This window comes from Seriola dumerili, unplaced genomic scaffold (genome assembly GCF_002260705.1).
Source record: "Seriola dumerili isolate Sdu_G_001 unplaced genomic scaffold, Sdu_1.0 BDQW01000035.1, whole genome shotgun sequence".
NCBI classification, from domain to species: Eukaryota; Metazoa; Chordata; class Actinopteri; order Carangiformes; family Carangidae; genus Seriola; species Seriola dumerili.
In genome coordinates, this window is record NW_019174290.1 from 1,122,980 (window position 1) to 1,183,927 (window position 60,948).

Sequence of the window (60,948 nt, forward strand, 5' to 3'; positions counted from 1 at the left end):
TAGTCAAACTCAAATTTCCCAAGATAAAGATTAAACTTTCATGCTCTATGTCAAACATATTTTTGACATTTCTGTACTGAAATTTCTTGTTAGTGCTCTAATTATTTCCCCTTGATAAGATGCAATAGCAATCTGTCAGATCATGTGAATTGATTAGGTGCTATTAGCACTGCACACATTTTTATCAGGGTCACATATCTGTTGCAAATGAATGGTGCCTATAGCTATTTACATAGGGTCACAAATACTGTGAGTTGTTAAACCAGACCCCATAATATACAAATGTGGTTATAAATTTTGATAGAAAACCAAATATGAAAATAGAAATATTGTATTGATAAGCAAATATTGTGACCCCCCTAAATACAAATTAAGTAACAAACTTAACAACAAACTGTCTGGTGTCACAAAATACTGTGACCACATGGTATTTATATATGGTCACAATATTTATAGCTGTTTAGTATATATCATTAATTCTGCTTGTTTTCAAGTAGTGTGTTCTCTTCCATCTCCCTTTTTTCCTTTTCGTAAAGCACCTGTATTTTAAAAAGTGCTTTACCAATACACTTTTCTAGCTAGCCTTTAGCTAGCAGTTCTTTTAGCAACACAGTATCAGACAGGTCACAGATTTTTGTCTAATACCTGCCGGTCAAGCTCTGTACGGACAGCTCTGGCTATCGGTCAGTTACTAAGAGACACTTCTACTGGTAAAACTAACCAGGTATAAGACTCCAAACTTCACGGCTACAACAAGTTTCACTGCTGACCCGGTGTCTCATTCTGAATAAGCTCGGCGTGTCGACATACGGACTGGCTACATCTTCGTCGTCTGACACATAGATGTGATCCCAGGCGCTGTAGTCGACGCCGGCTCGGGTGCTCATCTTCCAGCCTAGTTCTGCCTCCTGTCCCCGGGGTTTTCCAGTTTCAGTCACAGCGGAGGGAAACTACAGGGCTGCTCAGCTGGGGCACTACACTGACAAAGCGTCAGCAAAGTGAACAAACGAGACAGAAATGGATCGTTTTTCAATCCTCTTAGTGAGAGGAGCTGCCACCAGCCGTTTAATTAAGTCCCCGGTAGAACGACTGCTGCGCGCGCAGGGAATCCAACCGACATACGTCATCAGGAAGAGCAGATATTTGTTTTGTTTTGTTTACAAAATAACAACAGTGATAATATAATGATAGTTATATTATATAGGCCTAGGCCTACGGTAGAAGCACTGAAATTGGGAATATTAATGTTAATAGAAATATGGAGTAAATAAGACAAAATCATTATTAATTATAGGAGCTGGTATTAGGAATCTAAAAGTTTAGCTAAACCTAATGCAATCTGATAGGCTACAACAGTCCAGCAATAAATCCTCCTTTCATGAGGAGCATAATGTTCAGTTTTTATTGAAATTGTTTTGGTTTTGTTTTGCACTTCTTGTTTACTGGTATGTAGGCTACTGATATGATTCCTTTAACTGAGCAGGGAGAGTCACAACTTGTGAACCCAGAAGGATACTGGACAAAAATGATTATTTCTTTCAGTATGTAAACATGTAGATAAATACATATGTGGTTTACTATAAACATACCATTCAGTCAGGGCTTAAAATGGGATTTGTGACAAGAGGAAACCCTTGTCCGCTGACATTTGAGATGGTTGGGTATGGGAGGGGTCGTTTCCACAGTCTACACTGTGTGGCTACAGTTTTCGAAGGGACCATTTCTTCAATAGGAAGTAGGTCCAGTGAAAATTGCAGACACTGTGTTCTGTGAATGTGGATCATCCCTAACAAGGACACTGTTTCTGGAAAGAAAGCTGTTTAATTTTCTTATTCACCTCTATTGAAGCCTATTGATTAAATTTCAGAGACAGATATCTCAAATTAAATCTTACATCTTTTGAAGCACTATAAAAAAAATAATAATACCACACACCAAATATACAGGCCATATACATGTTTGACAAGCGTGACCTTTTGCAACCATAAAACATTGACACAGCGGGAAACAGATGCAGGCCGGATTCACAGGTGTTTCCTCTGCAAGTGTTTTCACCTTTTGGACATGCCATGATGTTTAGTCGTAGTTTGCAAAAAATGTGACCCGTCATTTCTTGTCAGTTGTACATGACCCCTGAGGTCTAGGGCATGAACAATGGACCTGTTTTGACAACAGTCACAAGAATTGAATTCATTTAAGACTAGGAGGAAAATGTGTTGTCCCGACAATGAGAAAACAGGTTCATCTAATAGATCTAATAAAAACTGGGGTAACACTCGTCAGAAACAGATTTACCTTAATCATGCAAATGAAACATGATCTAATGGAGATGTGAATCTGTACCACACTAATTAAATTTTCCCGTGAAAAGAGGCTGAAATATGCTGAGATTTCAAATTGTTCATACTCCTAAATATATTTTAACTCTTGGTTAATGATGGCACTATTAACCATTACAGATGGATTCCTCTATTTTACATTCACATTCAAGGATGAAATCAACCATTCCTTAAATCTGCTTCTCTTCCTCTCCTCATCCTTCTCAAATCTCCTCGTGTAAGGAGAGGAGGAAGAGGACAGGGAAAGTAAAACATTTCCAGGATGTAGTCACTTGTTCCACTTTAACCAGCCCATATAACAGAAGTGGAGTTTCCTGTAAAAGCCTCAGAGATCCATAGTTCTGAAGAAATTAAGCCAGCAATGAATAATCTCACAAACAGGAAAACTGTAATTACTATGTCCCGTTTCTTTTAGTACATTCCACATACTTTCCATTTTGTCACAGTGTAGAACTATTTAAGTCCGTCTAATAATCTGGGGCGTCAAGTGGCACAGTGGGTTGAGCAGGCACCCCATATGTAGAGGCTACAGTCCTTGCTGCAGTCAGCCCCGGTTCGAATCCCGCATCGGACGGCCCTTTACTGCATGTCATTCCCCCTCTCTCTGCCTCTACATTTCCTGTCTCTCTATACTATCCTGTCCAATAAAGGCACAAAAGCCCAAAAAAATGTACTTAAAAAAAAAGTCTGTCTAATAATCTTTTATTTATACTATGAAACAAGGTCAGATTCTTACATTGGACAACTGATAATAAGCAAATACTATTTTTAACCTATTGGTGGATCAGTGTTGTGGTGTTTTAACACTGTCTCATTTAACTACTGTTAATAGAAAGCACCTTGTAAGTAAATCATCAATGAAGGACAAGGAAGTGATACCATTTATTCATGCTTTAAAAATAAACTGATCGAAGCTTATATCTCCTTACTTAAGTTCCAGTGTAAAGTTCATCATTATACAGCATTTGCTTGTATGAATCATGCCATACACACAGTGAGTAAATTCACACAGGAACTTTTGATGGAAGTTGGTTGAGGTCAGGCTCAAGCTTTCTGTGGTATAGTAGCAGCTGTGAACTTCAGTTTTCACATATTTAACTTCCTCAATGTAGCACTTCTCTATATAAGGCTATGAAGTTCTTTGTAGTAATATACCCAAAATAAAATCATGAGAAACAGCAAAACAGCATGTTCACCTGAACAAAAGAACAATGCATAATACTGATATGTTAGCATGAACATAATTTCCCACTTCCCTTTGTAAATGACAAAATAGTAGTGATGTTGCAATTAACTTTTTTAGTAATTGCAAAGAAAAAGAAAGTCTTCTTTATTTATACACTACTTTCATCTAATACTTTCACATGTTATTATCAAACAATCTGCACTGTTTCAATATACTTAGAGAATTTCATCCTTTTTCATCCACTACCCCAATACAACTGCAGTTGAAACTGGTTAAAATTATGTGAAACAGCAATAACAATGCACATTAATCTACATTTACATGTAAATGTGCCAGTGTGACGCAGTGTGGGTGTTCTAAAGCCAATGAAATGACAGGTTAGGAATACAAACAGAGGACAGTAAGACACACAAATGACAGCAATAGCCACAGGCCCTCCTTGTACAGTACCAAACTCATTAGTTCAAGAATAAGGCTTTTGATATTCTATATTTTTCTCATTCAGTTCCCATGAAAAGACTAAAACCATGAGCTAATCTTACTCAAGAAGAAGACCCCAGGTGTCTGTGTGGAAAATATTTTGTGGTAACCAGTTACGAATCTGTTTGATACAATGCAGACATTATAAAACTTAAGTGGGCCCTAAAGTGGCTTAATTTTGAGAGCCTCAACAAAAGCACAACTAAGTTTTGTCAATAATGTTTGCTAAAAACAACTGTGCTCAGCTGTATTATGAAATTGCTGAACCTTTTTTTATAAATATACTTGTTTCATGTCTTCAGCAGGAATGAATGGGCTTGGGTCTGAGTGCCACAGACAGTACATAGGAAAGTACTGAAGTATTGAGAGATTAACACATTGTTGGTTTTAATCTTTTTATAGAATCCGTCAACAACAATAGAAATATAGAATAACACAATTTTGGCAGACAAACAACAACAAACAATCCTCTCTGACTTAAAAAAACAAACAAAATGTGCCACAAAATATGATATTTGCTTCACACTTTTTGAAATACCCTTTGGTGTAGACAGCTCTCCTTTAATACATCAGTCTATGGCCTAAAACTTAAGTTTAACCACAAGGTATGAGTTGACTTGAGACACAGAGACTTCTGGTGGGGTCGGGCTAAATACAGCTGTGCCTAACAGCAAACTGAAGCTTTCACAAACACAGCAGTTGAGTCTAGTGACTTGTTCAACTCATCACTTAGGTTACACAAGTTCAAACTTGACTTAAACTCTTTTTTTTATCATATTATTTGGGGTATTTTATGTCATCAGATAGCGCCAGTAGAGAGATGAGAGGAAATGAGGGTGAGGGAGATGTAACAAGAATCCATTGCCAAACATTGGATGTGATGGTTGACATCTTAAACGCTGTAGTTATGTACAAAACAACTGCTCCAGAGTGTCCGTGCACATTTCATACTTTCCCAGACTTACTCTGTGATGGGCACAGCAACGTGTCGTGTGTGCAAACGAAAAACGTCCTTCAGATTGTACTGTCCCATTCGGTTGTGTTTGTAGAAGTGGATTAATAATATCGTTGAGAAGAAGATAAGCAGAAGCCCACCTCCTACTACCCCGTATATAATGTATGGGATGATGTCGGCTGCGGAGAATAAAGTACAGAAAAACAGAAGAGAGATATTAAACATCAGACTACCACCAACCAAATCACAATGAACTTCCTTCTTTGTTTCAGTCAGTTCAAAATAGAGCAGAAAAAGCAGTACTGAAAGCAATGTTGTGTTTTTCCATCAGGGACTCACTTTTCAGTAACAATCTTAAAAACAAACTTAAAACTCACCTTTGACATCAACATTATACATCACAGTGATTTCCCCCACGTTGTTTCTAACATCACAGGTGTACTGGCCTCCATGCTCAAAAGCTACAGATTCGATAGTGATAACGCTGCTATTCCAGGGGGAAGGACTAGCTGGCGGGATTTTCCAGGTGTATAAGGGGCTGGGGTTTCCCACAGCTGTGCAGTTCAGTTGTAGACGTTCCCCCTCTGTGATGGTGACAGTCTTTGGATCTGATGTCTCTAGATGAGGTTTATCTGTGTGTTGGTAGAGGGAGGGAGTTGAGGGAGGAAGAAACACAACACGTCATTACAGCAACATGGAAACAATTTTGGAAAATTACACATCTCATTCATCGACACAGTGTGTTGTAAAAGAGCAGTGGTGGAAAGCACCATAGTTCCTTCACCACAATCATTTTGTGTTCTTTACTTTCAGTTTCTGCTACTACATACTGTTACACCACTTACATTTCAGAGGAAAATACCTTATATTCTCCTATACTTATTCAACGACTGTAGTTAAAAGATACTTTGCAGATCAATGTTTTATATACAAAACGTATGATCATTTTACTGCATTAGATACAACAAACTGGTAGTGACGTGTTATGAGTCAGTGTTGGGGAGAAGTGAAGTACGTGTAATTTAACTAGAAGTATTACAATATTTTGCAGTAGCTTGCTGGCAGTTCAGCTACATTCATATACACACATTGATTCAAGTAGTTAAATTTCTTTTTTTTTGCCATTTTATGTAGTTTAACTTCTGAAACAATTTTGGGCCATTAAAGGAAAAGAATGATTTTTTTTTCTTTCATCCTGACCCCTGCCAAGGCACACCAGGCAGTCCTGACCATTGCGTAAGTGTATGTACAAAAGACAAGGGACGGGTCTTGCTCAGCGCCCACATAGCAACTACGTCATCATGAATAAACTTCCCAAATCTCACCCTGAGTAAGAATCACAGTTTTTTTTAACTTTGGTGTGACCTGTGAACAAGTAGGTACTTTTTGCTGGCATGTGACTTTTTTGTACTATATTTTGTTATAATTTGTTCTCCCTGCAGTAGCTTTGCTATAGTTACTGGTATGAGTATCACTGTGTTCATCGGTTCAGTCAGAGAAGTAAGAATCATTGGCTATGCATTTTAGTGCAGTGGTGCTTTGAGCTAAATGCTAACATCAGAATGCTAATGTGCTGATACTAGCACCAAAACACAAAGTACAGCTCATGGCTGATTGGAATGTCAATAATTAAGGACTGATGTTGATCTCATGATGGTGCTACATGGGAAGTCTATGGATCACCAAAGTTATTTCAAGTCATCCTGAGGGCGACACGAATGCTAAATTTCATGGCAATCCATCTACGAGTTGTCAACCTCTACGTGGCATTAAAGGAAAGTCAGGGTCAGTAGGCTCCATCCTCTGGGGACCACAAATCTCTGTACAGAATGTCATAGCAATCCATCCAGCAGTTGTTGAGATATTTCAGCGTGACCCAAAGAGGTGGACAGCACAGTTCAACGTTGCTACATTTACACCAGCAATAACTATTTTGTTACTTAGTAGCGGCGGAAACAAGCTTAAAACACAGCACTGAAACATTTTGACCTTTCAGGTTGATACGGCAGATGTGTCAGCAAACAATCGCCCAACTACACACCCAGTAGACATGAAGCAAAGTATTGATTGGAAGTCTGACCTCCTGACAAATCTGCGATACAGTTGAATATTTACTATTTACAATCCTTTTAGCTCTACTTTTGGTCTCCACAAATTCCTGAGGGAAATACCTGGCTCCTTAGCTGCTAAGTGTTCCACTATGTGGCTAACTTTGTTCGTCTGCTGTTTTCCTGCTGAGCACAGTGGATTTTTAGAGCCTTTTCACTACAAACAGCTGCCACTGTTGTTGTGGGCCAGAAAAACCAAAACAACGAGCTATGAGATGCTACAAAAGACCGTAGAGATGAGGGCGATTTACCACACATTTAACATAGCAGTAATCAACTGATCCATTGCCTATATAAAAATATTGATTCAAGTGGCTTTAAGTAATAGATAAAAAATCTTCTTCTGTAACTTCAAAAGAAGCCAGATGATAAGCAGAGAGAGCTGTGCAAAACAGAAATGCTGAGGTGTGTTGGCTTTGTTGTCGGACTCACAGAAAACAGTGGCAGTGGCTCTTTGTGATGTCACCAGTGGAGGGAGCTCTGGTCCTTCAGGTCCCAGTTCCAGCTTGGCCTCGCACCAGTACTGGAGTCCATTATCTTCTTTTCTGGGGGTGATGCTCAGAGAGAAGATCTCAGTCACTGGTTTCTTCTGTTTGTTGTTGGACTGTAGTTGAGCCAGTGCTGTTTGTCCTCTGTAGAAGGTCACACTGAGCTTTTCAACCGGAGCAACCTTCTGTACTTCACACTGCAGAGTGTAGTCATGGCCCATGAACATCGGCCCAGTGTGATTAAGAAAGCTGATGGAGACACGGTTTGGAGGCTCTGTGGAGACAAACAGAGAGAGATGTAGACACACAGGCGTACAAAGCAAGCCAGAGCCGACCAGCTGAGTATAAATCCTGTTAACAAATAATAAAGGAAACCATCACTGATATTCTTTAGATTAGGTATTTTGGTAAACACAAAGTTAACTTACTGTACACAGTTATAGGCAGGACGGTGCAACACTGGTGATCAGTAGCATTAGTAAAATAGCACGTTGTAGTTGTGTCCCATTCAGTCATATTTTTAACCTTCCATACAATTGTGGTTCCATTTGTTGTATGGTCTCCCAGAGCTCTTTCTAAATCAAAAGTTTCTTTTGAGCAAGACTCGCACACGGAGCATCTGGCAGAGGTTGCGTCACCATACTTCACAACCAGTCTGGAAGGAGTGAATTCAGGTTTCTCTGCACAGCTTGGATCTGTAAGAAAGACATGAAAGGGTGTGAATTTAAACAGTCTGATGTAAAACACTCAGCAAAATATTCTTTAATTCTACATATAGTCACATTTTTCTAATCAATTTGCTTATCAATCTTTGGATCAATCAATAAGGTTATTTGTTATATGTTGGTCTATGGCTATTTACCAGTGATTTACACAGTTCAAACTATTCACTGACTGTAACACTTCCAGCTTTTAGAACTGACTGTAGTCCACTATGGGTTAGTGATATAAAGACACCGCTGATATCCTGATCTACACTGTGAATGTTTTGGTCTAGTTCAAATTTACTTTATTACGATTTAGAAAAGTACAATACATATAATATTTCTAAATGTAACTTAAGGAAAGAAAGTCAACAAGTGGTTTGTACATTACTACACAAACCACGTTAACACTACACAGCAGTATGAAGGACACTATAAAGGCTGTAGATCATACACTACAACTACGTACTAGACCTAAACCACATGGTAAAGAAACATGAAGGAAAAACACGCTTGGCAAACAAATCGTTAAAAATGATTAGGCTACGACAAACACGTTTTAAATAACAAGAGTCCATGTGCCTCCATCTGCTAACACACAGCGCTGAAATGATGAAACACAACACAGAAATGGATCTCAACACTATAATACGCGATGGACGGCACCTCGACGAAACGCGCGCCACCGCAACAGATGCGAGGAAACTTACCACAGCTGGACACATGGAAGTCACGAAGGAAATTCGCCAAAGAAACAACCAAAAATATTCTACAGAAAACCATTGTTTTCCCGTTTGACGTGTGAGCAAACAGAGAGCTGTCCGGTGAGCGAAGTGTTCGTGACCAGCGCCGATCACAGAGTGTGTCCGAGACTGAAAGTAAAAGCCTGTGGAGTAGAGACGCCGAGGTGGCGATCAAATATTCACAAGACACATCTCTCCATGACTCAAGTGAATTTCCAACTTTCACGTTACGTCATGTCTCTGTACAGATAAGCCCAAATGTGAAATTGAAAATAATTAAACACAACCGGGAAATCCCCGTACTCTCAGCAGAGTCATTTAACAATACCTGGACATTATAGGGGCTGCCCTGACAAGTTAACTGAAATGATAACACTTAACTGTAAGACCCCGTGTTCGGTGGTCATAAGCAGTTAGGCCTAATACTTTATAACACTCTATAATATAGTTTTAAACACATCTAAGTGTTTGTTAATGTATTTGTTAACACCTGCAACTCTTCCTGTGGACGCTCACAAGTGCAGGCTGGTGTATGGACAGAAAGACAATGTAATAAAACCTATAAAGCCTAATAATAAGTCAATTAATAAACACTTTAATATGTACGTGCTTACAGCTACATTGCACTGTGTTATAAGCCATTTATTAAATGTTTCTATACTGTTTATAAATGCTGAATAGGCGGACTTCAAGTAAACTATTTGGGTATGGACAGACATGTCCCTACCAATGTCCAGGTGACAGTTAATTTTTCATACCAGTATATTTACACATCTCTCTGTGTTACAGGTAAGATCTCTGCAGCAACTATGAGTTTCCAGGTTTATGTGTTTTCAGTAAAATGTTTGTTGTTATAATAAAGAGTGAAAGACTGGACTGTGAGGGATGCTTGACTCTTGATCTGGCAACCCCTCAACTTCAAACTGTTGCATATTGTTGACCAGCTGCAGCAGCAGGTAAGTATTAGTTTAATTCTTTCAAATGTTAGACATGGAAACATCTTCACCAGACAAACTTAACCTCAGTTGTAAAATATTTCAATTTCGGTGGTTGAGTGGTCACTAATGTGTGAGGCGAAAAGACCAAAAGTGAATTCAGACATCTTGTCCTTCCTAAAGAAGAACTGAAGTGTAAGTAACAGCTGAGCTCAGCGAATGAGAGAATAAATTATATAAAGAGAATTAGCTACAGCTTGTTCAACTGGTTTGTTTGTTCATGTCACGCATCATTTTATTCTGAAAATCATGTCAACAGCAGCCTGAATAACAAAGACACACAGACAGGTGAGCTGCAGGCTCTGAAGTGAGCTCTGATGTCATAGATCTTCCCATTAGATCAGCAGCTGAATGAAAAATAACATAATAATACGTTTTTTGACATAATTCAAAGATGAGATTGAGCATGAAACTCTTGAGCTGAAAGGATGAAGCTACAGAGATTTGAAGATGATTGACAGTAGATAGTTGGTTCATACAGAGCAGCACATTACCCGCAAGGTTTTATATATTGTTTTCTTGTTAAATATCTGTTTTAAAAGTTTCAGGCAAGATATTATCAGTAAACAAACACTGGGTTCAAGTAAATTTTCTGCAGAGTCAGGCTCACGTGTGCAAATGAATCAGAAAAGAGATATTGAAGAAGTGCACATAAAATTTGGCCATCTGACAAAAATGTTTCCACCAAAGCTAAAACCAAACCTATGCCCCTTGCAGTAGTGACCTTACGTAAACTCCCAGAATATGTAGCTGTGCACAGACCTGTGCGCACACCTGAGTTCATCTAATCAGACACATAACCAAAAGCATCTGTGCAGATGTGCAGGCGGTGCGGTGTGTGAGTCAATCATATGTTTCGTATGTTAAATCAGTTTGTCAGATAAATGTCGTCAAGCAAAGAATGACAGTGTTTCTCTCTAAAAAGGAGTAAAGTTTATCCAAGTAAAGTACATGAGCCTCAATTGTGAGTGTAGTTAATCATTTTCCACCACTGTAGTCTAACACATTAGAGCACAAATCTTCTCAGGCTGGATTTTTTTTTTTTGGTGGCCATGTGGAGGAGTTGTGGCCTGGCGATAGAGTTCCCTTATCTCCCTCCTGAGATTCCTGTTTCCTCCCTTTCGTGCCAGGGGAAGGTCACACACATGAAACGACTTTTAAATCAAAGACAAGACTGTGTCCTTGTCATAGTGAATCCATATCACACAGATTTTACCTCACGTTTCCCTGTGTATAACTAATTATATTCTGGTTATTTTTAGTCTATTATTACCTCCTCCCCCACTCCAGCTTGTAGCCTGAGGAAGACAGCAGTCCATATCAAAAGCGCAGATATTTTGATGGCACTCGGTGAAAGGAAAAGAGCAGCAGCGCCACACAACAGCAGCAAGGGAAGTCTGACTTTCACCAAACTATGAAAATCATCAGCGAACTGTAGTATACTGTTGAACCACGCCTTACCAGACCCACTTTCTCACAATAAACCACTCCTTCTCAGGGGTCTGTAAGTTGTAACTAATGGCTTTACAAATCATTAATGCTTTATATGTCAGTTATAAGCCATTAATATTCAACCAGGTCACGAAAGAGGCCTTTGATTTGTTTTGATTAATTTATGGATAGAAAACAGCATCCAGTGGTTAACATGTCAAAGGGATAGTTTGACAGTTTGCTGATTCGTTTTCTTTAAAGAATCAACAAGATGAAACTTGTTCTTTGGGTGACGCTGGCACTATTACATGTATTCCAGTCAAAAGTGATAGCTTTGTTTGAGCAGGAGACAGTGAGTCAAAGAGTTTGACACATAACATGGCTCGCACTGATTCATTGTTTTCTTTGTGTCCCATGGAAACAGATTGTCGTCTGTGCTACTTGCAGTGCGTTTTTTGTACTGGTTGTGTTGTGAGTACTTGCGCCCTTTTTTTGTCTATTTGGTTGTGTTGGATGTCTTTTGCAGGGCATATGTTGTCAAATTGATGAAGATGTTTTCTTAATTTGCTTGTGTCTTGTCTATTTGCATGTGTTTTCTTCAGCTGCAGTGCGCTGAGCTCTCTCAGCCACCGTAGAAATGACTGCGTCAGTGAACTTTGAGCAAGGAGTTACACAACAAAATACCAAGAAAAATGACATCCCTCTGGTTTAAGTCAGTGCTAAAGTTATACATTGGCAGAAATGGGTGGCCCTTTTATTTTACCATTATTTTGTTGATTATTTTGAAATGACCCTATAGGCAAGATAACAATGTTTATGGACATCTCTAGAAACACAAAAAAAAAACAGAAGTATAACACTGACGTAAATACCCTAGGTTTTAGGAAGTTGACCTAGGGTGACATTTAATTTCCGGGGGGGGGGGGGATGGGGGGGGGGGGGGTGGGCGGGGGGGGGGGGGGTATTGCATGCTTCACAGTCTGAATTTGTCAAGAAACCACCATGTGTAAGGTCATTATCCACTGAGATCATATAGTTTACTCATACTTACAATTTAGGGAAGGGAATATGTGGCTATTTTTAACCATCTCACAGCATCATCATCAGCCTGCTTCACTACGCTTTGTTGTCTTAGGGACCAACTGAAAATGTCCTTTCTAGACAGCATTTTAATTTCCAGGTAAGGTCACAATGTACTTCTTTACATGACTTTTATAAAGAAATAAACCACGAATGACAACTTACAATGACCTACTCTGGCCTACCTTATTACATTATTCTTCATTTGTGATCATACTGAACCTACCTGAAGTTTACAGCCTCTATATTTTGTGTATCTTTTTAGATTGTTGTTTAGGTATTTCATTGTTTATTTACTAATATATCTATTACCAATTCCAAATGAACTGAACTGTGATGTATCAAACTCTTCACTAGCCATTTCAGACAGATCTTTTTTTTATTTGAATTCATCCTTTATATTTCCTTCTTCTAATTCTCATCTTTTATGTGGATTTATTACTGAACAGGGCCACTGGGCACAGTCCCAGGGGCCCAAAGAATCAGGGATTATGTCACTGAAATAAACACAAACCGACTATGCAGAGATGCACACCAAACTCTCTTTGAGTTTGGTGTGCATCTAATCCTCTCATCATCTCATCAAGCAAAGTAACCACAAAGAAATACAAAATGACGAGATGTGGTTGCAATATGATTACACACAAAAAAAAGCAATGCACGTGAGACACAAAATCCATAAAGAAATGAAAAATGACTCAAAAGCAGACGCAAAAAAAAAACAGAATGACAACAAAGATGTGAAAAGAGATGCAAAATCACCAGAGCAAGACACAAAGTGGCTAAAAATAAACACGAAAAGACTAAATATAGATGCAAAATAACCACAAAGAGTCACAGTGTTCTGTGATTACATCCGTGTGGGTGTGTTATTCCTATATGCAGGAGGTGTGGGGGGCCTTTGACATATCTGTGCTCACCGCCCAGGAGCCCATTGTCTCAGTGTCCGTCCACGGTCTTTTAGCACAGCCTTAACACTGCATGTTGCTGCATATATTACTCAGCAAGTCCTCCAACCTGAACTACCATATAGGTCGCGTTTTTCAACCACAAAACTTTGAATCCTTAATCAATACATATCTTATTAAACACTGTGACTTTATTTTGGTGTCAGTGGCACGGTAACACGACTGGACAGGTAAGATGGGTGAGGTCTGCGCAAGTTACAACCTGCCCATGTTGTATTTTCCACTGGATTCACACATATATGTCATATATTTTTGTCAGTGCTTTCATATTTTAAATTACTTGACGTGTAAATAGAAATAGTCATAATGTAACACACTTCTTTCATTCCTTATTGAAGTCATCAGAAGAAAAGATTGAGCAGTCTATAAAGTCAGCTCATTTTCAGAAAATGTCATAACCAGATAATATTTATATAATATGGCGCCCCCCAGTGGCACTCTGAAAAAAGACACTGTGGCAGTCCTGCTGGCTGGAGGGGAAAACATTAAAGTTTACAAATATGACTAAATTTTGGCTGTCGAATGGAAGTAATGATGTGAATAATGTATTTATTGCTGGTAATAACAAAGGAAGGCTCAAGTTCTGTGAATCATGCTGTATGTGCGGCCAATGCCGAAAAACTGTGGTACAAAAGCTAAAATCCTGTTTATATTGTGACCTGGGAGTAGTTCGTCTGTTCAATGAGAGGAAATGGTCATGGAGAACTATGTAACTGCACACTAGTTATGTTTTGATTGTAATCTCAGCTCAAGAGTTCAAGAATTCAAGATCCATTCTTTAATTCCTGCTGACTGTTGGTGAACATGAGCATGAACGATAAAAATACTGTAACTTAGTGAATAAAGCACAAATATGATATATTCACATATTATAGGAACTATGGCAATGACAGAGTACTTACTGACTGACTAACTTAAAATATAGCCCACAGTATATGTCTTCTGAGCAGGGCTGTAGCGCGGATTGCTGGGAATAAAACCGTGGTGGAGAAAGTCTGAGTACTTAATTGGGAGTATCTCAAATCTCAGTACATTCTGAGAACCATCTGAAACACTGAAAGCCCTGACAGCCCTGCCCTGGTTCTGGTTACACATACATAGTTAGAAAGGCAAAAATGATCATTTTAAACACTGCTCACTTTGTAGATTACAGTCTAGCACCCTCTAGTGGCAAAATATCAGTATTACATCTTTGTAATGAGCTTTGCATCACAACAGTCTATCATGAGAATTGATTTGCATTGTGTCAATTTGAATATTAAAACAATCTCAGCTTTAGAAACTAAAACACAACTATACTATGCTGTAGCCTCAAACAAAAAAAAAAGTCATACCTAAATTTGAAGTAGTGGATCATGATGACGATGATAACCAGCAACCAACTTGTGCTCCAAAGATCATCACCAGGGGCAAGTTTCCTGCAAAGAATCAGATGAAAGGTAAGGGAGAAAAAAGACAAAACAGACTACATTAATATCTGGAATATTAAGGCAGCAAGAAAGTAATATTGAAAACCAATACTGGAGCTCTGGAGGCTCCGTAGAGACAAACAGAGAGAGATGTAGAGAGACAGACATACAGAGCAAGCTGAATTTAAATCCTGTTAACTGTATATTTGAAAGAACAAATAAAGGAAACCATCACTGGTGTTCTTTAGTTTAAATATTTTGTTAAACAGCAAGTTAACTAGCTGTACACAGTTACAGGCAGGACGCTGTGACACTGGTGATCAGTAGCATTAATAAAATAGCACGTTGCAGTTGTGCCCCATTCAGTCATCTTTTCAACCTCCCATAAAATTGTGGTTCCGTTTATTTCATGGTTTCCCAGAGCTCTTTCCAAATTAAAAATGTTTTTTTGTGCAAGACTCACACACGGAGCATCTGGCAGAGGTTGGGCCACCATACTTCACCACCAGTCTGGATGGAGTGAACTCAGGTTTCTCTGCACAGCTTGGATCTGTAAGAAAGACATGAAAGGCTGTTATTTTAAAAATTAGCCATCACATATTCATGTTAACCATTCAGGAAACCAAAAGTGAACTGGTGCTGTGTGTACTGTATCTATGTATCTGTATCTGTATCTAACAGTGTTTCTGTTCAAAAACAAAACAAAAAATAATATAAGTAATAAGTGCCAATATCAGTCCCTCTAATAAAATACAAGGGCTAAACATGATAAAATATAATACCAATATAAATGTCTTTTTTCAAAATAAAACTACACATTTTAAAGTGGCCTTTTTTTCAAATTAAAGCTGACACTTGGCACTTTAATGTACAGTCTAATACTTACCTGGACTGCATGTATTGTATAAAAGTGGAACATTATATGAAAATATTATTAGTGTGACAAAATCTTAATGATGTCCACTGAGATTCAGTGTTGTAAAAACACACAACACTTAAAAGTCCCATTGGGTATTGGGTAAATATATGAGTACAACGCGGATATTAGAGAAATATCATCCATGGGAACCAATTTCAACCGCATAACTGAAAGTCCTAAGATGGTGTATACATGTTACAAGACCTAATGTTTGAAGACTGTTGACACTCCCTGTATAAAATGGTGTTTATGCTTGTCTGTTGTTACGTTGAACGCCGGGAAATGAATGAATACACTTGAGGTTTAAATGCACACCACATTAACACCTGCACTGTAAACCTCACTTATTAACTTTGCATAAGTTTTCAGTTCTGCAGAGTCAGACAGATTCATGGGGCTTTTGAGGAATTAATACTGAAGTACGATCTGAAACGCATCATCTCTCTAGCGGAGAGAAAACAGGCATGCTCTTCAGACAGACAAAACTTATATTTAGCACAGTAGCTTAGCCATACTTACTACAGAGTCTAAAACAAATGATTTGGATAATCAGAATCAGAATGGCTTCTTTGCACCTCATTATGTCTTTCTATTGATTTTGCTGCCTCTACAGTTCCCTTTATTTTCTGCTGAACACATGGTAAAACTCCCAACTCCCAAACCCCTTACCTAACAGCAGGAAGGAAGCAGAATTGAACAGAAACAAGATGATATACCTCTGGTTCTGCGGTTGTCCGTTGTTCATGGATGAAGAGCTTATCAAAAAGACGAAGAAGGAGGAAGAAGCTGGAGCGCAAAAGAGTCCGAGCTAATTGGGAAGAGGACTCTTTAGTTTTATCTAAACACAATGTGAAGTGATTGGATCACACTTAGTTGTGTTGTGTGTAACTGAATCCTCCGGGCGCATGAAAAGACTGGTTAAATTATTCCAGTCTTTTCATGAGATACAGAGAAGAATTTTCAAATAATAATAAAACAATAATCAGATAATGAAAAACCAATCAGCAATGCAGGGACAACATCCTAAACTGTTTTCTTTTTATTATCAATATGTATGTTTATGACAATAAAACCTAATTTTAATGGGTTTTAAACACAAACAAACAATGTGATACAGCCATTACTGTCACATCACATATTAAGCGAAATAATCAAATAATACTGCAAACCCACTTTTTGTTATTAGAGATAAACTTTAGGAACTTTAAATTGCCTTTCTCTTTCTTTTATTTCTCCTCTTGTAGATTTTGTGAATATTGCATTTAAAAAAAAACTATAAACACTTTCCGACGCCATACAAAGTAGTTGTGATTGAGTATATCGTAGTGTCCCCTTGGTCAGATATGTTTGTGAGTTTCTCGATGCAACCACTGATGCCAAAGTTAAGGATATTCAAATTCTGCACTTACTGGCTTGAATGTTACAAAATAAACGTACAGAAAACACAATTATAGCAACAACATAACATTTATTGAACCTTTCAAACTGTATTTTTTTATCCACGGTAACAGCGTGACTGTGGGGATGTTCGCCACTTTGGTCCAGACTAAAACATCTCAACAACTATTGGATAGATTTTTCCATTATGTTTTTGCACAGACATTCGTGATAGCGAGAGGATAAATCCTAATAACATTGGTGATCCTCTCTTCCTGTATTTCCCCCGCTTCTTTCGTGAAATATATCAATATGTACTAATATTGGCACAAGATTTTGTACAACCATTGATCCTACTGCTTATATATCAGTATTACATTGTAAAAAAAAAAGTAAGCATTCTTACAGCAAGCTAACATCCAAGTATATGTTCAGAACTTTTGACATCAGGCGCCGGTTTCACAAAGATATTTTAGACTGGTTTGTAGAGTTAGGTCTTCGTTTTTGCTCATAGATTAGTCTAAAGGAAGTCTCACAAAAATAATGACTGACTAATTTTAAGCCAAAAAAAAAAAAAATCAGGCATCTTACCTCCAGGCTAACGATGTTACCATGGTAACAGTCAATGACACCTGCACTGAGCAGTACCACGCAACAACAACAAAAAACAGGAAAACATAGTTCATAATTTGTGGTTTTCTAACATTGTTATGGAGAGAGCAAAGCAAAGGGAAGAGCTTTTTTTTTCTTTATTGTTACACTCTCCGCAGAAGTAAAACGTCTATTTAGTTTATTTTAAACAGTAATTTACCCAGAATTCATTGTACCACAGACTGGCTTAGGTTAGTCAAAGACTAAACTGCTTTGTGCAGCGGATGAATTCGTCGTCTATCTGAAGTCTGACTATTTGTTATTTTCTAAGCCATAGTCAAAGTCTTTGTGCAACCAGCCCCAGATGTGAGCTACAGTATATACAGCTGAAGTCAGAAGTTTGCACTACCTTAGACAAATACATTTAAACTGAGTTTTGCACAATTCATGACATTTAATCATAATAAACATTACCTGTCTTATGTCAGTTAGGATCACGACTTCAGTTTAAGAATGTAAAATGTCAGAATAATAGCAGACAGAAAGATTTGTTTCAGCTTTTATTTTTCTTTCACCGCCTTCCCCGTGAGTCAGACGTTTACATACACTTTGATAGTATTTGGTAGCATTGCTTTTAACCTGTTTAACTTGGGTCAAACGTCTCAGGTAGCCCTTCCACAAGCTTCTCACAACCGAACCGGTGGAGCTGAGTCAGGCTTGTAGGCCTCCTCGCTCACACACGCCTTCTCAGTGCTGCCCACAAAATTTTCAATTAGATTGAAGTCAGGCCTTTGTGATGGTCACTCAGACACCTTGACTTTGTTGTCCTTAAATCATTATGCTACCAACTTTGGAAGTATGCTTGGGATCATTGTCCATTTTGAAGACCCATTTGAAATCTGTGGAGAGGCTAAAGAAATTGTAATAATGACTTCAACCAAAGTGTTTATAAACGTCTGTACTCAACTGTACCTTCATAGCTTTAGAGGCATTTGATTACGTGTAATAAAAGCATAAAACACATAATGAACCTGTGACTTGGTCTGCTGTCGGTGCCGTCGGTCGGTATGGAGGTTGTGGTTTTGGTTGTTGGTGGCAAACCTGTGGACAAACACACAGTTGGCATCAACCACATAAGTATCACCCACCAGTAACTGAAGGTCTTCACTTTATCATATTTACATACACAGAAAAATTTGAAATGTGGTGAGAAAAATGGCAATTGTTGAGTGGAGAAAGTCAGAAATAGATTAAAAAAATAAATGTGGTAAAAACAAGAAAAAAAATGTATTGTGTATGTATATATGTATTTCTTTCTACACTTTACAACTAAAAGTATCATTTACTGATGTGTTCAGTTATATTTTTCAGTCGTCTAATAAAATTTTTACTGCTCTCGTCTGCTTTGGGGCTCCATAAAGCGAACAAAAAGATAAATCATTAAAAGATTATACTATAAAATGAATTTAGCATTTATGTATTCAAACAATTATCTAAAATTTGCTTCTCAAGTCTAACTTATGGATTATTCAGTACTTCCACATATGCATGATTGATGATGGTAGCAAGAGTGTTTTCAAAGTGAGCATGTAATTGACTGCAAAGGGAGTCAAATCAGAGGTTTAGGTAAAGCAAGAAGAAACAGAGAACAGTTTGAAGTTTGAACTCACTTTTGACAACCACGTTAAACGTGACATTGATATACCCTAAATTGTTGCTGACCATACAGACGTACTGCCCTTCATCCTCGGAAGTTACAGATTTGATATAGAGAAGGCCGTCCAGAAAGGTGGAAAGGCGATGTAATGAGTGCAGCCAGAAGTATGAAGGGCCGGGGTTCCCCGCAGCCGAGCAGTTCAGCTGTAGAGGGTTTCCTACTGTGACGGTGATCGGATCTGGATGTGATGAACTCTCTAGCTGAGGCTTATCTGTGTGTCGATTGAGATGGAAGGGGAAGAGACAGGGAGAAATACAGCACTGTCATTAATGCACAAAGCAAATAAGAGCAAAGTACATACAGCCATTAAACCCAGATAGCAAAAATAAATCCGGCCCATACTTGGCCCACATGCTTCTTCCGGCCCAATATATCCCTGGTTACACACGGCCTGAATCTGGCTCATATACAGCATGATTTTAAGATGCTACTTACACATCTGGACCAATTCCAACGCAAACACACAGAAAATCGTCCAGCTGTCAGTCAATACTGGAAGATATCACCCAGACTCTGCCCAGATGTGGAAGTATATGGGGCCAGACTCGGACAGAGGACCCAGGCGTATGTTGGGCCAAAAGATTCAATTTGCTATCAGGGAAGGAACAGTTTGATAGTTTGGAGAAATACCCTCATTCACATTCTCTCCAAGAATTAGATGAGAATATTGATACCACTAACATATATGCATATTTGTTTCCATTGTTTATGCTAAGCTAAGATAAACGGCTCCTGGCTGTAGCTTCATATTTGCCATCTACACGTGACAGTGGTATCAATCTTCTCAGCTAACTCTCAGCAAGAAAGCAAATAAGCATCGAACAGCTCCTTTAAAAATGGGTATACACTGTAAAAGACAACAACAGGATGACAAAAAGACCAACTGTTGAAAAGGTTTTCTTAACCTGTGCATTGTGTTACGTGCTTGTTTTGTTAATTATATTTGTGGGTCTCAAAAAGTCTTAAAAAAAGCAATAAATTCAGTTCCCTCAACAAAAGGCATAAGAAGGTATTTTTAAGGTTTCTAAGAAGGTTGGTTTGAATCTTAATCCATCAATAACATTTTTTTTGTTGTTGCAGTAATTGATCAATTATACTAGTAGGAATTATTATTATATACAGTACATCACAAAAATGTGATGTCAATAATGTCAACTAACTTTATTCTCCCCATTGGTTTGTGACCGTGAACAAGACATTAAATTGCATCATCTGTGGGATGAATGCTACAGAAACCCTCGTCACACTCACAGAAAACAGTGGCAGTGGCTCTTTGTGATGTCACCAGTGGAGGGAGCTCTGGTCCTTCAGGTCCCAGTTCCAGCTTGGCCTCGCACCAGTACTGGAGTCCATTATCTTCTTTTCTGGGGGTGATGCTCAGAGAGAAGATCTCAGTCACTGGTTTCTTCTGTTTGTTGTTGGACTGTAGTTGAGCCAGTGCTGTTTGTCCTCTGTAGAAGGTCACACTGAGCTTTTCAACCGGAGCAACCTTCTGTACTTCACACTGCAGAGTGTAGTCATGGCCCATGAACATCGGCCCAGTGTGATTAAGAAAGCTGATGGAGACACGGTTTGGAGGCTCTGTGGAGACAAACAGAGAGAGATGTAGACACACAGGCGTACAAAGCAAGCCAGAGCCGACCAGCTGAGTATAAATCCTGTTAACAAATAATAAAGGAAACCATCACTGATATTCTTTAGATTAGGTATTTTGGTAAACACAAAGTTAACTTACTGTACACAGTTATAGGCAGGATGGTGCAACACTGGTAATCAGTAGCATTAGTAAAATAGCACATTGGAGTTGTGTCCCATTCAGTCATATTTTTAACCTTCCATACAATTGTGGTTCCATTTGTTGTATGGTCTCCCAGAGCTCTTTCCAAATCAAAAATGTCTTTTGAGCAAGACTCGCACAAGGAGCATCTGGCAGAGGTTGCGTCACCATACTTCACCACCAGTCTGGAAGGAGTGAACTCAGGTTTCTCTGCACAGCTTGGATCTGTAAGAAAGACATGAAAGGCTGTTATCCTATTTAATTATAATAACCATATAGTGCTCCTTGAATGAAAAATATCCATATAAAATTTTTTTTTGTACATTCTAATTTTACACAAAGTAGTTATGCTGTCTACATTTTCATTTATCTCAGATATTTGATTGTCTCTCATCAATTAATCTATTTATTTATTCTTTAAATTAATCACTTCGTTACTAATTCAATAAACAAGATGCTGTAAATCTATTATGTACTGAGCAAATAATAATTAGTAACCTATTTTCTACCGATGTCACAAATAATAATAAGAACGATAATAATATTAATAATAATAATAATAATAATAATAATGATAATTGCTTTCTTTACAAGAACAAAATAAGTGCCTAAGTGAAATCTAGAGGAATTAAAGCCCAAATTAATCACAAAAATAACTATTAAAATGTGTCCTGAATTGTAAAGGTGCTTTCGGCCCTTTTTTTTTCTTCCAAAAACAACCAGTACAGATCATCATTGTAATAATTAATAATTAAAAATCTCATTTATACAACAAATAGCCTGATGACAATTAAACCCTTTCTTTCTTTTTTTTTAAGGCAGATTACAGACGGAAAACTCTTCACTTACCACAACTGGAGACATGGAAGTCACACAGAGGACTCATCAAAAAAACCACCAAAAGAACCAAAAACTTTCTTTCCATTCTCGTAAGATAGAAAATGAAAATCACCAAACATGAACCCTGAAGACGGTCAGAGAGTGAATGCACTATATGAGTTCAGTCCCTCGATTTAATGGTCTATTGTAGTAGAACAATGTTGGCACCGCAGCCTGTTTTCACTACACACGTCCTCTCTATTTCAGTTTTGTCCTCAAAGTTGGAGACCTGTGAAAGTGAAAGTGGCATTGTTCAGTTAAAGATCACAAACTCCATTTTAGAACCAGGCTAGACGTGTTTAAAGACGCTCCCTCCCTAAACCGCTCCCAATTCATATCAAAAGGTACTTCACAACAATGGTTCTCAAACCTTTTCTCATCCAGGATCCCTGAACTGACACGAATTAGACCCACAGACCCACCTCTGATTAGATTTTTGCTTTTAGATGTTTTATTACAGAAAGTGTTTGAAGCCCATGATCAAAACAGTCATACACTCTGTCTTTGTGTTACTTATAGATGGAATCACAATGAAAAACAAGATCATTCCCCTTTTTGCTGGGGACCCGCAGGAAACACAGTGGAGTTGTCGTTGGACCATTTGGATGAAAGCTGTCGTCACTTCATCTTATCCTCAGAGACATTTTTAGTTAAATTGTGTCATAATTAGTGTATGTGTTTGTAAAATAAGGCCAAAAATGGATTCTGTGATGTCACAGTGACCATTAACTTTGATCACCACTTTGATCAGTTCATGTTTGAGTCCCTCAAGGTGTTAATGAGATATTGCGTTCACGAGAATTCGACAGACTCAAAATTAATAATTAATGATTAATAAAATCTGCAGCTCAAGTAGTAAGACTCTGATAGAAAATATCTCCCATGAAATCTCTGGATTATCCAGTATAATTCATATCAATTTTGAATGTTTCAAGTACCACAAACAAAACACTATTCACCTCCATCGTAGCCTATTGGGGTTACAGCAGAGATCTTTTTGCTTGCATTAAATTGAAGTTGTGTGTTAATATCTAGGTAATGTGTCTGTATTTGGGAAGATGCCAGTGGTATCTATTTGAGGAAGTCCATAGATGCACGCCCACAGACAACCGTCTTGTGTGGTATAAACTGAAAGTGTGGTACTTCAAGGATACAGAGCAGAGGAAGCTCTGTGACCCCAGATCAACATTCCTCAACTTCCTGCGGATATAAGTTGTTTGCCGACACCCATTACTGTGATTACTGGACGAAGTCATGTTCACCACTCCACTCTCATTTACTCCTTATACACTACCCACTGCATTATTCTTAAAGTCTCCGTTTTTAACATATTCTTATGTTGCTTCACCCTCTCAAGTTCACACACAAGAAGACAGGACTCCAGATAGGAGCAGAGATATTGGAGGTTTTCTGAGACAAGTGTGAGTGCACTGGAAAAGAACAGCAGAGCTTCAGAGGGTGGTGTCATGTTCACTAACTTCAGAAGCGTTAAGGGAATTGTAGGTTACAGTATGTCCCTGACTACAAGAACAAGCTGTGCAGACACCAGCAGCCAAACCTCCTTAGTAGCCAAGTACATTTACTCAAGTAAGTACAAATTTGAGGTATTTGTACTTAACTTTCAGAGGGAAATAATGTACTTTTTAGTTACTTCACCAATTAAGATTTTTGCATATAAAACAGGAAGAGGTTATAAAATATCATCCTTTTTTATCAATTAAACTACCCAACAATATATACAAGTATAGCTGAAACAATTAGTTGATTTAAGAAATTTTTCCAAACATTTCATGGTTCCACCTTCTCAAATGTGAGGATTTGCTGCTTCTCCTTTTAGTTATTTGAATATTTCTTTAAATGTATTTGTAATACTTTTGACGTTCGGGCTAAAGAAGGTTTGTGAAGGTGCAGAATACATCACCTACTTGTGCATTCTGATCCTTTTAAATGAAAAATCAGGTTGAACTTACAGTGGATGCGTTTTCTTCAGCTGGTCCTTCAGAGGTCTCCTCACCTTGAGTCCACATACAGACAGGTGACATAATAAAAGGAAAACCTGAATGAATGAATAAAGAATCATAACAAACACAGATGCTTCGGTACAGGGCATGAGGGAATGGTTTGACTGAGTGGTTAAATGATCTCAGCTGTCTCATTGAGTTGGTCAGTGGTCAAAGCTCATTAGCTGAAGGTTAGTACATATGACACTCCCCTGATACTAGTGCACTTCACAAGTATGAGCACTATGGAGCAATGTTTTGATGAGTCGGTCCCCTATTTTGTTTTTATCTTGCGCAGCTGCATGAATGCCTGCGCACCGCACACAGGTAACAAGATTCCCGCAGCTAAATTCATGCTACTCCGCTGACTGACAGTTGATGGTGTGCAAAAGAAGGCTGACGGCTAGATAACACAGATGTGAACAATGCAAGTTTCAAAATATGGAAAAAAAAGAAAAAAACACAGGTACATGTGCTCAATGTGTTTTAGGATACCCATAATGCATTGTTTGTTTTCTCTTTGGCAGTTATCCAACACAAATACATTATTGGCAAAAAAGGAGAGCATCAGCAACCAAAGGCATGTTATCCATGAAAACAGGATGGGAATCAAGTGACATGGCACAACCTGCATCAAGTCCAACACCCACTGATTCATATTTGGCAGATTAACCAGATCAACAGTAGTATTTTCCCAATTAAAACCTGAGGCATGTTGCTTTAGAGTAACCCTGCCAGGAGGAAATTGACATTACCCTTCCTGAGTGGAACAATACCTTAAAGATTTCACTACCAAAACACACCCACTTTGCTGCAACACAAATTTAAGTCAAGAATGTAATGTGATGCATTTTTATTTATAATTTTAAGTTAGACTACAAAAAACTGACCACAAAAAAAAATTATTTTTAATTTTAGAACAAAAATAACAACAAAAAGTACAAGAAACCCCTGTTCTGTAAAACCAGAATTGATGACATGACACTTTTTGTAAAATCACATTATTTAGGTTTCACAACGGCCTGATACAACTTTTTACTCAGCTTCTTGAAGCTTCAGCTTCAACAGCCTTATCGTGCACCTAACCTGATGCCAGGTCAAGCCAGGTAAGGCCACGCGCAGGTCGTGTGAGGTGGATGAAGACTTTCACGGTATACAGTAGTTCCAGTGACGTTCGTTGGGTAACACCTGGCTGAGCCGCAGGCAGCAGCTGATGGTGGGCTCATAAAACACTGTGTCTGGTTCCTCAATCTTCACGTCCGTCTCCCTTCTTGTCTGGTGCACGGAGCGAGTGAACAGTGAGGGTTTAGGACCTTTAACCAGAGTTTTCTTCGTCACGCAGCCCATGTCTATAAGTGCCTACAGAGGAGAGAGGGAGGGTGATACAGTGGGAGTGGTGAATCAGTCATTTGTAAACCTGGTTTTAACAGTGTCACTTGCTTGATTTCCGTGTCATTGATTACTGTCAAACAATTATTGAACAGTTATCAATGACAGCAAGGAACACAAATATTGGGAGTAGAAAGAAGTTATCATCCACTTAAGAGAATTCCTGAAACTTAAGTAAAATAAAATATGCATGTCGACATACTACGTCTGTGAAAACACATTCAAGAGATGTGACAACATCACATAATTAATCCATTTCCAATACTTTCTCTTTTCAGCCACACTGCTGATCGATGTTAACCTATTGTCAACAAAACTCAACCTTCCCTGACGTTTTCACTCTCAACGCCTTCTTATTAAGTGAAGTCTGAAATACTTTTAATTTGAAAATTCTACAGGAAGTGTTGAGTTTCATTCATGGTAGTTTAACAGGGAAAAGGAAAAGTGCTGCTGCACAAAGTGGGATAAGGACTGTGGAAATGGAAAAACACAATGAATTTATGAAAACAACACATTAACCGAGGAGCAGGAGCCTGGTTTTCTCTGCCACTCTTTCAGAGTATTGAAAGTATTGTAAAATAAAACGTCAGCCTACGGGTGTGAGAGTATTTCTGTTTACCTGCATGAGGTCCAGCACCGCCATTGGCTGCAGCACATCTTTGTAATGTTCCACCAGCGTCTGCTGTGTGAGTCCGGGTCGGGACATGATGTGGTAAAGAGTGGCCTCCAGCATGCCCTTACACACCTGCCGGTTCAGCGTACCATCCACCATGCGCCACGGCCGGCTGATGAAACTCACATTTTCACTGTGTGAGGTTGATGATGACAGTGATGGAGATAGAAAGAAAAAGGAGTTTAGATACAGGAAAGGAAAATGCACGGTTAACTGCAATAAGATTATTGGGATCACAGTCTGTACTTACTCAACATTAAGGGGAGAGCATGCGTCTTCATCTCTTTCAGAATGTATACTGTCCTTTCTGACTCTCTGCTCTCTCTCTTCTTCCTGTCCCTCCTCAGTTTCCATCTTCTCCTGTCCAGCATCCTCCTTCGCTTCCACTTTATGGTGCGTCTGTTTTCCTCCCTCCTCTTCTTTCGAGTCCAGCTGTTTGTCTCCACTCCCCACATCTGCACTCTCTTTCTGCTTTTCCAGCTGTGCTTCATCGTTCAGTTTCTCTCTTGTTAAATCGCTTGACCCTCCCTCCATGTCCTCTTTGTCTTCGCTCTCTTGTCTGTCCACAGCAGGTTTTTTGGCTGGTGGTTCCTCTGCCATGTGTTGTCCTTCTAGCCTGGGCCTCTTGCGCATGAAGGGGATGTGGTGCTCGTTCTCCAAAAATGGGAGTTTGTCAGATGTGAAGCGTGACTGGGACCATTGCTTGGTGTTTACAGTCAGCAGCCATGGTTCAGCATGCTGTGTGAGCACCCAACGGACACCCAGACCCCCAGCTTTCACCACCTGGCCTTCTTCTTGTAAATCCTAGAGCAAAATAAAACAAAAAAACATCAGATCAGACAACCACAGAGAGAAAGAAGAAGCATTCATTTCAATGTCTTCTACATGGATCATCAGCTGGTGAGGATGCTGACTTTCTCATTTGCGACTTTAGCCTCAGTCTTTCAGGATTATATCATGTAGCCACCAAGTGCATATTAAAGACCCTTTTACCGGGTTCTCCTTTTAAAATGAGCAAGATGATCTGGAGTCTGCTGGAGAGTTTTCAGCCAACTCATGGAGTTAGCATTAATCAGCTGGCTAGCTACAGCAGCTAACATCTGTTAGTGACTGCTCTTATTTTAGCCAACAATCGGTGGTTATCAGCCAGAAGCAGCTTTTGTTTATTTCTGTTTAAAACCAACGGACCATTGTTTCAAATATTACTACGTATTCCAAGTTGTATATCTGCCGCTGTTATCATTTGACAGGTTTCCATCTAAAATTTTGCAAAAATTTTAACCCAATTTCCAGAAAATCAGCAAAAGAAAATGCGAATTAACGTGCATTTCCATCCATGAGAATATCTGGAGCTGGGAGAATAAGCATAAACAGTCTGTGGAGCCAATTCCTCAGCCGGGTGTCACAGAGATGACACAAGTGCAACTAAAGGAGCTCCAGTCAAACCTCAAACAAACAGAATCATTTCTGTTCGTTGCTGCAAACTGCTCCAATTTTATCATCTCTTCAGTGGAAGCTTCAGTTTAAGTCACAAGCTTCATGTATCTTATGATTAATTCGTTAACTTTTTCATGATATTTCATCTGGGTTTTTTCATATGACTAGAAGGCTTGACAGACGTAGCAACAACAAGTAACAGGGTGGTGTGTCTTGAACGTTACAACAAGTCCAGTCCAGTTCTTTAACAGCTATGCTTGTGTTTACCTTCATGTACTGCTGCAGGCTCCTGGTGCGTCCGGACTGTGGCTCCTCCAGGTGTGTGTGAGCCTGGTAGAGATCATGCACGTCCAAGCCATTCTGACCAGCTTCAGCTAAGCTCCTCCTCAGCTGAGCCCATGCTTCTATATCCTGAGGAGTGTATCCTCTTTGCTGAATCAAAAGCCTGTCACACTCCTCCACACTGTGTGAAGAGGAGGAGGAGGGGGAGCAGACGGTGTAGGTGAGGATGGAGGGCAGCAGGGATGGACCACATTTAGTCAGGTCCAGTGGGGGAGAGTCTATAAATGAAAGAAAAAAGGAAATCAAGAATTATTTTTTGCAGATCAAAAATCTGTTTGTACATCTTTTGAGTGTTTTGATACTTACTCTCCATAGTGAACATGTTGTGAGCAGGTGTGCTGCGCAGCTGCAACTTCATAATGCACGACTCCACCACAATGTTGTCATTGGTGTTGAGGTTACGTAGTTTGACTAGAAACAAAACAAAAACAAAACAAAATTTTTTGACAAATCTGAATAGGACTACGACCAACAGTTATATTCACTGCAAACTTAATTTAATTGCAAATTCAAATCAATAAATTATTGACCATCAGTCCAAAACGCTAAGATATTAATTTTAACTGACATAAATTTGAGACAAACTCTCACATTCAAGAGGCTAAAATCAGATTACTTCTTGATAAACAACTTTTCAATTATTAATCAATTGTCAAAACTGTAATCTTCTGTCGATCAACTAATCAATTATTGACTATTTGTTTCAGCTCTCGATCTAAATATACAAAAGAGCACAATTGTCTGTAAATCAAGAACTCCAACACTTTGGGTTGTGTTCCTGTAAATAAATCATTTATAGATGTATATAACAGCTTTTAAAAGAGGGATTATCTTGTTAATATGTATTTAATATGTTTTACCATTTCATCACCTACGGTACTGTTACACTTGTTGTCCAAGGTCATATAAACCAAACTTGGCTTTGTGCCATCCACCCGGCATAAGTGAGACAAATTTACACATTATATATCTACAGAAAACATTCAGCTACAAAGTAGAAAGTTCAAACTGTACCGATGCCTGGGCAGCAGTATCCTCGCATCATCAGGTAGTTGGTGTGTGAGGCCTGATGTGCCTTCACCTCCAGCTTCTTTCTCCCCTCACACTCCTCACCGTCGTAATCATCGTCATCCTCTTCCTCCAGTGCTGCCATACTAAAAGGCCACAATTCCCCTCAAGTTAGATTTTCAAAGAAATCTGAACAGATCATGGCTGCAACTAACAGTAATATATTTTAATATGATGATTATTTTCTGATTCAATCAATCAATTAATGATAATACAGAAATGCCAGTATTCAATTCACTGTCACAGAAAACCCGCAACTATTCACATCTGAGAAGCTGTAACCTGAATCTCTGGCATTTTTGCTCAATAAATCAACTGATTAACTTTCTGTCAGTCAACCTGTTGATTAATTGATAACAGTTCCAGTTTAATTCAATTGTATTTGTATAGCGCCAAATAACAATATTCATTATCTCAAAGCACTTTACAGGGTAAGGTCAAAGTCAAGAGAGAGAAGCAAGAGAGACCAGGAACAGCTGTATATAATGATTGTTGATTGTTACAACAAAAAAAATAATAATGATAATAGTAAAAAGTTCTAATGTGGTGCACAAAACATGCAACACTAATTCCACAACAGAGAGTACAACAGAAAGTATGTTTTAGTAGGTGTAGTATATTAAAAAAAACTTGATTAGAAGTTATTGTAGGCATATTTTAATAAAATAATAAAGCCATGTCATGAATGAAGAACTAATAACATGAACAGTGTCTCACCTCTTGACCACATCGTTGTCCACCAGGTTGCTGTCCACCACCACCATCTGTTTGGGTATGGACACGTACACGCTCAGCAGCCCCAGAGACATCAGGCTGAGACTGATCACACAGGCGCCACCTGGAGAGTCCAGAGAGAACTGCAGCATGTCAGACACATCCGGAGGATCCTCTGGGACTTTGGGTGCTGTGTTCGAAGCTGCAGCCTCTACTGATGGCTCTTCTTTGGGCAGATGATCGTCTGTCTGCTCCCTGCTGGACGGATCTTCAGCAGAGGAGGCTGTGAGGCAATCTTCTGGGTTTAACTGTTCATCTGTTTTGTTCATGTCTACATCCATCAACTTTGGTCTTTGGTCGTTCTCTCCTTCCTTTGTGGACTCAGTATTTGGTTGTACCTCTGGTTCACTCTCTGGTCTGCCTTCAGCCTTTCCTCTGCTTTGTTTTTCTTTTCTTTTAGACCCTGTTTTTCTCTCCAACCCTCCATTACCGTTCTCTGACCTGTTTTCAGTTTCATGGTGAAACACAGTAAGAGGTCTGTCGTCTCTTGTCCCGTTGTTAATGATATTCCTCAAGAAGCGGAAGGAATCGGTGCACAGCGAGTGAGGAAAACGCCATGAAAAACATCTGTATGGGAAACAGCGGGAGAGTAATTTTGATTGATTGATATAATTTAACTGTGAGGTTTGAACATGTGTTAGAAAAGAGATTTACAGAGGTGAAAAAAGAGTTTGAAAATACCCGAAAGACATGGCACCAATTTCCTAAAAGTTTTTAGTTTTCATCATATTATTCTGATTTCATACGTCTGCTACAGAAACTACCATTTACCAATAACACTAAACGGTGGTTCAGCAACTATAACTGAAACTGGAGACCTCTAGCTGAAATGTAGTGAGAGTTCCTAAAAGAGTTTCTAAAACTGCTTTTAAATCCCATGTAAATGCAATAAGGTTATTCACTGATTAGATGCCTGTTAAACCACTTACATTCTCTAATAATGAGACACTCTAATCCTGACCTTTTGTTTTCCTCGTGTGACTTAAGGTATTCAATTTCTTTTAAATTTTTTGTTTGTCTTTATAGCTGGGAAAATATGAAGGCAGCTGGAAAATGACAAAGGAAAACTGAGGTGAAATTGTTTTGAGATGGTACTGCACTGTATAAGATGCTTAAAATCTAAATAAAACCTAAATTTAATTGCTCTTCCATAAGCTATAGTTCATCAGTAACTGACCGTACAGTGTACATTCAATATGCACAGTTTAGTACAACAGTCCTGTAATAAATCCTCCTTCAGGAAGGTTATAACTTTCTGTTTTTGTTGAAACTGTTTGATCATTTTGGAGGCTGCAGTATGTGGTGGAATTGTACTGCATAATACTAGTGTTTAATAGAATAATAGAGCGAGTTTCTATTCTGTTTTTATATCAATGAGGATAAGATAAATAAGAGAAACACCTTTCTTAGACTGCATTAGTTGAACTAAAAACTGAATTCATGATCATTTCCTGTCAATAAATGAAAGCGGCAGCATTTATCTTCGCATGGTCCCTTATGATCAAATCAAATAAAATGATAAATGATAGAACAGTGGGGTTTTGCAAGCTTCGGAGAAAGAAGTAATTATGAGTAATGACAATATGTTCCCTCAGGTGGTTGTGTACCTGTAGTAGGACTGGGACAGCTGGTAGGACATGGGCAGGATGGGAAGCGCTCGGTTCTTCTTTGGCCCAAATGGCTGATTGACACGACGGCGGTTAACCAGACCTCTCTTCCTGCATTGTATGAAGACTTGGCACAGCAGCTCCTGGTTGTACCTACTGTACATGTGGAAGGTCTAAGAGCAGAGACAGAGCAATCATAAGTCTGCGAGTGTTTTGTGTTTGTGAGTGTAGAAGGAGAGGAGAGATGAAAAGGGCAGCTTTAAAAAGCAGCTCGTAATTTTTAACATTTATTTCTATTTTACGTGTTTTCACGGTGGTCTGTTTTATTGTGGAGCATTTTGTGATGTTGCGCTATTGAATGCTGTATTGATAAAACTTTGTGAACAGAGGAATGAAACGGGAGCTACCTGAAAGGATCTGGACGACTTCATCTGACAGTTGGTCATGGCCAGAGTGCTCTGGATCAAGTTATGCAACACTATGGCGTGAATGTCGTCTGTGCTGCAATGGACAAACGCACACATACAATTAACTGCCAACGCAAGAATCCAAATTCATTCAATAGAAATAAAACTAAAAATCGAACTGAATCGTTACCTGTTGAGAGTATCTTTGTTTGAAACCCACTTTCCATTGTCTATTGTGGAAACCTTAAACCTGTAACACACACATACAGCACACTGTTACATTACACGCTACACTCAGCTACTTGTCCGAAGCCGCCACATCCAACCTCCTCCTTTTCTTACCGCGAGAAGAGCTGCTTTTTCGTGTCAGGCATGGTCATATCACGAGCGCTCATGACAGCGCTGAACTTCTGCCTGAGAAGCCTGGCGTACTCTGAGAAAGCTTCTGCACAATCCTACAACAACACAGACCGAAATATTCAACTGTGAAGTCATAAAGTCAGTAACAAAACAGCACCAACAAAAAAAAAAAAAAAAAAAGCCCACCTCTGGTTTATCAGGATCACCAGGTTTCTTCTCCTCCAACAGTTTCATCAGAGATTTGTCCTGGTAAACCTCAGCCAGACAGATCCTGCAGCGCACAACTTTGGATGAGTGACACTTCAGGAAGTGTTTAAAAGTGTTTAAAAGTGTTTTAAAGCGCGTCTGAATCTGTAGCAACCTGTAGTTCAGAAGCGTCTGAGGATTTTTGAGGATGTATCGCGAGCGACGTCCGACAGCAACCGATGTTTTATCCATCGACATCTCAAACTCTGTGTGGAGCAGGTCTCTCACACCACAGTGAGGTATGAAGGGCCTTTTCAACTGCAACACATCAACAATATACTGTATGTTTCCTTTGCAACGGCTAAATAAAGGATAAATAGTAGTAACACAAGAAGATACCTAATTATATATATATATATATATATAATTAGGTAAGACAAAGAGTTTATTGTAATGTTATGTTACTGACCTTAGACTAAAAAAAACATATAATGAATCATAAAAAATAAAACCCAATTAATCCAAAGATGTTTATGCTAAATGTACTCACCTGTGTTTTTTAGTGTGTGTGTGTGTGTGTGTGTGTGTGTACCTTGCTGTTGAGCAGGTGTGAGGCCACGCTGCAGAGCATCATCAGTGAGTCTTCCTGTACAGACCAGTAGACTCGTTGTCTGGTCATCATTTTCAAAGCTCGGTGGTCCGCCTCGTCGTGGGCAGGGGTGCGCTTCTTTGGCTCTTTAAGGCAAAACAACAAACACGCACACAGACTGTCAGCTTTCCTTTTCCAGTCCATCAGACACATGCGTTTACTTTCATGTTTAGCTGTCCTGCACCTTTCTTCTTCTTGCGTGGGACCTTGACAACCTCCTTCTTGCTTCTCTTCCTCTTCTGTTTCTTTCCACCGACCACCCTCTGGTTTCTGGAAGCAGGCTCTATATCCACCTGGTTACGAAGACACAAGCACGAGAAACATTGCTTGAAGCCTCTGCTCTTTGTTCTCATCTGCAGTGGTAAACAAAACCTCACTAACCCAACATTGTTTAAAAATAAGTGCAAGTCTATTACTCTCCACTACTGACACTTTTTGAGACAGGGCATGTGAGCAAATTCTTATAACATTCGGGGCAATCAACCGTGCTCACTGCTGAGTGACAATGATCATAACAGACTGATAATGTATTGAAACAGATGGTTAATTGTTTTGAAAATGACATCTTCAGTGTAAAAAGCTCCTTTAACATTGTTATTGTCATTTTCTAATTAGGTAAATATCGGAACAAGAAATTGTACTTGCTGGAGCCGACACAGCTGCAGTTAAACAAAACTGTTTATTACAAGCGATGTACCGATAATAAACCTAATTATAATAATAAAATAATGAAATGAAAATGACAGAACCTTATACCTCAATATTTTCTATCAGCAGTGGTCGCTTGGTGGTCACATATCGAGGTGTAGTCATTCCTCCTGTTAAACAGACGTATAAAAACTATGTCATTGATGAGTAGGGCACAGTGACAGTGACAGTGCGGCTCTAATAGCTCTTCTCTCTCCTCAAAGCCAACACAAGAGTGTGCCTCAACACAAGATTGAAATTAAAATAGCTGCATAATGACACCATCAATGAGACTCTAATATAGTGTTATATCTGTATCCATTCACCTGTTTTAGGGATTGTTAATGCTGGATTAAAGCAAGAAGTCACACAGACCTATTAAAGCTTTGTTACGACTGGACGCAGAAATTCATTATGTTCAAAGTGACTCACCGGCTTTAAGAGCAATCCTAAGAGCATTCTTACTCAGCAAGCTCTTCAGTCTGATCTTGTTTTCCTTCGCTTCCAAACCGGCTGAGCTCTTAAAAAAGAAAACAAACAAACAACTGATACATGTGCCCAAAATGCCAAAAGCACACAAACACACACTGTCCATGTTCACCTGTGTTTTGTATTATTTACCGATTTGACAGAAAGTAGGTGATTCGTCCACAACCAGTTCCTTTTAAGATGAGCAAAAAATTCAGAGTCCAGACCTCCTGCTCCTTTACCGTCTCCTGGTAACGACCCGTCATCACACACCTCACGACTGCCCCTGTGTGTGTGTGTGTGTGTGTGTGTGTGTGTGTGCGCAGAGAAACATAATATTTTTTAAAACCTGAAAAAAAAAAAAAAAAAGTGGAAAAGAGGAAAAGTAGAAAAAGTCTCACTGCACTTACTTTAGCAGGTATGACATTCCTACAAACACGCTGCGGTCTTGCACAAAAGAAGGAGCAGAGTCGTCATCTGTCACGTTTCTCTTACTACGGATTACCCCTGAAAAACAAACAAACAAACAAACAAAGAGACAGAAAACGTCTTAAAAAGGTGACGTTACATTTCTCCATATGGTTGCCAGCGCTGTGAGTGATTCTGCTTTTATAAGTGTGTGTGTGTGTGTGTGTGTGTGTGTGTGTGTGCATGTACCCAGTGGTGTATTGAGGCAGACACACATCAGGTCGAACCAGTAGTTTTCAACATCCTCATGAGTGTTGAATGTGTACTGGCGCCTCTCGAATGGTTTGTCAGCTAACTCTGTGACCAGCCAGTAGTGAGGCTCAGCGTTGGTGGTGTCAACGATGGTGGTGTGACGTCTCAGGTACACAAACACCTTTATATAAAGATATAAAAAGAGAATTCAATTAAAACGTTCATGTTTTATTCAAAGCACACACTATAAATATTCTAAATCGTGTATAGATACATTTACAGATATTGATATTTGTCTGTTTGAATGTAAACAGTGAATAAAAGCCAAATACAAGTCAGTGGACTATTAGAGGATCAAAGCAGCAGTACGATGATGATGATGATGATGATGATCTATTCTTAATCCTCTGTGTTTGTGTTTGTGTTTGTGTTTGTGTTTGCACTGACAGACTGCGTACCTGATCTTTCTCCTTGAACTTCTCCAAAGGACCAAACTGCAGCAGACCCATGTAGACCAACTTCTGCAGGTTCTCATGAAATGAGAACAGGTATTTCCTGGTATGAAGAGCCCATAGACACTCAGTTCAGAATCACAGTTGTGATGCGTTATAGAGAGAGCGAAGGAGAAAGAAAGTCACCGTTTATAAAGCAGCTGTCTTCTCATTCTGGCGGGCAGCGATCTAACAAGATGGTGTTGCTTCACAGGGTCGTTGAGATATTCCTCCAGTCCATCCACCTGCGGACACGAGTGTTTTTATGTCGTGCATCCTCATGCATTACAAGTTTCTACAAGAAATGGGCCATCAACAATATCTCATATGTATCCACATGTCCAACTTATGAGGCATAACAGAATCTACATTAAGGTGCCAGTTTATTAGGTCCACATATTCATATAATATATTATCACCACCATTTGTGTTGTTGAGTCCAAAACAGCCCCAAGATATTCAGTTTATAATGAAATATAACAGAGAAAAGCAGAAAATCTGTTTATTTTCTGTCAACAACATGACAGTATTATTTGTTGTTTTTCCAGTAAGAACAAGTCAAATCATGTTTGTTTTTAGGCTGTCGGCCACAAAGACATTATTACTGTTAGGACTCACTCTTCCCTTGTTCTGTGCAGGTTTTCAACAATAAAATCAAATGTTTAAGTATGTATAACGTTTACAATGGTACCGCAGCAGCTGCAGTGTTCCTTCAAGAGGCAGATTGAGACGACAGAGTAATTATATAAATGTAATATTAAAATTTAAAGCTTTCTTACAAATCAAAGTGACACCATGTCGACATAATTCTTCAGACACAACTACTATACAGAAAAGTTAAGTGAAATAACTGCGTAACATTGTTTCATAAAACAGAAGGAAACGTGAGCTCACCTTATAGTTGATCTGTATGACCTGAATGAAGATGGAGAGAGGCAGACAGAGGAGCAGGTCGCCCACCATCGCCCAGCCGCCGCTAAACTCTTTGTGTGCACGGACAGGAGGAATGAACTTCTTCCACGACTCTTCATCAGTGTAAACTATCAGAGACAGACAGAAGATTACAGTAAAACCAAAGCGTGTAGATAGGAAACTCTGAAAGAGCAATTTTTGTCCCAATAATTAAAATAACTACTGTACCCACATTCACTAATACTCGCTACTACACATACATAGCTCCACTCATGATGCTCTCACCTTTCAGGTCAGACTGAGAGCGACCAGGTGCTGATTCATCCGTCTGCTCCTCCTCTTCATCACCTGATGTCTCGTCCAATTTAGACACAGCTGAATCTGCAATTTGTGGCTTCTGGGAGCCGGCGGCAGCTTTTTCAGGCAACTGTGTCTGTCGGTCTGTGTTTGTGGAGTTTTGTGCGTCTTTCAGATCCTGTTTTTCATGCTTGTCTTGGTGTTTGGCTTCAGGATCAGAGCTGCACAAGTTTGCTGGCGTTTCGCCGGTTGAGTCAGAGCTGGTGGAGTTGTGTCTGAGTGGGTGTCCGTACATCAAGTACCACAAGAAGTTGTGAACAACACGCAGACGATGCATCTTAGGCTGGAAGCCGAAAGTCTTACCCAATCCTCGAACTATAAAACCAGAGAGAGGCAGAAGACCAAGAACAAAACAATGGATAAGTGACACATAATTAGAGGAGGAAGAAAAATCTATCAATGAATATACAGTCATTCAGTCCTCCCCTTTGTACTCTGTGGTATACAATCAAACAGAACCTGTAGTGGGCTTGAACTCCTTCTCGTTCTTAAGGACTGCTCTCCTCTTGTCAGCCTTGCTATTTGGGCCTGCGCTCGCCTCTTCAGACTCTGATTCTTGTTCTCTCATTTTCTCTTCAGCGTGCTGCAGACTGAGGCACAGCAGAGGAAAAACAAGAGGCTGGATCAAGAAACAGGCTACAGGAAATGTCCCATGGTTATAAACAACAGACCGATAATAAGTCAGGGTTGAGTATGCAGTACACAGTTACACTGAGAAACTGATAAAATGAGGTAAAGTCTCTGGAGTCAGACAGTGGGAACGAGCTAACATACAGTATACTACTCAGACATTCTGGATTCCTCCCTGACTTGTTTTAAAATATTTAGTTTACACTCACCGTACGGCCGAGTAAGAGCTGGAGATTTTGAAGCGGACCTGCTCGATAACTCTGTGCACTATGTCATCGTTGGGCTGAATGGACGGATGAACAACCATCTCAACCTGCAGGTGCAAGAACGTCAGACAGACAGAGGAGGTGAGGGGTGGGGGGTAGTAATATAAAACGTATTATTTCTTTTCTAGTCTCCACTCTGTGTAATTGTATCTGCTAAAAATAATCTGACTGAGTAGTTAAATTAAGTTTATTTTACCACAGGGAGCGGATGTAATGAAAGAGAAAAGATATGGAGTCAGGTATGGAAATGACCATCAAGGTGTGGCGTGGCGTGTGCTTGTACCTTCTTGGTGATCCCATCCTGTATGACAGTGGTCGTGTAAATCTTAAGCAAGCCTTCTCTGGACAGACCGTGGACGAGACGTAAAATAGTTTTCTTGCAGCACTTTGAGCTGACTCCATCCTGCTTTTCTTCGTCATTGATCATCTTCTGTAATCTGGAGAAAGACAGCATGTTGACCTGTTTTTTTGTTTCCTTTTCTATTGTACGATAAAATGCTTTGGAATAAACTGATAGAACATTTGAGACAAACTGACGGGAAAAGACCCTCTATGATTTTGAAGTTGCGCACAGCCTCGACGATCAGGTTCTTCCTCTTCAGCAGGCGGTACGTCTCATGAGACCTCTCCAAAGACTTTTTGGGTTTTTTTGGACTGCGGGTCTGAAGGAGGTGGATAGAGCCGTTACTTTCATCTACTCATCTCAAACAGACTGCCTTCAACCTGGGCCCCATTCTTCACATGTGGATAACTGATCCAGATTAGATCGTTGATGGTTTGACATAAATCTGGATTATCTGGTTCTTCAAAGCTGGTTTAAAATTTAACTGAAGCCTTCAGCCCCTGCAAAAGTGCAGCTTAGTGACAGTTCGCTGTATCAAGACCAAGACGTTTCAGGGTGAATCCCATACGTGAACACAAACATTTTCAGATACAAATCTCTCGTTTTCTTGAAGAATTGTTGATATAATTATGATTTTGGATGAGAAAATGCAGGTTATTGAGAAATCATTACGATCTGCTGACGAAATTAGTTAATTACCTTTTCTATCTATACCTATACACATGATAAAATATAAAACTAAATAAAAGTTTGTACCAATCCAGATGTTGAGATACTGACACAAGACATAAACTCAACCGAAAAAAGTTCTTCTACCAAAAAAGCCAGAGCAAGAACATCGAGTTCTAGCTGGAAAAAACAAACCAGTGAAAGCAACTCATCAGACTGACCTGCTCCTCACGAACATCTTTAACAACCACAATGTTGTTGTCTGCTGAGTGACTGGCTGATGCCGCGCTCTGAGGTAAAGAACTGGCAGGAGTCAAGTTGGATTGTTCTCCTTCCTCAGTTGCAGCTTGCTCTGACAGAAGAGACAATAACTGTGATTAAACAGAATAAGGAGGAATACATATAAAATACTGTATCATGTCAAAGAAAGTATGAAACGATGCTGCAAAGGCCAGTTGTGAGAGGTAAAATACCTCTTAGCCACACTTCTGTTGGCTGTGAATGACGTGTAGCAGTTGAGGCAATTTACCTGTGTTGAGAACATCAGGTGCCACCCTCGTGTTGGATTCACTGCGTGCCGAGGTTTCACCTGAAGGATGACAGAAATTTAAAAAAAGAAAGAGGGTGAGACAACATAAAGAGCTGTAATTAAACCAGCTCTTTTGATTATGACAAGTTGGGATAATTATGAGAGTTTAAATTTTGGCTAAAACAGTCCTTTTTAAATGATATCTGTTCTGAAATGTGCACAGGGTTAATGAGGAGTCACATTTACCCGGTGTAGGTTGTACTTGGTCGGTCTGTGTCTGCTCCGTTGTCTCACTGCCTTTCCTCCCTGTCGTCTTTCCTCTTGCTCCTGACTTTCCTCTTACTTTACCTCTGCCTCCATCCAACCCTTCATCACTACATGTCTGCCCAGCCTCCATGGCACCTTTGTCTCCTTCTCCACCTGCTTTCCGAATCTTTTTTGTTTCAGCGCTTCCTTTCGCTGTCGACTTTGAGGATGATGGCGTTTCAGGGGTGGCAGGTGCAGCATGTGATGCTTGTGGTGCAGACGAGTAGAGGAGTTTCTTGCGTTCCTGCTCCTTTGCAAACAGCTGGAGCTGATCGCTCACACCCACACACCTGTCGAGAGAAGTGAGCAGAACAATAATATTGATGCTATAGTATCTGATATAATGAGGTGTTAAAATAAGAATTTAGAAATATATTCTCATTTATAGATACACACTTATGGCTGATAAATTTTGTAGTCCTCTGCCGACCCTCATCCTCCATGAACCCCTGCAGGGTGAAAGACATCACACACATAAAACTGAAACACTTTTACATCATAATAAAATGGTATGTAATCAAATAGCCCTGAAGGTTGAATCAATACACTGAAATTTTGACCAGATGATGGTGCTAGATGAAACGTTCAGGGACCACCAAAGTGATTACAATCCATCCTGAGGGGTAACATGAACATCAGATGGGGGGTTCATCACAGCGTTTCAAAGAGGAAGGCTTTTCTTTCGGGTGGTTGACCTCTGCTGTTTTGTTTTGTTTTTTTAAATGATCTGTTCGTGTAACAATTACAACGGATTTCAGTTTCAGGTTCTTTATGACCTTTTTAACTTGTTGTTTTCTGGATAATAATTTGGAACAGTGTATTTTGTGTTTTTACCAAAATATAAAAAACAATCTGCTGTCCAATCAGTAGTTTCTGCTTGTAAGAACATCTACACTGTAATATCATTTTTGAGGATAAAAAAATAAATAAAAATCAACAAACATGGCACCTACATAATAATTTGGACCATTGTGGACTAGAAAGTCTTTTTGCTAAGGAGTAAATTTAGTTATTTTTTTGTTTCCAATATAGAAAAAAATGTGGAAAAAACTGTTTACAGCCTGAAGCTTACCTTAATTAAACCATCCCTCTCCAGTCTTCGGCAGAGCATACGAGACTCCAGTTTACCAACGTTCATTCTGTACCCGATACCAGTCTTAGGTATTCCCTTTGTGCCAGAGGATAACACTGCATGACAACAAAAAAGAATTGATGCAATAATCATTTGGAGGTTAGAAAAGTTATTTGCATAATTACAGTGTAATCCATAATTTCTTGGACAATGTTAATTTTGTTTGATGACTCTGTCCTTTTGAACATTGGATCTGAATAGAAACCACGGATTTGAGGATTAAGTGCTGACTTTAAGAATTAAATAAAAGGTGAAAAACATGAGAAGAGTTTCCTCAACAACATCTACATTTCATCTGCAATAATCTGGAGCACTCTGGAAAATGTGTCACTTTTGCATTTCTGGACTGCGGTGGACAACCTGGTGGATAACCCCATGTGCTTGTTTCTGCCACTGACAAAATCAAATTTACAACAACTTGAAGCCTTTTAAATCTAATCGCTTTATTTTCCTGGATTTCCTGTTTCTCGAGAGAAGGCATTGATGAACCGTACCGATGTGATAGGCCTGTGTCAGCACATCCTTCTCCATGATTCGCGCCTCTTGAGGGAAAGCTCCTCTTCTTGCTCCGGAGTCATCTTCCTCGTCCTCATCATCATCGTCATCATCAGTGACACCCTTCCTTGAATAAGGCTTCAGCAGCCTCAAACAGCGCACAAGCACTTTATTCCCTGGGAAACACAAGTACGATAACTCAGTGCTCGTGTCAGGCATATGGCAATAACATATAATACCTATAATATGCATTTCTGCATCAAAAATAATGTTTGTAAATTCTTTTATTTATTACATCACTTTATTAGGTTACACTTTATTTGGATAGTCTGCCTACAGAGAGTTTACAAAGTATTTGTAACATTTCAAAAGACTATTAGTTAGTTCAATTAGTACAATTCAACTGTTTCACTAACTCTCACTGGTGCTTCGGGGGCATGTTACCTTTTTTGGTGGTGCAGGGCCCAGCGCTGGGATCCAAGTCCTCCAGAGGGTACTGGCAAAACTCGACCAACTTGGAAGTTCGCATGTATTGACACACACGCTTAAAAGTACTGTCACTCATGTTCTGCAAGAAAACACACTATTATCACCACAGACAGACAGAGGAACACACACAGTCCGACAGACCCTCACAGAGTGATACTCACAAGTTGTTCTTTGAATGTGATCAAAGTGGCAAACTGACCAGGTAACTGCTGGAGGACATTGGACACATACTCCATCAGTATGTCATACTTAGACCTCCTGAAAGAGGAGAAAGGGTTAAGAGGAATTTCTCCAAAAAGAGAGACAAAGACAAAGAAAATCTTAATACTACTTTTACAAAAGCACAAACATTGGCTTTGTTCCCTCATCTTTCCTCCATATGTGCACAACAGTGAAACGCTGTTGAGAGAAAAAAAGAGACGAAGACACTAAACAAACCTGTTTATGTGGAAGCGTTTGAGCAGCAGAAGTATGGAGTGTTGCTGCTGTCCTGACTTCACTCGTGTGACATGAGACTGCATGCTGATGAGTCCATGCTTGACAAGAGACTTCCTCATGTAGTGCAGCTTTCGAGCATCGGTCCTGTTGAAACACAACACTGGCTGTTATGAAACAACTGAAAACATCGGCTTGTGACAAAGCAAACCCAGAACAGTAACGACCCTGAGCTACATGAGTGTGTATGTGTCTCCTACTTGAAAGAGGATCCATGTAGATCACTCTGTAGCTCTCCTTGCCAGCGGGCTCGGCCCACTCTTTCCAACACACAGTAAGAGTCGTCGTTCAGTTTTAAATCGGGATCACTCTCGCTACCGATCAGAGTCCGGAATCGCAGAGACTGAGATGCCACCACAACAAGCTTTCGGCCATACCTGAGGAGGAGGCGGTTAGCAAGAAGAGAAAAAGTGGAACGTAAGACAAATGTACAATTTGCAGTAAACTTATATTATCTCACTTTGGTTCTTGTGATTAATTTAGGATTTGATTAATTTATTGTTTGTGCTCTTTGTTTACTAATTTGTAGGTTTTTGAGTGAAAAATAGTAAAGTCAAAATAGACAATCTGAAATATAGGGTAATTGTTCATTTATCAGAATGCCATTTAAACTAAAAGAGGAAAGTGTACAGGCATACTATAAATACATAAATAAGTATGCATTGAGCTGAGAAGAGTATAATCTGGAATTACAATTAATTCATTTTTCACAAACACTGAATCAGAAAAAACTGTTTTTCTGCTTTAATTAAATTTTTACAATCAGTCAAGGAATCTTACCTGATAAAGGTCTAAAGCCTGTATGTCATAACTAAACAATGCTCAGTATAAGCAGCTGACATTGCTGAGGGTTTCTAGGTGCTTCTAATTTTACTGAATCCATTGCACTTGTAACTAAGACTTGATGGTATTACAGGATTTTTGGTGTGTGTGTTTTTACCAGCAATCTGTAATTAAAATTCAGACTGATTCAAGCAGATTCTATAAATATGTTCACTATCACGTCAATGACTTCTTTAGTTCCAACATTTATTTTTAGCATTTATTAGTATTTAATTAAGAGAAAGGTTGAAAGTTTGCCAACTTTACAACTCTATGCAATTCATTGTTATTATATTATTCTAACCAACCCACTGATAGAGTTATTAAATATTACACAATTCTTTGATAAAATCTAACATTCCTTGCTCCATATCTAATTAATAACATAATGCTTGTTTTCATGGTTCATATGACCTCAATAAAAATCAAAATTTTTCAAATGCAGAATGCTTAAATCAGTGCACATATCAATTTTGTGTGTAGGTGGTGGCTTGTTTGGAAAAAGCTGTTGCTACATTGAATACTTTTCAAACAATATCTACCAACCTTTCCAGAGCCTCCTCCAATTTGACCAATGCGGTGAGGGACTTGGAGCGGACATGCTTAGTGATGTCTATCCTGTCTATGAAGAAGGCACACGAGCCCTGTATCCCATCCTTGTTTTCTAGAATAATATGGACGGGGTAGACATCTTTCTTTCTTTCAGGAAACTTCTGTGCTGTTTCAGTGCCTGCCTCTGGATCAGTGTCTTTAAACCTGAAAACAAACACAGGCATGCACAAAGCACAAAGTCTATGTTATGGCATCCAAACATTAATACAAAGAAGCACATGGACCATGAAATATCCTACAAAGAAAGTTGATTCACTGTCTTTACATTACACCTGTATGTGATTGCTGAACACTTCAAAATAATCTCAAATGATGTCATCTCAGGTTGACATTGTCAAGGTTATTTTTTGGACAGAAAGCCAGTGTTACAAACAAGGATCTTAAGTTTGAAAGATGCCCATGGCACAAAGCAGATGGAGAAGGTGTAATCAAAGATGCTAGTGAGGAAATGTAAGACATAGTATTTTGGGATTTTTATATTTCAGCCTCTCTTGCCTCAATCATCTTAAATATACCTCTGTCCCCAAACTTTACAGAAGTAGAGTAAGGACCAGTTTAAGAATTCCCTTCATTCAAAGGAGCGGAGCACAAACCATTACGAACAATCTCAGACTAAAAGCACACAAAGTTACGTCCATGAAAATGTCCAAAGACTTTGAGCTTCATAATGCATCATGTCAAAATGATCAGTTCAACATAACAGAGATAACAGAAATACCCCTGGCAGAATATATGTATGAAAATGAAAACTGAAACATAACAGCTTGTGTAATCTATCCCTTTTTTCATTAAACATATATTATTCATATATGCTTAGAGTCTATAATGTTGTCATCCTGAGGTGTAGATTCAACTGTAGAATCATTTCGGAGGATATAGTTTGTGGTGCTGTTGAGCTGCATTGCGTTATTCAAATTCATGAGGGTAGGCTATACAACAGATAGATGCTACATTTCAGTTTCAACAAAAACCGAACATAACATTCATGAAGGGAGGATTGTTTGTAAGGATGTTTGTATTAGATTCTGTTAGTTGGCAACTGTGTGTATTTCTTCCAGTGAAGATAGTCCCAATACAAACTTTCTTAAATTTGCACATGGTATTTTTGATCTGTATACTATTGTAACACTGCAAGAGCACACGGTGTCAACCTGCACACTGCTGTTTTTCTGAGGGTTTGTTCTGTGTATTATCTTGTTAGGGAAGTATATAATTCTTTCTAAACACTTCAGTTCAGCTCAGTTCAGTTCGTTCATGTGGACAGAACTGAGCCTTTCATGATAAACTCACCTGTCTGACAACACAACATCCCCTCTCTCCTCTGGGAGCTCATAGAATTTCAGGTCGGTGTTGCTGATAAGTGACCTCCAGATAAGCTCCTTCGTGCAGTCGTCAAACTTGAGGGGAAACCTGGGCAGTCTATCCTCTAGTCGAATCCACAGGGTGGGAATAGTTATCCCATCCAGTCCCTCCAAAGCCACTTCATCCGCGACAGCACTCCACGGGTCCATAGCTTGGCAACTCCTGGGCTAACTCTCTCAGCTAGCTGACATGCTAATATTTACAACTGGCTAGCTACTTAACAGCTTGTGTAGCCGTCCAGGGCTCATAAATTCTCTATACATTAAAGACAGACTATTCGCGTTGCTTCCGCGTCAGATAAACTTGCTAACAAACAAAGAATTTAAAAAAAAAATGAAGAAAAACTTGTTCCCGAAATGTTTCGTCCAACTCCGCTTTCTAACTAGTGCGCGTCTGCGTACGTGTTTACGTCACATTTGAACTTTGACCTCACGTCGTGCGTCAACCAAATATCCTCAGCGTTAACCTATGGCGTTAACTCAGAAAAATAAAATCTACAAGGAGGCGTTCAGGTACAGTTTCTGAATTATTTTCATGCATGCATCAAGAGAAGAACAGATGCTACACTTAAGTCACACATATTTTGTTTAAAAAATACCAACTCAACAGTACAATCACTCCTGAAAATATATATTACTCGGGAAGGCTGGTTTACCAAGCAAAAACCTCAGGTTCACTCCATAACCTTTGGATCTACATGTGATTAATTGAAGCAAATTCATTTTCATCACTGAAGTAAAATATCAGCTATGATATGTCCTCCATCTGGTCTTGTAGAGGGACCCTGTGTCAAAATCTACTTTTAAACCTTAACTGTTTTCTTTATATATATTTCACCGATTTGTTGTAAAAGCTGATTTTATCAAATTGTTTCCATTGTTTCTGAGTATCAAGTAATAAATACATAGAAAACCTGCACCAAGGTAGCATCACTCCATCACAAAAGCACTGTGACGCTGCAACCAACAATTGCTTTCATTAACCATAGGTCTAATAGTAATTTACTTTAATAATCAATTTATTGTTTATAAAATGCCAGAAAATAGTAGTAAATGCCCATAATTATTCCTGGGAGCCCAAGGTAACATATTCAAAATTGTTGCCTTGTCTGACCATGTTGCGTTTACTGTCATAGATAATTGAGAAGAATCGTTGAGTAATTACACTACTGCAATATCTTATTTACATCAATATTACTTGGTTATTGAATATTTTTTGTAACTACTATCAAATTAACTGCTATTAAATTAAAAGGTTAAACGTACATAGTATTTCACTTTGACCTGGTTACTCAGGAAAAAAGGAAAAAACAACATATTCAGTCCTGAGAGTCCAGTCCTTCTAGATAGCAGTGTGACTGAAAAAAATACTGACCGTGCGATTTGGGTAAAAGCTCTGCAAAAGGCTTGTACATGGACCTTAAGTTGGGAATGTTTTGTTAAAATCATCAGCCTCCACTCACCCCTCTCTCAGCCCGGCCGAGCACCGAGTTAGCTGCCCACAATATGTTCTTCTCAGGTTCAAAAATTTAGTAACTGTTGCTTTCACAGCAATTTCACCTAATAATAAACAAGTGGCTAATGAGAACATATAGCAGGATTCATTGACAGCAATAACACCTTTTAATTCACACTACATTTAATTTTTATGTAGGTCCTAAAAAGAACTGATTCTAAAGAGGGGTCCTTTTGATATTATTGATGATGTAATTTTATGTAGGTGACCAGTCTAACCACTCCACATATTTAAGTTGTATAAATAGTATAAATAAATATAGTATAAATATTTGGCATTTTCTGTGAGGTAAGTGGCAGAATCTGTCACAAAATAAACATGGATAAGATTTCATGGGATGTTCAGTAGCAGTTAATTAATTTACTGCAGTACAGTACCTGAGTTCATGTTGTTGCTTTCCACTCATGAATGTATGACAATTTATGTGCACTGTTGTGTGTTAGAGTAAGAAACGTAAGTGAATAAAGACAGGTGGGGGAATACTGAAAATACCACCTCAAAAATAACTGCAAGGAAAGGTTTATTCAACATCTTTATTATGAAGTACCTTTTTAAAAGAAATGTACAAGTGGAACCAGCACAGTGACATCTTGGCGTTTACCTTTGAAAAACAGAAACACCATGGACATGTGGTGCAGGTCTGAAGACGTATGAAATGGTAATGTACATATTTACAGCAGAGAGTCTATCAGAACAGAAGTGAGCAAGCATGACTGCAGCTAAAAATACAACGGGACTGACTGAAAATAAAAAAAGCATGGATTGGTTCAATAAACATATTTTGAAAGATAACATGATAAAGGCACTGTGTTTCACACAAATCGACACCACAACAGACGCGCTTGTTTGTTTTGTCCATCAAATCATAATCACAAGAAACAACTCTTAACAAATGTTGTCATTTTAACTGTCCCTGGGCGATCCAGCAAAACAGGTAAAATATATCAGAGGGCCATAGCATTTTACACATAGACATTAAAACAAAATAGATAATTCAACTCGTCAGGAAAACATTCCTTATAAAGAACATGCTTGGTGATTATTAAAATTACATTTTTTTTTATAAACAAATACATATCTAAATTTAAAATTTTATATTGAAGGCAAAATGTGTTGAAGTAAGGACAAATGTTTTATGATCCTATGTTTCCCTTACTGGGCGGAAACCCAGGACAAATTGTACTCAACATTCCTGCAAGACCTTCTCTCGGACGCCTTTGTTTGATGAACACATTCAGTTAACTACCAGCATAGAAAACACAAAACACACAGTCAGACCAAGTGTTGGAGATCAGCACTGAAGGTAGACTCTGGCATAATGACATGACAAATGAAGGGTTTTCCTTTGAGGATATAGCGGGTAGAAGATTTAAAAAGTCAGATTACATTCAGCTTACATAGCTGGTGTGTCATCAGTGCAGTGTACACTGTGTTTCATATTCATGATTTTATGATACTCTGGCACTGAGGCCTCATTGCTGTACTCCAGTGATGTTAAAAGCATGACGGAAGAGTTCGACATCTTTGGAAATGAGCTTTTTTGCTTTCTTTATGGAGAGTTATATGAGAAGATCCAATACCAATCCCATGTGTGTACATTAGATGAGAAACTGCAGCCAACAGCCAGTTAGCTTAGCTTAGTTTAGCATAAAGACTACAAACAGAGGGAAACCCAGCTCTATTCAAAGGTAACACCTACCTACCTTAATTAACATTTATCATCTAGTTAGTTTTAGACCTGAATCAATCAATACCCAACACTCTCTAGTATCAGATTATTAATTAATTGTGAGAATTTGCTGCTTCTTTTCTCTTAAGTGATAGAAAACCAAATATTTTTTATTTTTAAAATGTTGGTCAGACGAAGCAATTTATAGATATGGTCTCAAACTTTAGGAGAGTGTGCTGGGGTAACATTTTATAGACCAACTGATTAATTGAGAAAATAATAGGCAGATTAAATTGATGATAAAAATAATCAGTAGTTGCAGCCCTAGTTTGTTTAACCCGTACAAACGTTAAACCAAACAACTGCTTGCTGTAGGCTTCATATCTGCCGTACAGACATGAAAGTGTCTATTTTCTCACCCAACTCTCAGCAAGGAAACAAATAAGCGCATTTTTCAAATGGTCAAACTATTCCTTTAAAATAAGCTCCAGATTTTAAACTCAAAGTTAAGCTACGATGTTTGAGGTGTGGGAATCTGCAAGAGGAAGAGGAGATTCCCTTCTGCTCATGATGAAAAAAGCACATTTGATACTCGTAGACTTGGACTGCACAGACACATGCATGTAGGCATACGGGACGTACGATATGCTCTTTGGCTGAGTTCAGACATACAAAGACCGACATGGGCTTTCACACTCACCAACGCGCTTCAGAATAAGCATTCTAGATAGTAATGGCACTGGCCAGGCAGGCAGGCACCTAGACTGAGCTCGGAGTTATGTACACAGGCTCTCGATATAGCAGTAAAGTTAGAAGATACATGACAGGACAGTGTGACCTGTTTGAAAACAACAGATACTGTGGTCAAAGACGGCGCACCTTTAGTGTGCACTCCCCTGTTTCATGAGGATTTTTGAGGATGGAAAAAAAAAAGAAAAGAAGTTATCCTATGTTCAAAATCTATCGCGCAGGAGAACAGAACTGCACACTCAAAAGGTAAACAGTACAGAACTGAGGTGCATGGATGTGGTTCAGAGGAAAGAAACAAAGAGAACGGCTGCCCTGACATGACTAATGAGCTAGCTTCAAAACATACACAATAATACAAAATTAAGTTGAGATATGACGAAATTAGGCTGCATTAGTAAGTAATAGTACCTGCCTTGTACATACACAATTCAAATAAAATGAAAACAAGTAGCTAGGATACTTGTCTTATCAAAAATATGTAGCTTTGGTAAACAAGTTATGTAGAGAACTGTTGTCTGAACATGTTGATGTGAGAGATCACTACATGACATCTAGGAATCAAGGGTGAGAAAGTTTCTCTGTATTGAGGCTATGAAGTCAGTGAGAGGAGAAGCAGGCGAAAAGTTCCACTCCCCAAAAATCCTCTGTCCTCTCCCCTTGTCACCAGCTGATGAGGAACAGAGACAGCAAAAGGCAGCGAGACTCCCGAATGGAACAAAACTGCTTTCTTTACTGTCCCGAGCACCGATTGAAGAGTTTCCGTGGTAATGTAGCAGCATCGTAATGGTCTGCGGAGGACAGACGCCTCCAAAGCAGAAGTGGAAGACTACTTTATCCTCTCTCCTACCAGCAGTCCCCTCACCCTTTTCCATCCATCGCAGTGGAAGTGGAAGACTGGTCAGACATCAGATTTTAACAGCCCTCCTCGAATATCCACAGTGGAGACAAGACAGGTGAAATAATTTATGTTCCTTTCCTCCGCTCCTGTTTCATCTGGCCAAGCTTCTTCGCTTGATGTGGGTTTGATCCAGGCGCTGATGCAGATATCCAGATATTCCATAAAAAATAACCACCTCCTTAATACTTGAGCTTCTACCATGCAGCGCAATCTCCCCTCTGTCACACATCGCTCCTTCCATCTTTCTACTTTCTTTCTTTCATTTCCTAAGCTGAATTTCCATCCAACCCCAATGTTCTCTTCCAATCTCCTCTTTTCCAAATGATGTAACTCTTTTGTTTGCAAATCTGTTTCGTCTTCCTGTTCCCAAATTTCAGTCAACCTTCTCCACCTTCCCGATGATCTTCTCCTCGAAGATAGGCAAGATGGCGTCATCGTCGCGAACTTCCTCAAACACCACACCACAGTCAAACTCATCGCTCACCTTCTTGAAGTAGAACCTGCACACAAAAGACACAGTCATTAGTTCTCAACTACAGTTGTGTAAGTGCCAAACAGTGATCCAAACGATCAAATAATAGGTTCCTCTAAATTGTACTGTAGGTGGCAAATTCAATTTCTGCAGTTAAATATTATTACTATTGATATGCTGATATTTTGCCGTGTTTACTTATATTCTCCATATATTATAGGGCTGAACAATTAATCAATATGTTATGGAAATCACAATATGGCTGCAACTTTTTTGAAAAATTGCAAAAAGCAATGTTGTACTACGAGATGCCCCTGCCTATAAATCAAATTCTCCAGATGTAAGGGGAACAAAAAAAAAATCATAATTTTTTTTCTCAATGAAAATGAAATTCAAAATGACCACTCCAACTGAAATCATGACTCACATCGCAATTGCAACATCTGACAAAATAATCGCAATATGATTTTTTTGCATATCGTTCAGCCCTTATATACAATGTTTAATTAAGATCTACTCTGAGCAAATACAATCATATTTTTACTTGTTTTACTGTTAACACACTTAGAAATTAAATTATGACACTTAAATGTAGTTATTTGCTTGCAGGTGAAGAGTGGAGCCGCATAGAAGTTAACAGCAGCTTTTTCTGTTGACATTTCTGTAATATAATAATTCTAATAATCTTCAAATATATCAGATCAGCATCAGATGTTCTCACCTGTAGTGGCCCTTTTTGGTAAGCAGCTCCTTGAACTGGCCCAAAGTCACCACACGGCCTTTGACTGATGTTCTGTATGGGATTGGCTCTCCACAAAAGTAGTAAGCGACCGTCATGTTCTCACACACTTGGCGCTTTCCAGACTTATGCCTTAAAGAGAACAAATCCATGTCAAAACACTCAAATAAGAACACATCCACAAATAGCCACAAGCACAGGCCACTGCGGAAAATGTAATTTTATGCTACATACATGAAATTGACCTGACATCTCACCTCTGCTTGGCCTGCTGTAGTGCATTCCTCCTCCTCTCCTCCTCCAGCCTCCTCCTAGCCTCCTCCAGCTGGGTGAGGGGGTTGGGAGCCGGGTTGGGGGGCATAGCTGGGTCCTGGATGAAAGGGTGCGAGGGTTGGACCTGGGCGGACGATGAGCCGGGGATGGCGGCGGACACCGAAGAGGGGTTGTTACGCAGCTGGGCAGAGACCCAAGGATGCACAGCTCCAGGCCGCTCCACTGAAGTTGGACGTGGTGACTCGCTGCTGGTTCCCGTCCTCCTGGAGCTACTGGTGCTGCCGCTGGAAAAACAACAGGGAGGGAGAGAGAGGATGAATGTCAGGGGATTTGACTAAAAATATACAGACTAATGTATTGCACTCACTGAGACTCATGCTGATTTACAGCTCCTCAAATAACTACAGAACCAAAGCATTTAGAGTATTTTTTTTTTACACAGCTACATTAATATGATTCCACTCGATCCTGCCTTCTTGAGGAAAAGTAACTGATAACAGGGTGGACAAGGCACTGTGCACAAATATTATCCTCATGATAAGACAGAGCTAAAAATGTATTTTTTGGCAGGAACACATGGAGGTGTGATATGAGCGTGCATGCATTCTTTTGTGGCATTTGGTGGAGAGACTAGCGATGGCTTCTTATAGCAATCCTAACTTGAAAAAGACATACACAATTTGTGACTCTGCAGTTCACTTCAACTCCACAGAGCTACATAGCTTCTTTTAAGCTCTTTACTGTTTCAGTTTTCACTCGAAGTGCTCTCATTGCTCTCACTTTTTTCAGGAAAAAAACAACAACAATAAAAAAAACTCTACAAGGCAGCGACTACCTAGCTGAAAATATAGCAGATAAAGAACCAGATATTTCCTGCAGGAGTTGAGAGACTCCAACAGAGCTAAAAGGAGAGTGAATATTGGACTTGTATTGTATATACAATATATTGTATCAGGTAGACACAAACACCACTCCAAATGAAATGGCATAATATTCCAGTCTTGTGTTTACAGCTTGTTTCCAATGCCCGTAAGAGGCCAAAATTATTAAAGGTTTAATTGATCTTCATTTGTAAATCGTATGCGGACGGATATTATACAGTATACATACATACATACATACAGAGAAGATCATTTTTAACTGGTAAATTTATCATTATCACACCATAAATAAAGTAATATTATTAAGAAAATATACCAAATATTAATTTATATGAAATTCTAAATATAAAAAGTTCAATTTTTATATTACTCACCCATGGGAGCTTTTCCTTTGTCTATCTCCTTCCATCATCCACTGCAGGATCTTCTGGTTTCTCTCCAGATCCTCCAGTGGCACCTGGGTCTCCAGACCACGCCCACTCTCCTCACCTTTGCCTGATGTCTCTGCAGTCTTCTTGCAACCTCGGCGTGATAGCGTGCTGCCTTTGCTACTGCAGAACGAACAGGTAACACAAACAAACTTAGGTCCTCTGAGTAAAAGACAGCACATACAGTTTGCTGAAGACCTAATAAAGATCAGCACATATAACCACACCAGCTTACCTGTAACCCATCCCCTCAAGCGTGCTGGCTCCAGCCCCATCAGCATAGTTACGACTTCTCCCTGCGTACTGGCCGGCCGGGTCTCCGTTCCACAGGAAGTTGGGCTGAGACCTAGAGCCCGCCTCCTCCTGTCCCTCTCGTCCTCTGTGGTGGTACAGCTGCTTGTGGTGATGCATACCTGACACAGACATCAGGGTGAGATCCATTAGTGAGCTATTAGACTCTCTTCAATAGATCCTAGACTCAAGTACAACACACACTGCTGCTGCTGCAGCTTCATTTGACGCCCACAGCACACACTGCACACGTTATTTCCACACCTGAAAAGCCAATCTCTCCGACAGCAGCTCACCATGAAATGTTTTTAATATTATCTTTATAAAGCCATTTCTACTTTTCTCATAGTCAACACTACATTAAAAGTCCAAAACAATTAAATGAGCGTGTGTCCAAAGCCTGATGCATCTTTTCGCTGTGTCAAAGATCTCCACTGTTGCTCAAAAACTATTAAAAACACATTAAAGAGCCACACTATTGCACTGTGCGACACGTTTCATCATTACAAACAACAGAGGCACTGGACTTTATTATGAGTCCATCCAACATACACAGTCCACAATCAAAGAATATTATGTGCTATCATCTGACAAGAGGGAGTCAAGGTGGAAAAGTCGGTGAAGAACAGTAATACAGCCACCACCACTGATACGTCAGGTTACTTTACACAGAATATAACAAGGGCAGATGTTTGATGGTCATCGTACGCTGCGAGAGTGTTTGGGGGTTTATCCTCTCTGCTGTCTCCCCCTTTCACCCCCTCTCTCCTTCCCCTCCACAGCCTCTTACCTTTGACCCCAGCAGCAGGCAGACTGTGACCTCCCCCTCGGTGTGGCGGGTAATGGGGCGGTCCAATCCCCCCGTCAGGTGAGCGTGACGATTTGGGAGGAGTGTGTCGGCCCCCTCCTCCTCCTAAGGTGCTGTTGGTGGCCCCTGGCGACTGGCAGCCCGGCGTTTTCATCACGCGCGATACATGTTCATCCAAGATAGATTCTGGGTCGTCGTCGTGGGAATCCTCCATGGCAACCAGGCCGCCATAAGTGGTCACTGTTGCCGTGTTAGCAGTGGTCTCTGAATAACGGGCGCCATAGAGAGGTGGAAACGATGAGGGGAGGGGGAGTGGTATGCTATGAGAAGACATGGAGGTTGTCATGGAGATGTCAGCATCGTCCCCCTCTTCTTCCTGTTGGGAATATCAGACAAATATTTTATTTCTAAATGGACATGAACATTATTTGAAGCAGAATGAACACACAAAGATGAGGACTGAGAAAAATCCCCCTTTCCAAACATGCCTGCGCTGGAAAATTTCAGACAAATAATGCAATCTATTTGACATTTTCTTATCAAAAATAAGGAGTCATCATTAAATATCCCAGTGACCGTTTAACAGCCTACGCTTAAATTTGGCTGCAGATTCTCTGTCTGTGATTTTAACCTTATGTTATTAAAAAAAGAAAATCAATGAAAAAACACTTCAACACATATTATTTTGACAGAAATTATTATTAGGCTGTATACGCAACTTACTATGTGGATATAACATTTGGAACATTTAGTACAAATTTAACAAAGTCCCACTGGCTGATCAATCACCCCATTTAGTTTTAGTGTTTACAGCTTCTGAGTGTGTTCAGCCAGAAAATATCTAGTAGCAGAACAGCAAGAGTACAGAAGACATTTTTTTAAATGATGTACATGATTAAGATCATTCTGGTAAACCAGCATGAATAAAGTAAAACATCATTTAATTATCTTTTACAATTAGGGCTGTACCTGGATCTGAAGTTGCTAGTTTTCGTTGAATATTAGACTTTTGGAGGATATTTATATCACAGTTTCTGGTTTATGCTTTTGCAATACACCTGTTTTTGATTATCAGCTGTGATGTGAAAACATCATATTTCCACTGGCAGAGAAATGTAAAGTGTACATCCTGGCCACAGTTCGGTTTTAAAATCCTGGCGCAGCATGGAGTGTCTCTCCTGCACGGCTGCTGAACTCACTGCGAGCCGATTTGCCAACCATAACGCACAGTTTCTCATTACTAAGGAGATAAACTGTCCAAGTTCTCAATGTGACTTTCACTCATAATTCACCAAGTATATCTGAGGCAACAACAACATCAACAACTGTGTGAACAACTGCAATGAATTCCGGCTTCACTCTCAGTATCAAAATCCCATCACATCATGAGAAGCACATACACAGTTTTACACTCACCAGTCGTACTCTCTTCAGCCTCTCTTCGAGTCTTTCCTGAGCCTCTCTCTCTCTGAGAACCGTCTCCAGCCTGCTGATGAGCTCTGCTGCAAACCTCTCAGGCTCTACGTGGATGTCCTTTGGCATGCGGTACGTGCGCTGCATGTAGACACATCAACAAAAATTAGAAGCCATAAATTCCTGTACACATCTGCTGCTCAAATTTATGAGCCAAATTTGAAAATTAACAAGTAGCTAAAACATTTCAGACATAAATATAGATGTACTCATTCCAATAAAGAAAATACTGGGAAAGCTCAGAAATGTGTTTATCTCGTTATGTTAATATCAATATAACAACTGTGTGACAAGGTAACCCTCTTGCAGCTATTTATTAAAATGAACAGTGTCTGTTTAACTCACAGGTATATGAGGTAGGGGCACACGTCCATTGGCTTTGGCACTTTCATGCATCTCTTTACGATGCTGCTTCCGATATCTGTATGGAGGAATACCATCTCTGCACACACAGACACAGATAAACAACCATCAAACACAGATCTTGACAGCTCATTAATTACTACTGAGGAGCACTATGGTTATTAAGCACATTAACATCCAGTAACTGAATTGTAAAAGGAGTGAATCGAGTAATGAATATGTGCAGTGAATCTGGGTGGATCTGTGTGTACTTACACACTGCTGTCGGTCAGCGACAGTGTGTCTGCATCACTCGACATGCTCTGCTGCTCACTGTCATTGGCACTGGTGGCTGGAGCGCGAGCATATCCCATGTTCGCGTAGTATGGGTTGACCGGCTCCCTCCATGGTCTGGGGTTGTGTGGAGAAGATTTTAATGAGGTGAGCTCATGTTAAAATGTTGATACATGCACACAATTCAGGAATTTTTGACACATGAATTTTCAGGAGGTTTTTCCATGACAGTAAACACCATTTCTATGACCAGGACATGTCTCAAGACTTAATTAAGACAATATAATTATTTGTAATAAATATTCCAATAATTAATTTCTCATTGAAATTCTATTTTATTAAGAAAACAACAATCTAGCTTCAAAATAGGTGCAACAAGAAAAAGGGTTAAAGTGAGGAATCAATAGACTTTTCCTATGATGAAATGTACTCACATATTTTTGTTCTGTTTGATATATGACGTAAAGGAAAAGCCAAACAAATGAAAAAGCAATGGATATGAGCAGATTTGGACATGTGTTTAAAAAGAAGAGTTTTTAACACCTAAGACCATTTGCACCAATATGAACTATTACAATAAAACAGGTGAAAGGTCACGGGTATACACTACACATGGTATTCTGTTGAAAGGACAAATATTGGTATCATTACCAATATTGGCTAAATGACCACTGAAATGTTCCAATAGTAATGAAAAAATGTTCAGTGTTACAGGAAATAATATCACAGTCATTTTTATGAGTGCAAGAACCTTGACACTCACTCCCCCACACACACACACACACACACACACACACACACACACACACACCTGTACTCCCTGCTGTCCTGCCTCCTCCTGCTGGACGTGGCTCTCTGCGGTGCTGTCTGCATCAGCAGGCTGTGAGTCAGCCTACCAGCTGGTGTGTCTCCACACTCCTCCACATCTTTTTCTTCCTCCACCTCCCTCACTCCTCCTCCCCCACACCTAAGATCATCACAAGCATTAATTTAATTATTTCACTAGTTATGAGAATGTTTTGTCAGTGTTTGCCCTGAGCAAGTCAGAAAAGTGCGATCTATGACGTTAGTGATGTGATGCAAAGTCTCAAGCTTGTCTCACCTCCACTCCTCATCCTCAGCGAGTGTGGGTAAGTACCCAGGCACAGGCTTGGCTGGCCCCGATGAAGGACTCTGATCACTGGGGTTAGGTTTGGGGCTCTCTCCTCCTGTCCGTGTGTACTCCAGGTACAGGTCTGACTTAAGGAACAAAGGGTATGTGTTCTCCTCCATCATGGCCTGGATCTCTGTCTGGGCCTGGAAAACACAAACAGTGGTCGCATAATGCTGCCTAAATATGTAACAATCACTTCACATCATTTCTAATAACACAATTAGTGCGCAATCTCATCAATGGAACACACTGTTCAAACTGAAGCAAAGACTAATGGCGTTAAAGGTTGTGACCCAGCTCCTGGCTCTTCACTTGCTCCTGACTGAACACAATTGCTGCACTGCTTAGCTTTTACATGTAAGTGTAAACACAAGCCACAATAATCACTATAGCAAACTGTTACCAATTACGGACCAACACAGTCAACCGAGGTAAACCTGCATTTATGTAACCGACTACGCAGCTAGTTTAATACCCAGAGCATACTGACACAGAGAAGTGTGTTAAACCCGCACTGGCATTCTATCTGAAAGGGTCAACGTGCATTACTCGATGTGCTTTCACAACCCTTCTCCTGACTAGGTTTGACGGCAAGTCTGATGGTCTTTTAATTAGGGAAAGAAATTTAATGTATTGACAGTAAAGCAACATTTAACTGACTGCTAGAATCTTGTAAAACAAACAAACAAACAAAAAAAAAAAACAGCATTTAGAAAAGAAAGCAAAAAAGATCACGAGGGAAGGTTGGCTGCAGTGAAAATAATTTGGTTCTTTATGGTAATTATGTAATATCATTCTGTGTAATTTTGTTCTTTAAAAAAGGAGTTGTGTAAGGCACTGCAGTCGGACACATTTCTGCTAACAAGATCTGTGATAGGATTCTAATATACTATATGTGGTCGGAACAGTAGACCCACGTCATACCAAAAGAGAGCAATGAATACAGAGAATCAAAAAGATCAGGGGTGAAAGAGGGTACAGGTAGGTGAGCAAGAAACCTGAAACTAAAACTGAACTCCTTTGTTGTGGTTTACTTGCTAAAGCAGAAAAACACAAGAAAACATGAATCTGTGCTTCGACAGAGACATGTATAGAACAAGAGCAGCACCCTTTTTTGAGACATATTATAGAATACTATTTAAATTCTACTGCAAGGATGTCACAACCCTTTATGACCACAGGAACATGACTGAGAACCCAGAAACCTTTAGGGGTACTCAGGTTTTGACTGCAGGAATCTAGGTTTTAGTCCCAGGACCATAGATCGTGCCCCAAAACAAATCTCTTCAGTGGAGCAGTGCTGAATGTTGCTTTGGTCTTTCACAAGCTTGAAGGCTGCAACAACTGTTTTACAGCATTTATTCTGACTGCAGATAGGATTGATCTTCCAATTAATTTTCTATAGAAAATGAATGCATACACGAACATACAACCTATACTATGATGAAATTGAATTTGGCATGTTCTTCAACTAATATACTCTCCACAAATCCTGGCCTTTTCAAAGGCCGGCGACACCAGCAGAGATGGAAGCAGACGTGGCTGTCAAGTTCCTCAAATGTAGAAGTAAACACTGTCATACAACTGGACTATGATGGATCTATGGGCATTTAAACAATAACACTTGGCCTACAAATGTGCACTGGAGAGAAGTAATTAAAGCTGTGAGAGAAAAAAAGGTGAAGTTCTCAGCATCAGGTTGCAGACAAAGACAGCTGCCATCAAAGCCAATTGTAGTGTCATATATGAACTTGCAAACAGGCATAATTCAGTTTCAGTTGCTGTGTGCTGCCAGCCCACTGCTTTGCTCAGGCTGATACCATAACAGCTTACATTTCAGCCGGGCTGAACCTGACAATATTATAGAACTGAGATGAACAGAATACAGCCAGTGAGAAATCTATAACATCCTGCACTGGCCTGTGTAATCCAACATGCACCTCTCTAGTAAGGAATCTTTACAAGCATGAAATCAGTGTCTTGAATACCTGTTCAAACATCGCAGGGTCTGGATGTGGCCTTCCCACACAGTCTCTGATGAAGCTCTTGGTGGCTGCTTTGATCTGCCTGGAGACAATCCCACTTCCGTCTACAATGTACTTCCTGTAGATGGCCTTGGCCAGCTTTGCCCTCTTCTCTTGGCTCGTCTTCCTGAACCCCGAGCAGGCAAACCAGAAGTCCAGAAGGTCTGCACACCCTTCCTGGCACAGGAAGTTTCGGAACAGCTGGATTCCTTCCTGGTCATCTAGGAGAGAGTGAAGTGACTCAGCCCACTTCAGGTAAGGTGGAGTTGGTGAAGCCGAGCCCTCAGGTTCATACCCCAAGTCCAGATCAGGGCGACGCGGAGTCGCAGACGATGAGGAGGGTGTGTAACTTGATGGATCCCCCATTTTAGATAGTGAGGATGACGGGGGATAGCCGAGGGTTTGGGAAAGGGTGTTTGGACGGGTGTTCGTTGACTGGACTGGGGGGTCCACATCAGACCCCTCCTCACCAGGAACCGGGGGTCGCGGGGCATCCTCAGTGAAGTGGGTAGGGCCGCTCAGAGAGGCCACAACCCCACCACCACCCCTGTACCCAATCCCATGTAATTCTCTGACAACACTCATGTCTTTGATTGCACAAGGCAGCGGTCAGATCTTCGCCTCGAGCAATGATTCTGCTGGCAAACGATTCACCCTGTGATGGAAACAAGAAAAGCGGTTAGTTGCAGCAGTGGGTGTTAGCTCAAAGGAAATAAACATTATTACTAATATGATGAAACTGACTGACTCATCTCTCACCTACTAAACTGTGTCAGATCAATTATTCATCCTCACACTCACACACACATATATGTACCACTAAGCAAGAAAATGAGATGAGCAAAACATGAACAACATGAAACTGAATAGGACAGGAGATAAGTGTGTTTGACAATGAGGAGAATCTTATCACAAAACTAAAAATAATGCGATTGAATGTTAACTTAGCATGTAAGCTGACTAACAGATAGGATTTTAGAAACAAATATCATTACTACCGTCACCTACTTGCAAATACCAACTGAGACTCCAGACTGACCAACAATTTAATGCTGTGTACGTGAATGTTCAAACTGAATTTCAGCAGTAAGTTTTTGTCGTCAGTTTAAGAGTCCCAAACCAGCGCCAGAAGCTGTCAAAACAAAGCTCACACTTCGTGTAGTTAAGCAAAAATATTCTATATAATCAACATTTGTTAACAAGCTAAGACAGCTAGCTAGCCTTGTAGCAATGCCACCACCAATGCCAGTGCTTTAAAGTGAGAATCTCATTCATCTTGGCCTGCAAAGACGGTGGGGGATGGGTACAGAAACAAACTCTACAACCACACAAGACGGGCCTGCATGCAAAACACTTCCACACAGGCGTACTTTGTACATTTATTCGTGCGAAGCAAACTCGTACAGAAGCAACGCCAACTTTCCAACTGATTAACTCCGACAAATCAGCCGATTTAAGATCAAACAAAACAAGAAAGCGAGGGCACGTTTTCCACTCTGCTGGCTGCAGTGCCAGCTAGTTTTGGTTAGCTTGCTAACTGGCTAGCTTAGCTAGGTGCGTTAACGTCCCGTGTTTTCCACAAAAGTGTCCGTCCTACCGTCTCTGAAAGCCCGTTCCCCGTAATCCGCTGCATTGGGGATACTGGCACGAACTGTTAGCTCCAAAACGCAGCATATGGATAGCTTTCTAATATTAAATATTAACGAAAATAACCCGTCGTCTTGCCCTTAACTCCCCATGGTGGCTGGTTTCAATAATACGGAGCGAGAGAATACGTGCGTGCGCGCCGACGCTGTGCGGTGTGTAGCACGTTTATAGATCCCCAATGGATAGAAGCTACACACAGTGTCACTAACTTAGTTTAGGAATAGTGAAAGAAGTATTTAGATTTTTTTTTTTTTTACTTAAGTTAAATTAGCAATACCACAATGTACGGATACTCAAGAACTGCATTCAAAATTTACTTTCATAAAAGTGAATGAGTATTATGAGCAAAATGTATGTATTCACTTTGCATGTATTTTTAGAGCTGAAACATTTAGTCGATTAATCGATCAGTCGTCAGAAAAATAATCAGCAACTACTTTGGTAATAGATCAATAGTTTCAGTAGTGTCAGTCGAACAAAAGATTTCAGCCTTTCAAAAGATTTGCAGTTTTTCTTTATCATATTACT

At 39.6% G+C, this 60,948-nt stretch overlaps 5 protein-coding genes across 7 annotated transcripts in view; all 5 read right to left on the reverse strand.

Moving 5' to 3' along the window:
• The window catches only part of LOC111216740 (hsp90 co-chaperone Cdc37-like), a 10,167-nt gene extending 9,117 nt beyond the window's left edge, over positions 1-1,050 (reverse strand). For 2 of the 3 annotated variants that reach the window (XM_022738364.1, XM_022738363.1), the window contains exon 1: positions 771-1,050. In XM_022738364.1, coding sequence (XP_022594085.1) covers positions 771-887 — 117 coding nt within the window. In that variant the 5' untranslated portion in view covers positions 888-1,050. Of the gene's footprint in view, positions 1-721 lie in introns of all 3 variants that reach the window. The other variant, XM_022738365.1, reaches the window with a different exon arrangement.
• A 2,158-nt stretch (positions 1,051-3,208) lies between these two features.
• On the reverse strand, positions 3,209-9,168 carry LOC111216745 (vascular cell adhesion protein 1-like). Its single transcript, XM_022738371.1, has 5 exons — positions 8,971-9,168; positions 7,985-8,251; positions 7,501-7,830; positions 5,338-5,592; positions 3,209-5,139 (listed from the first exon to the last, which is right to left on the reverse strand). The coding sequence occupies exons 1-5, from the start codon at positions 9,041-9,043 to the stop codon at positions 4,967-4,969; spliced, it is 1,098 nt and encodes a 365-aa protein (XP_022594092.1). The 5' UTR covers positions 9,044-9,168; the 3' UTR covers positions 3,209-4,966.
• A 9,152-nt stretch (positions 9,169-18,320) lies between these two features.
• On the reverse strand, positions 18,321-22,431 carry LOC111216742 (vascular cell adhesion protein 1-like). Its single transcript, XM_022738367.1, has 5 exons — positions 22,117-22,431; positions 21,226-21,492; positions 20,742-21,071; positions 19,444-19,701; positions 18,321-18,874 (listed from the first exon to the last, which is right to left on the reverse strand). The coding sequence occupies exons 1-5, from the start codon at positions 22,190-22,192 to the stop codon at positions 18,756-18,758; spliced, it is 1,050 nt and encodes a 349-aa protein (XP_022594088.1). The 5' UTR covers positions 22,193-22,431; the 3' UTR covers positions 18,321-18,755.
• A 2,601-nt stretch (positions 22,432-25,032) lies between these two features.
• On the reverse strand, positions 25,033-44,923 carry gtf3c1 (general transcription factor IIIC subunit 1). Its single transcript, XM_022738056.1, has 40 exons — positions 44,692-44,923; positions 43,336-43,545; positions 42,168-42,344; positions 41,911-42,054; positions 41,634-41,730; positions 41,428-41,551; positions 40,983-41,159; positions 40,429-40,544; positions 39,753-39,805; positions 39,297-39,646; positions 39,051-39,110; positions 38,743-38,873; positions 38,047-38,171; positions 37,793-37,946; positions 37,453-37,556; positions 37,073-37,203; positions 36,542-36,928; positions 36,239-36,384; positions 35,492-35,589; positions 35,312-35,408; positions 34,851-35,034; positions 34,604-34,700; positions 34,347-34,479; positions 34,158-34,245; positions 33,795-33,856; positions 33,223-33,331; positions 32,982-33,124; positions 32,565-32,707; positions 32,390-32,474; positions 32,186-32,298; positions 32,034-32,093; positions 31,844-31,937; positions 31,437-31,609; positions 29,773-30,396; positions 29,002-29,141; positions 28,294-28,398; positions 27,913-28,205; positions 26,459-27,012; positions 26,155-26,341; positions 25,033-25,505 (listed from the first exon to the last, which is right to left on the reverse strand). The coding sequence occupies exons 1-40, from the start codon at positions 44,910-44,912 to the stop codon at positions 25,293-25,295; spliced, it is 6,702 nt and encodes a 2,233-aa protein (XP_022593777.1). The 5' UTR covers positions 44,913-44,923; the 3' UTR covers positions 25,033-25,292.
• Positions 44,924-46,803: 1,880 nt separating this feature from the next.
• Positions 46,804-60,521, reverse strand: LOC111216635 (axin-1-like). Its single transcript, XM_022738227.1, has 13 exons — positions 60,371-60,521; positions 58,738-59,428; positions 56,699-56,892; positions 56,408-56,563; positions 55,579-55,713; positions 55,306-55,402; positions 54,904-55,041; positions 53,470-53,863; positions 52,624-52,801; positions 52,335-52,511; positions 51,064-51,363; positions 50,789-50,938; positions 46,804-50,095 (listed from the first exon to the last, which is right to left on the reverse strand). Exons 2-13 carry the CDS (start codon positions 59,356-59,358, stop codon positions 49,969-49,971), a joined length of 2,667 nt encoding a protein of 888 aa, XP_022593948.1. The 5' UTR covers positions 59,359-59,428; positions 60,371-60,521; the 3' UTR covers positions 46,804-49,968.
• Positions 60,522-60,948: the final 427 nt, after the last annotated feature.

Coding starts and splice junctions, on each gene's coding strand:
- LOC111216745 (XM_022738371.1), bottom strand. CDS start 9,043: ATGGTTTTCTGTAGAATATTTTTGGTTGTTTCTTTGGCGAATTTCCTT. Junction 7,831..7,984: donor CCTGCCTATAACTGTGTACA/GTAAGTTAACTT, acceptor TTGTCTCCACAG/AGCCTCCAAACCGTGTCTCC. Junction 5,140..5,337: donor GTATAATGTTGATGTCAAAG/GTGAGTTTTAAG, acceptor TATTCTCCGCAG/CCGACATCATCCCATACATT.
- LOC111216742 (XM_022738367.1), bottom strand. CDS start 22,192: ATGGAAAGAAAGTTTTTGGTTCTTTTGGTGGTTTTTTTGATGAGTCCT. Junction 19,702..20,741: donor AGCCACTGCCACTGTTTTCT/GTGAGTGTGACG, acceptor ATCGACACACAG/ATAAGCCTCAGCTAGAGAGT. Junction 18,875..19,443: donor GTTTAACGTGGTTGTCAAAA/GTGAGTTCAAAC, acceptor GTTTGTCCACAG/GTTTGCCACCAACAACCAAA.
- gtf3c1 (XM_022738056.1), bottom strand. CDS start 44,912: ATGGACCCGTGGAGTGCTGTCGCGGATGAAGTGGCTTTGGAGGGACTG. Junction 43,546..44,691: donor GATGTTGTGTTGTCAGACAG/GTGAGTTTATCA, acceptor GTTTGTTTTCAG/GTTTAAAGACACTGATCCAG. Junction 34,480..34,603: donor GGAATGTCATACCTGCTAAA/GTAAGTGCAGTG, acceptor ACACACACACAG/GGGCAGTCGTGAGGTGTGTG.
- LOC111216635 (XM_022738227.1), bottom strand. CDS start 59,358: ATGAGTGTTGTCAGAGAATTACATGGGATTGGGTACAGGGGTGGTGGT. Junction 56,564..56,698: donor GCTGAGGATGAGGAGTGGAG/GTGAGACAAGCT, acceptor TGATGATCTTAG/GTGTGGGGGAGGAGGAGTGA. Junction 50,939..51,063: donor CTACAGCAGGCCAAGCAGAG/GTGAGATGTCAG, acceptor GTTCTCTTTAAG/GCATAAGTCTGGAAAGCGCC.